At 43.6% G+C, this 72,089-nt stretch overlaps 1 protein-coding gene and 1 pseudogene across 1 annotated transcript; one reads left to right on the top strand and one right to left on the bottom strand.

The window, feature by feature from the left end:
• The first annotated feature begins 19,007 nt into the window (after positions 1 to 19,007).
• Positions 19,008 to 33,318, top strand: LOC120048451 (probable C-mannosyltransferase DPY19L1). The gene is made up of 22 exons (XM_038994428.1): positions 19,008 to 19,251; positions 19,569 to 19,593; positions 19,748 to 19,835; positions 20,015 to 20,152; positions 20,249 to 20,369; positions 21,656 to 21,749; positions 21,888 to 21,945; positions 22,417 to 22,508; positions 24,849 to 24,948; positions 25,524 to 25,601; positions 26,910 to 26,996; positions 27,114 to 27,173; positions 27,439 to 27,519; positions 27,707 to 27,808; positions 28,168 to 28,239; positions 29,169 to 29,248; positions 29,407 to 29,431; positions 29,792 to 29,911; positions 30,457 to 30,631; positions 30,877 to 30,976; positions 31,069 to 31,194; positions 31,488 to 33,318. Exons 1-22 carry the CDS (start codon positions 19,008 to 19,010, stop codon positions 31,657 to 31,659), a joined length of 2,238 nt encoding a protein of 745 aa, XP_038850356.1. The 3' UTR covers positions 31,660 to 33,318.
• Positions 33,313 to 42,708, bottom strand: LOC120048452 (annotated as a pseudogene).
• Between the last annotated feature and the right edge of the window lie 29,381 nt (positions 42,709 to 72,089).

Consider the following 72,089-nt stretch of genomic DNA (forward strand, 5'->3'; position numbering starts at 1 on the left):
TAGAGCAGAGCCGTCCAAACTGGGGCTCGCGGGCCAAACTTGGCCCACTCTTAATTAAAAAATGTTTACTTAGTCAGGGTCAATTGACTGTTGAGAGTTAGAAAAGTAGAAGACACAAGATGCAATTTAGAAATTTGGAAGTGCATAAGCAGTTTTCCACTTGTTATTTCAGTCACTGACAGTCACTCATTTATCCCGGCCAACCAAATCTCACTTAGGACCCCACAAAAGGAAGTTTCTGTGCCACAACGATTATTATTATTTTTTTATTCTGGTAATCAGAATGTGTTGTTAGGTGTCAAGTTATATGGCTACAATTTGACTATGTTTTGATTTTATGATTGCTTACTAAAAAGCTATTGTTTAAAGACCCTAAAAATCTATTGTTTACCTTTTCTATTTCTAAATAGATGTCTATTTGTTCGCCCCGCGGCACACCACTCAGATTATATTTTGGCCCACCAAACCCAAAAAGTTTGGGCACCTCTGCGCTGAAGGGTAGAGTAGGCTATATAAGGCTAATGGAGAGAGAGACTAGAGGTGGGATCTGGGTACTATCAATAGTGGAAAACACATCACTGGTTATAGACCTATTTCATCAATGAACGTACCAATGAAGACATTGCTTATTGTCAGAAACGCATTGTTGCGCTGCCATTTAATCCAGATTGTAATATCCATGTGTGCTGTACCAGCTACTACGTGCTAACAACTTCACTAACAATTTACAATTCAAAGAAAAAAAGCTCCTGCACACTGAACATGTGAGATATCACTTTTTTTTTTTTTTTGCGTACATCTCTGCCTCGCGGTCTTCATCAGAGCTAGCTTGCATACACAGTGTGTGTGCGCTCCATTGGACCTTATTGCTCTGATATCACCGTCTTCATCTGCCATGTTTTCTGCCAGATGCCTCCTCTTCCCGCACACACACTCATCCCCTGACATTCCTGGTGTTCCCGCTCAATTCCGAAAGGTTGCGAAAATGGCTTAGCTCTTCATGTCCAGCAGCGGTAAAGGTAGAGCTATATTTCACTCATGGGGCTTGTAATCGAATAACTCAATCCCTATAAAAGCAATTGTAAGGTTATTATCTTCTTAGGGCCCCATTTGTGCCGAGTGGCACTTAGGAGAGGGGAGTCGGGAGACTAATCTCATATTTGGAGTTTTTAGTCATCAGATTGGCCCTTATGCCGCTCATGGCCAATGTCATTGTACTACTCTGCCATTGCTGGTTTTATCCAGTGTGATGATGATGATGGGGGTCAAACTGACCTCTCCCACACTGGTGTTTGTGTGCGTGTGTGAGAGAGGAAGTGTAGCTCGTCAATGAGGTCACTATTGAGTTTGTGGCGGTGCTGCTGGTGTGTGAGGTAATTTAGCACTTTGTCACCGTTTTTGGAGCAATGTACTGTATGCAGCAGAGGAAGAAGGGAATATGAACATTTACTACAACATAATCTAAGGAGAACCTCAGAGAACATTACCCAATGTTCATCAAACAGGCTTACTTGATGGGAACGCCTGAGTTCCATTGAGTTCCAATATATATCTCGGTGAGTCTTTAGTTTCTGCTTCCTGCTGTTAACAGGGCAGTGTTGGGTTGGTTTGGTGGCAGTAGTTCCAGGAGCATCTGCTCTGCTCTTCCCAAGGTCAAGCTGTCAGAAGGCTGCTCAGACGATGGATGTCAATAGTGTCAGACTAAATAAACGTGGGGCAGCCAGGCTTATTTGTGTGGTGTTAACAGGCCAGCGAAACCCCAAAGATCCCTCGCAAGGGCCAGGGCCGCCACCCAACATGCAGGTAAAACTCAGGGATGGCCAATTCCCACACTGAAGAATTTGCTGGCAAAATATACACTCTGGACAAACACACATATATACACAACCTTGAGCTTGCGTGTGTGCACACACACACACACACACACACACACACACACACACACGCACACACGCACACACGCACACACGCACACACGCACACACACACACACACACACACACACACACACACACACACACACACACACACACACACACACACACACAGAGCCACTGGAAAAAGCTCATGAGTGGTCCAGCCAGTATTGATCTTTGAACATAGGATCATACAGTCTGGCTCTATAGGCTTACCCGCTTTTAATTCCCTCACAGAATAGATAGACTGACTTTGGCTCTATACATATCTGGATCAATGCAAATCTACTTATGCTCAAGCGGTTCAATTTTAAATGAATTCCATTAGCCATAAGTAAAAGTTTTCTTGGGTAATGTGATTAGGGGCTCCTCACCGATGGAGTTTCTCTGCAAGCGGTGAAACGTCCCCTCTCCCTCTCTTTCTCTTTTACAGAATCTCTTTTGCCATCTCCTCTTGCCAGTGATCGGCAATGGACAAGGAAGTGACGATAACGCCGAGAGAGAGTAACAGCCACACACACCCGCACACACACACACACACTTTTATATACTCCCCTTCTCAAACCACACGCTGTATTTTATCACATGTCAACTCTGTCGTTGCTCTGGCATCATAGAAGCTCATCACAGACACCAATGGTTTATGTATGAAACCCTCGTCAATAAATGACCTGTTTCTGTTATGTTTTGCATATTTGTTGCATCTTAGTACATCATGCAATGGGAGTATCCTGTTGTATAAACTGTTCCGGTGTAGCGCAGAGGTCAGATAATGTCAGTTCTCCCAGTGGTCTCTGTTTCAGATGGTTCTTTATGTTCAGATTTCCAGTTAACATTTCATCTCACTTTGTGCTTCAGTGTGTCCAGCAAAGGTAATGAGATTGTCTTTGTGCTTTGCTTTACAGTAATTTGGTTGACTGGATCAGTGTGTTATTGTCATGCACTGAGGCTGGGTGATGTTTTGGGGTGTTAGCGATCTCATCTTTAGCACCAGCTGGCTAACTGGACTTCTCTCTATGCTCGGCACTTTGTTGTATTGACAGTCAGACAAGGCGGGTCACTTATTTCAGCAGTGCTACTTTTTTGTAGAGCCCTTTCAGTATGTCAATTATAAGGGTGAATTTGATCAGCTTTGTGTACATGTTATTGTTATTTTTCAGTCTCATCACAAAACAGGCTGTCAGCCCATGAGACACCATACTTTGCCATATGAACATATGGGACCATTGATTTATTGCTCTGAGAATTTACAACTGCACATCAGTATATCTATCTATAGTTACAATGAACAAAAATATGAATGTAACATGTAAAGTGTTGGTCTCATGTTTCATGAGCTGAAAATACATTTTCCAGACATTTTCCATAAGCACAAAAAGCTTACAGTGCCTTTGGAAAGTATTCAGACCCCTTGACTTTTTCCACATTTTGTTACGTTACAGCCTTATTCTAAAATGGATGAAATCGTTTTTTCCCCCTCATAAATCTACAATACCCCATCATGACAAAGTGAAAACAGGTTTTTAGAAATTGTTGCAAATTTATAAGCAATTAAAAAAAGAAATACCTTATTTACATACGTTTTCAGACCCTTTGCTATGAGACTCGAAATTGAGCTCAGGTGCATCCTGTTTCCATTGATCATCCTTGAGATGTTTCTACAACTTGATTGGAGTCCACCTGTGGTAAATTAAATTGATTGGACATGATTTGGTAAGGCACACACCTGTCTATATAAGGTCCCACAGTTGACAGTGCATTTCAGGGCAAAAACTAACCCCTAGTTATCCCTAACTATAAAACTAACACCATCCCTAATTCTTACCCTAAACTTAACCCCTAAGCCTAAAATTGCCTTTTGGGGACTTTTGGAACCGAAAATGTTAGTCAAGTCCTCTCTCTCTCTCTCTCTCTCTCTCTCTCTCTCGGCCGGATGCAATCAAACCAGTGCTATGGGGTTCACCCTCAGGCACTGCCCTGACATGGACAAACTAGAGAAGCCAAGGGATACAATCAACCAGTGAGCGTTGTCCCCGACAACAGGCCGAATGAAAACAAACATGGACTGGCCTTCGGAAACAGCCAAGCAGCCATCCAGCCCGGAGAGGGAGAGAGAGGGGGAGAGAGAGAGGGAAAGAGAGGTTGTTGTGGTGGTCATGACAGCTGATGTCAATCCACTATAGAACTATCGTTTAACACGGCATCATTTACAGTAGAGAGCTGGTTGGCTATGGTTATAAACCTATCTATTCTAAATAGTGATTTGTGTAATGACAATTTAAAGTGTCCTAAGCTGACACAATCTGTCACCTTCAGCGCCTTGGGTGTGAGAAAAGTACTTTACAAATTAAAAGTATTATTATTATTATTAATATATATTAAACCATTACAATGATAGTGTATAACAAGCCTTAAGACAAAAGGTTCATGTACAGTATAACTATTTTACAGTAAAACTGTTGGTTGTCAGTACTCCACAGGGCCTCTCTCTCACTGTGTACTGGGCTGACGGGAGCTCATAGCAGAGCTCTGAAATACTGCAGTAAAGCTTTAACAAGCTGCTGACAGGCCGCTGAATCAGAGGCAGAATCAAGAAAAACGTGGAGATGGATTTAAGTATGCCTCTTGTCATTAGCCTCAACATAATCAAATCATTTTACTCTTTCAGAACTTCTCAGACTGCTGTGATGATGACGAACGCTGTGGAGAATGGTTGACTTTGGCTCTCTCCGTGCCAGGAGAGCTGGCTATTGTATTTAAGAATAATGTGGGCCTAGTTGCCAAATAAGTTCACTTAAATAGCTCTTAATTTAAGTTACCTGTTGTTAAACACTCACTAATATGTTGGCAGATACTTGGAAAATCCTAAGGTTTAATGTCTCTAAATTCAATTTCGATACATGTCACTCAAATAATTGAAACAGTGTAAAGGAAGCAGATACATTAGTAGCCATTAAAGAAGCACGAACAGCAAAATGTGAGTGTTTCTTATATATCTGGTAATTGTCACGTTTAGCCCTAAGCCATACAGAGGTGACTGTGTGCTAAAGTAATAGTTCATTCCAATAGCAATGACTCTTAGACATTTTCAGACCTCCAAAGTGTTCTACTGTCAAGACAAATCCATGTCCTTTGCCGTCGATAGTGTGGGACATCCACTCATCTTGACGTAAGACCTCTTTAGAAACATGTTCAGACCTTTTGAGGTCTACATGACAAGAGGTTTTTCTTGCTCTTACAACCTTTGAGTTTTCCCTGCCATCCTACTCTGCGTATCCTATGGTCGCCCCCTAGAGTTCAAAGTCCAATGTTGCAACTGCTGTTCAGAGGTAGACAATAAGATGTGCTGCTGTGTTGCACATACGTTGGGAAACAGTATAAAGGTCTGTGCAACAATGCCTATAGGTTTGGATAACCAGAGGGGAATGTAGACGTAGCGAAAGGAGAGATAGAGGTGTGTGTGTGAGAGAGAGTAGGACTTTGTACATGTGCTAGATAGAAGTGTGTGTGTGGACAGTATGTGTGCTATACAGTGTGTACTGTCCATGTTTTGAGTATGAGTGTGTGTATGTGTGCGTGTGTGTGTACGTGAGAGAGTGAGAGAGTGAGTAGATGAAGTCACTGGTCCAGCTGCATGTGTTTGTTTGTCTTTGGTCTGAGGGCGCAGGGACCGGCCCAGCCCAGTGACAGACGTGTGCAATCCTAGCTCGATCCCGCCTTGGGCTCTGAGAGAAATATGGTTCCGTGTAACTACCAGTTCCCATGAATCCAAGCTGTGTGTCCCAGGCTGGCAAGGGAAGCACAGCCCAGCGCATCAATTCATCAACGCCACCGCCCTCCCAATCACATGTGGCTATCTCCTTCCAGTGTACCAGCGATGTGTGTGTGTGCATGTGTGTGTATGTGTGTGTGTGAAAGCTGAAAACACAGCCCCTTTGTCTGTGTTCGCTTGCATATCTCCTCTTGACTCCCTGACTCTCAGTGTCATTATTACAGTGGTGAAAGTGATGGCCGAGTGTTTAGCTGTTGTCTGTTTATTTCTATTTTTCTACAGTGCTTTTACAGGGTTGCAGAGACAGTGACAGTTTCAGTGTGTTATTTTTTTACTGCTCGTGGAGTTGGTGGATGGAGTTGTCTGCTACATTGCTAGACACTCATAGTGTCAAAATAAATGTAATGACGGTTTTCTCATTGCATTTTATTGCAATCCCACTGTCAGTGATGGAGTTAAAGTGTCAATTGATGTGACACGACACCTTGTGGTTTATTTATTTGAGGCTGGGAGAGAAGGAAGGTGTGTTCAGTATGGCAGGTATGAAACAAACTGTATAGTGTTTTGTACTCCAGACTCCATGTTATGTTTATGCCGTTGTACAGACCCTTATGTGATGGATATGACTAAAATTAATTAAGATGAGGTGACAAAATAGCTGCTGTTAGTGACTTTAGTAGAGTAGGGGACAGACATAAAAATCCTATTAAATGACTATTATAATAATAATAATAATAATAATAATAAATAATACATAATATAGTATTCTAATTCCTAATTCTATGGGGACAGGTGATGAAGTGAGGAACAGCTGCACTGAAAATGCTTTTTTTTTTATCATCAAGCTTCCTATAAAGGACCCCTACTAAGTTCATTTCATGCAATTATATTTTGCACTTTAGATGTCCATTTTCCAACTACCCAATATCTTTTGTAAACAGTCAACTCTGCACAATTTCGATTTGAAACACACTTTCCAGATTAAACTCGGAACTACAGGGAAAGAGTTAATTGGTTTTCCTTTTGATAAATGTAGGAAAGGCCTTGCTCCTTTAGGAATGTTTGTATTGACTGTTTTTCTCCTCAGTTTAAGTCCTCATAATTTGTACTAATTAACTCTGAATTAATTGTCAGTGTCACAGAATTTACATTTGTGTTAGAAATCAATTTGTTCTCTTTATGGTGTAAGGTATTTTTATTTATTGTACTGTGTCAGGCACTTGTAGGCTTAGGCCTTGCATTTTTGGTAGGCTAACAATTAATTGTGCCAATAACAAACCAAATATTTTATAAATTAATTAAGATTTTTTTTTTTTTAATCTATGACATTTAAATAAATAATTATACTTTTTAAAATGTATTTTAGAACAACAAACTAAGATTTTATGACACTAATGATTAATCTAGCTTCCATTTCAAGTACAGAAAAACTACCTCCACAATTCTGAAAGCCTTTCTAAAATAAGTTTGTCAGTCTCGCTCTCTCTCTCTCTCTCTGCTTACACTCAAAACAATCATCAGTATGATAAATATGCGCAGTGAATAGATATCGTAAAATTGCATTGGTTCCGGGAATGGCAAGCAAACATAATCCGTTCCGCTTCATCATCCGTCCAAAATGACAACGATAACCGTCAGGCAAGGGTTGAGCCGGGGAAAGCCTCATTTGGAGGGCTGACTGCTGCTCGTGCGCCCCGGCTGCTTGGGGCTCGTGCCTTGCCATGGGACTGCTGGCCGGCTTCGGACGGCGAAACTAAATAAAGATGTGTACTGACAGCCTAATGAACGGATGGGCCCTCTTGATTTAACCTTGATGAATGGTTGGCCCAGGTGTTTTCAATAACGACAATAAGCACTGCAAGCCACAGACCCACTGATACTGGTATAATGCATTATTAGACCATTAGAGGCAGGGGAAGGGAGACCACTTATGCACTAGCCTATCAATAATGCTATGTCCCAGTCTGCATTTAGGCCTGGGGAATTAGTCATACTGATATTCTATTTAATAAAAAATCACAAGAAGAGGCATAAAGAATCTCATTACATTTTAACAGGGTTACAGTAACCCAGGAGGACCGCAAGTTTAATTTTCATAAGAGCATCCATTCCTCAATTATGTCAAGCAGAGAAAATGTAAATGGCAAATGGAATGCTAACAATATCTCTACCAGCGCATTGGCAGATAGGCGAGCCGGGGTTTGGAGAGCCGCACAGGGAGGGGAGTAGGAGTGTGAGTGTGTGTGAGTGTGTGTTTGTGTGTGTGTGTGTGTGTGTGTGTGTGTGTGTGTGTGTGTGTGTGTGTGTGTGTGTGTGTGTGTGTGTGTGTGTGTGTGTGTGTGTGTGTGTGTGTGTGTGTGTGTGTGTGTGTGTGTGTGTGTGTGTGTGTGTGTGTGTGCGCGTGTATGTGTGTGCGAGAGAAAGCGAGATTTGGCCAATACTGTCTTCCCTCTCTCCCACTCTGACACAGACCGTCAGAGACAGTGATATCTCTGGTTATTTCTGCTCTACTGTATGTAGCCCTCTAATCAGAGAACATCCCAAACACCTGCAGCCTGACAATATCTCCATGTGCTAGTTATAGAACTAACAGATTGTAACACCAATACAAGTGTTGATGTAAGCAAGAGCACCGAAATGAATACCATTACTAGTTCACCATCCTTTCAACTTTAAAGATAGGATAGATAGGATAGATAGGATAGATAGGATAGATAGTTTTACACTTTAGAGACTCAATGTGATACTACATGCTACGTACCCCACTCCGCTGTGTGACACACTGGCACCTCTATGGCACCTCTATCAGGAACACAGACTGACGTACTAACAGTGTAAGAACTGTACTGCATAGAAACATGTTTACCTAAATACCTCCACCTCTGATATGAGTGAAAGGTGTCACTCTTCACTTTCGCCCAGCACACACACACACACGCACGCACACCCACGCAGGAACACACACACACGCATTTATATGCACACACACACACCATCACACACACTCCAAAGTGTCAGTAGCGGTATTGGCATGTGGCTATCAGCGCCTTGTGCTGGGGCCTCTGTAATAATAAACTGCTAATTGAACGGCTGCTCTGAGCGGCCTGTTAGCAGGGAGCCTGGCTGCCGCTGAAAGATTACTGCAGCACACAGCCGGCCCGCCAACGTGCTGAAAGAGGCTATTAGACCTCGCCTCTGTACCTGGGAGTGTTAATAGAAACTCTCTCTCTTTCACACTCACACTCATGCACGCACACTGGTTCTCAGGGAATACACTGGTAAACAGGCCTACTGTGAGTCACAGCAAACATGCATAGAATAACCTGTAGGATAGACACTTGCTTGACAGAACACAAACTCCATGCACGGAAAGTACATTTAGCATAAAAAAATATACCAGAAATGAACACAACTTTGACTGAAAAACTCTTTCAGATCCAAGTCTGCGTGAAAATGTCTGGCATGCATCACCTGTGGAAGAACAGTAAAAATCCCTCTCCTCGTCCCCTAGCCTGCGCCCTAGATCTTACATCTAAGATCTACATCGCCCCTGGAGAACAGGCCCTTATGTGGCGGCATGAAGCCATGCAGAAAGCTCCTCATCATTTTATATGCGCACAGGCAGGACAGATTAAAACATTAGGGTGTTGACAAGTGACAGAGAAACCTCCTCAAGTGTGTAAGCTGCTCTGAAGAAGTCACACTCCATGGGGTCTCAGAGATCAGCCAGGACTCTTCACCTTAATTAAACTAATTGGCTTTCCAGATTGCTTTCCCAATAGTCGATCAGGTACGTCTTTCTGAGTAAGAGGCTTAGTGGAAATATTTCTGGTAATGAGAGAGAGAGGGCACAGCCCGGGGAGAAGAGGGTAGGGTTGGATCAGGTGTTTGAGGGAGACAGAGGGAGACAGAGACAGTGCAGTGTGTGCGAGTGTGTGTGCGCAGGTTAAATCTTTGACTTATCCTGGAATCCATACTCTTTCGACACCACAACGTTGCTAAATAAAATTGATGAGCATATTGATGTATGCTTCAATGTCCAGCACCTGCTAGAAGCTATTGAATGTGCATATGTTCAACCCTCTTACATACTATAGCTACCACAAAGCCATACTCATTTTTGACAATGTCTCTATTTGACGGACAGATAGACTCAGAGTACTGGCTGATTGTGTCTCCATTAGCTAGCAGGGCCCAGCTGGGTCAGTGGGGAGAGAGGGGGATGCAGAGGGGAGGCAGGGGCCCCTTGGTACTGTGTAGAGTCTAAAAGAGAGTCTAGTGTATTGGGCTAATTACATTACAGTCCCTACTCAATGCCAGTTAAGTCTGTGTGTGTGTCTGTCTGTGTGTGTGTGTGTGTCCACATAGTATAAATGATACATGTGTAACTACTATCTCCTATCTCAATGAGCTGGATGGATTCTATAGGTCTACAATTGCATCAAACAGCAGCGTCATCATCCGTTTATAACAGAGCTATGCTAGCACTGGGGGGCTCAGGGCCCGTGTTAATATGTAGAACATAAGTTATGTGCTTTTTCTCCTGGGCGCTCAAAAGCTAATCCTGTAGGCTGCCCTGCTCTGCTTCGCTTCATTTCACTCCACGCCCTGCCAAGGCCCGGCCCAGTGGCGTAAGCCCATCATATGACTGCATGCTCTGCACATCGGCCTAATCATATGGAAGAGATGATCACAGGGCAGGAAATTGCAGCGCAGTGCCAAAGGAAACAATCTTTCTGCACAGGCTTAAGCCAATCATGTCCTTTCTCTCAACTCGAAGCTGCTGGCCTTCTCTCACCCTTTCTCTTTCTTTCCATCTTTCTTTCTCTCCTTCTCTCTCCGGGATTCAATCTATGTGATTCTTGGTCTTCCCTATACTTTTTGTTCTTCTCCATTTGAATTAGCTCTCTGTCTGCTTGTTGATCAGACCTGGGGCTTCAACCTTTTTCTTTCCCAGGGACCCCCTCCTAGGCAAACCGGCGACCCATCATGCGTTAGCAAAAAAAAAAATGTCAAAAAAATTGTCTTATCATCAGGTGAATGATAATGGCAAGGGGAAGAAATCAACATTTTAAAATGATTTGGTATATTGTTTTTCATTAACTCCCCACATTATAATTGGAAGAGTAAGTGTAAACGCTGACACAGCCTATTAGCTTGAAAGGTAACTCCAAAAACATTTTCACTAAGAGCAACTGTTTAGCTGATTAAACAAATGTTAGCCATGTGTTGGCAAAATGTATGTCTAAGTCAAGAAAGACAGAGGCACTTGCTGCACTGGTAGCCTATTTGCTGGTGGTTTTTCAACCGCGGACCCCCGGTTGATTAACCCTGATATAGACAAATATGGTTTATTGTTGCTCCACTGTAAAATAATTACCAACCAAAAATGTATATGTCTCTCATGTCCTTTCCGTGATACTAGAAAAGAGGCAAACAGGAAAGAAACCTCACATTTAATCCTCCCAGTTAACAACCTTGTTTTATAGACCTTCACATTTTTATTTACTTTTTATTGTATTTCACCTTTATTTAACCAGGTAGGCCAGTTGAGAACAAGTACTCATTTACAACTGCGACCTGGCAAAAATAAAGCAAAGCGGTGCGACAAAAACAACAACACAGAGTTACACATAAACAAACGTACAGTCAATAACACAATAGAAAAATCTATGTACAGTGTGTGCAAATGTAGAAGAGTAGGGAGGTAAGGAAATAAATAGGCCATAGAGGTGAAATAATTACAATTTAGCATTAACACTGGAGTGAAAGATGTGCAGATGATGATGTGCAAATAGAGATACTGGGGTGCAAAAGAGCAAGAGGATAAATAACAATATGGGGATGAGGTAGTTGGGTGTGCTATTTACAGATTGGCTGTGTACAGGTACAGTGATCGATAAGCTGCTCTGACAGCTGATGCTTAAGTTAGAGAGGGAGATGTAAGACTCCAGCTTCAGTGATTTTTGCAATTCGTTCCAGTCATTGGCAGCAGAGAACTGGAAGGCGGCCAAAGGAAGTGTTGGATTTGGGGAAGACCAGTGAAATATACCTGCTGGAGCGTGTGCTACGGGTGGGTGTTGCTATGGTGTCCAGTGAGCTGAGATAAGGCGGGGCTTTAACTAGCAAAGACTTATAGATGACCTGGAGCCAGTGGGTTTGGTGACGAATGTGTGGTGAAGGCCAGCCAACGAGAGCATACAGGTCGCAGTGGTGGGTAGTATATGGGGCTTTGGTGACAAAATGGATGGCACTGTGATAGACTACATCCAGTTTGCTGAGTAGAGTTTTGGAGGCTATTTTGTAAATGACATCACTGAAGTCAAGGATCGGTAGGATAGTCAGTTTTACGAGGTTATGTTTGGCAAGATGAGTGAAGGAGGCTTTGTTGCGAAATAGGAAGCCAATTCTAGATTTATTTTGGGATTGGAGATGCTTAATGTGAGTCTGGAAGGAGAGTTTACAGTCTAACCAGACACCTAGGTATTTGTAGTTGTCCACATATTCTAAGTCAGAACCGTCCAGAGTAGTGATGCTAGTCGGGCGGGAGGGTGCGGGCAGCAATTGGTTGAAGAGCATGCACTTAGTTTTACTAGCATTTAAAAGCAGTTGGAGGCCATGGAAGGAGTGTTGTATGGCATTGAAGCTTGTTTGGAGGTTTGTTAGCACAGTGTCCAAAGAAGGGCCAGATGTATACAGAATGGTGTCATCTGCGTAGAGGTGGATCAGAGAATCACCAGCAGCAATAGCGACATCATTGATATATACAGAGAAAAGAGTCGGCCCGAGAATTGAACCCTGTAGCACCCCCATAGAGACTGCCAGAGGTCCGGACAACAGGCTCTCCGATTTGACACACTGAACTCATCTGAGAAGTAGTTGGTGAACCAGGTGAGGCAGTCATTTGAGAAGCCAAGGCTATTGAGTCTGCCGATAAGAATGCAGTGATTGACAGAGTCGAAAGCCTTGGCCATGTCGATGAAGACGGCTGCACAGTACTGTCTTTTATCGATGGCGGTTACGATATCAATTAGGACCTTAAGCGTGGCTGAGGTGCACCCATGACCAGCTCGGAAACCAGATTGCATAGTGGAGAAGGTACGGTGGGATTCGAAATGGTCGGTGATCTGTTTGTTAACTTGGCTTTTGAAGATTTTAGAAAGGCAAGGCAGGATGGATGTAGGTCTATAACAGTTTGGGTCTAGAGTGTCTCCCCTTTGAAGAGGGGGATGACCGTGGCAGCGTTCCAATCTTTGGGGATCTCAGACGATACGAAAGAGAGGTTGAACAGGCTAGTAATAGGGGTTGCAACAATTTCGGCAGATAATTTCAGAAAGAGAGGGTCCAGATTGTCTGGCCCAGGATCCAGATTTTGCAGCTCTTTCAGAACATCAGCTGTCTGGATTTGGGTGAAGGAGAAGCGGGGGGCTTGGGCAAGTTGCTGCAGGGGATGCTGAGCTGTTGGCCGGGGTAGGGGAAGCCAGGTGGAAAGCATGGCCAGCCGTAGAAAAATGCTTATTGAAATATCGATTATCATAGATTTATCGGTGGTGACAGTGTTTCCTAGCCTCAGTTGGGAAGCTGGGAGGAGGTGCACTTATTCTCCATGGACTTTACAGTGTCCCAAAGCTTTTTGGAATTAGTGCTACAGGATGCAAAATTCTGTTTGAAAAAGCTAGCCTTAGTTTTCCTAACTGACTGAGTATATTGGTTCGTGACTTCCCTGAAAGGTTGCACATCGCGGGGGCTATTCGATGCTAATGCAGAATGCCACAGGATGTTTTTGTGCTGGTCAAGGGCAGTCAAGTCTGGGGTGAACCAAGGGCAATATCTGTTCTTAGTTCTACATTTTTTAAATGGGGCATGCTTATTTAAGATGGCGACGAAAGCACTTTTTAAGAGCAACCAGGCATCCTCTACTCATGGGATGAGGTCAATATCCTCCCAGGATACCCGGGCCAGGTTGATTGAAGTGTTTTAGGGAGTGTTTGACAGTGATGAGGAGTGGTCGTTTGACCGCGGACCCATTACGCACTCAGGCAATGAGGCAGTGATCACTGAGATCCTGGTTGAAGACAGCAGAGGTGTATTTAGAGGGCAAGTTAATCAGGATGATATCTAAGAGGGTGCCCATGGTTACAGATTTAGGGTTGTACCTGGTAGGTTCCTTGATAATTTGTGTGAGATTGAGGGCATCTAGCTTAGATTGTAGGACGGCCGGGGTGTTAAGAATGTCCCAGTTTAGGTCACCTAACAGTACGAACTTTGAAGATAGATGGGGGGCAATCAATTCACATATGGTGTCCAAGGCACAGCAGGGAGCTGAAGTGGGTCTATAACAAGCGACAACGGTGAGAAACTTGTTTCTGGAAAGGTGGATTTTTAAAAGTAGAAGCTCAAATTTGTTGGGCACAGACCTGGATAGTATGACAGAACTCTGCAGGCTATCTCTGCAGTAGATTCCACCTCCACCCCTTTTGGCAGTTCTATCTTGTCGGAAAATGTTATAGTTGTAGATGGAGTAACATAGAACTTCACAATGACATAGGTCTTCACAATGACTGTCTCATAGACCTCCCATGTGGCCTCACTTGCTTCTTGAGAGCACAGTGACCTTAATGTTCTTCTGGGCTAAAGGCTGATACCTCTTCTTTTAGGCTGATATATAGTGTGTCCTTTATTATCACTCTGTTATCTCTCCATCAGCAACCATGCAGGTGAGGCAGGCTAGTGCTTTGTCCTAGGAAAAGAGGAATACGAAACATGGAGGTTGAGGCTTGCCAGTGGTATTACCAGGATTAAGACGAGGGCAAGGGCTCCATAGTCAGCCTGAACAGGTGTGACTGTTACCATGCCACAAACTGCCATGACAACCACAGGACCAGCTGAGCTCTTGTAACCAATTGGCTTCAAACCTGGTTTGTTTGCTTTCTGCACTCAAAACGCAGGTTTTGTTCACATGCAGTAAGAGACAGAGATCAGGACTGGAACGTTGTAAAGGCTGGAATGGACAGCAGTAGTTGAAGCTTTCAAAAGTGGTCAACAAAGTGGGCAATATCACAAAAGCCGAGCAATAAGAAATCCCTTTTCTTCAGGGGATCATAGACAAACTCTGGACCTACGCACCGTCCCTCTGCCCTTCAGACCACCCATTCACCCTAAACCCCCTCCCTCTCTCTCTCCCCTTGGGTGAGTGACAGAGTTCTGTGACGACAAATCCCCACGACACCCCTACCTCTACACACACACACACACACACACCCATGCACTGATTTGACAGCCGCTCTCCCTCTCATTCAGATTGATGCTGTGTTGCGGCCCCAGGCCCCTGTAGAGGCCTAATTGAATTGGTTTCCAGAGAATACTAATGAGGCGTAATGTTGAGATAACTGATACCCAAAGAATAAGTGATCATTGACAGCATGTGTTTCTTGTCAGTAATAAACATGTCACGGAAACAGGGAGCCAGTTGAATTTCCTCTGAAATTCTGTCTCACCACACGCACAGCATGCAATACATTTTATGGTTTAGTCCTGTAACTAGTGACTAAGTAAACGGGTTGCGAACTTGCACTGCTGAAATGACATATGTAATCCTATAATATGTTGTGTATTATATTTAATAATTTGACTGTCAAGATGTCACTATAGAAACCTCTAAAAGCACATTTTTTTGAGATGCCACAGACTGACACACGCACACACTGCTTGTGATCACAGATCTCTTCCCACTGTCCCGTGGTTACTTTGGCACCCATGGGCTGCCTTGGCCCAGATGCCTCCCTCAGTTCTCTGGCTGCTCCATATGGGAGATGTTTGTGTAGTGGAGACTTGGGAGAGCTTCAGTGCTCTGAAAGCTCAATACATAAACACTGGTCCCAGATTCACACTTCAGACTGCCGACTGTGTGCTTACCTACCGGACCAACCAAAACCAGCCCTGCTATCATTTAATCTAGGGAGCCGGACTGTTGTGGAGAAGGGAAAAAGCTAAAAAGATGACATGGTAGCATGAAACTCTAAAATTCTCATGAAAGACTCCAATGGGACAATTATTTGTAAAACCAAGATGGCCAACAATTCCAAGAAACGGAGACCCAAACGCCCTTCCTCTTCCCAGCACGGCATTTAGCCTCGGCATTGGGCGGCCGGGCCGGGGGCGGCTGGCTTCAATTACCCCGGGACAGTCAATAGGAGGTGTCATCAGCCACACTACACTGCCCGCACCACCAAAACGCCTGCTCCCTGTCCACCTCTACCCCCACTCGCCCTCCTTCCAGCCAGCCCAGGCCAGCGGGCGCTGCTGCAGCGCTCTGTTTGGTAAAAAAACAAATTCCCTCAGTGTGGCCGCAAGCTGAGCTAACAGCAGAGCAGTTTTCAATGACTCGTCCCCTCACCCCAGTCCCCCCACCCCCAACCCACGCCCCTGTTTCTGAGTCCTGATGGGGACTCTGCCCCTGTTATTGTATTTAGGCTCAGTCTGGCACCGATGAATCAATCAGGGGCCCAAGAAATGCCACCCTGAGCTTGGCATTGGGATAGGGGCGGCGGAGAAGGGATTTGGGTGCAATGTTGAAAGCTTGGCATGTAGGGGCCTTAGTTAGGGTATCATGTGATATATACATGCGTCTGTGAAGGCGTGGCTTTGGCCAGGCAAGGGAGAGGACTGGGGCAGACTGGTGGTGTAAGAAACTGAGGTGCTCCAAAGAAAACTGTTCCAAGGTGGAGTAACAATAAGCATCCTGTCACGTGTATGTGGAGGTCAGTGATAGGGTGTTGGAATGGGTTCGGGACGTTATCTCTTATCTAAATATATCTATTAGCCTATGTGTATTCACTGTTATTGTGCTGATATTGTTATCCAGAGTTTATTCAGTTGTTCCATGGGCCAATAAGGCTAAACCCTAAAAGGTACATTTTATGCCATTGAGGTCCACATAGTCCATGTACTCTTGTTTAAACTTTTTGATACATTGCTTGCTCTCTAGAGAGTTCTAAGAACCCTTTTGGAACCCTTTCTAAGAATGTAGGACAACATTCTGAGGCTTGCTTACATTGAAGGACATTAGAATACTCTGAGGCTCAGCACCCTGATAGCCTGTCAGCATCAGAACAACATTCCCTCATTCTGCACCTGTACCAGGCAGGCCTCTGTGTGGGCCGGTCGGGGTCCTCACTCCTCTCTCTTCCTCAGCCATGTTTCCCAGAGAAAGCAGGAGGCTCCTGGGTCCCAGGGCCAACACGACGGAGAACACCAGGGAAAATAAACAGAGCGCTTCCCTCCTGCCCCTCATCCTCTCGTCCCACTCACCCACCAGCCACCGCCCCCGCCGAGAAAGAGCGCACCAAGCCGACGTGTTTGTTTGTGGAGATGGTGAGAAGCTGTCATGATGTCATCACCAGAAGGCAGCTTTTCCCTCTAGTGCTCTCTGTCCCTTTCCAAGCCAAACAGATGAGATCAGATCATCTTTCTTGATGTTCCTGTCTGTGTGACCAGCCACCCTTACTCCCCTCCGCTGCAGCTTTGGTAACCATGTCTCTGTCCTCGAGGGTTGCCGCGGCCGCAGAGTGGCTCTAAAGATACACAGTTAATCTGGTCACCTGGCATAAATGTGGTATCTCTGGTATGACAGCAAATATAGTTCTGCACATTATTGGTCAGTTATTTTATCTGATAACCTTCAACCAAGAACATTTTGTATCTAGAGGAAGGCATCTTGATCCATCCAAGATTAATCTGAAGACTTATAATGAAATAAATACATTTAATGAACCATAATTGAACCATTGTGATCACTACATCAGATTTATTCAAATTAAAAAACTTGAAAGAGCGATAACAAAAAGGTAACACAAAAGTAGCACAAATGATTTAATACTACATGTGTCCATTAAACTCTCATAAAGTAGTAGTGTATATAGTTTTGTAGTCAGCTACTTTTGTGAGATACAGAGGCCATTAGGAATAAATTATCAGGTCAGACAGTACATGTGTAATAAATGGAATGCCATTTTGGCTAGTTTAGTGGCAAACATGAACGTTCTCAATTCATACCTGAAACTGTAGTGACACCTAGTGGTTAAAACCAAGACAAGTGTAAACCAGCAAGCATTGCCTTGCTGGTGAAGGGATGCCATTACTGTAGTTTGTCAATTTCTTGTAAACCTATGCTTTACATTCATAATTCACAGGGAAATATCCTGGGGCTCTGTTCACAAACACAAACAGACCCCACAGAGCCCCAGAACAGCAACACAATTAGACTCAACAAAATCATGAGAAAACAAAAAGATAGTTATTTGACACATTGGAAATAATTAAAAAAAAACAACAGAGCAAACTAGAATGCTATTTGGCCCTAAACAGAAAGTACACAGCAGCAGAATACCTGACCACTGTGACTGAGCCAAATTTAAGGAAAGCTTTGACTAGGTACAGACTCTGTGAGCATAGCCTTGCTACTGAGAAAGGCCACCTGGCTCTCAAGAGAAGGCCGGCTATGTGCACACTGCCCACAAAATGAGATGGAAACTGAGCTGCACCTTCTAACCTCCTGCCAAATGTATGACCATATTAGAGACACATATTTCCCTCAGATTACACAGATCAGAGGGAAATTACACAGATCCACAAAGAATTCGAAAACAAACCCAAAAACAAACTCTGATATCTACTGGGTGAAATACCACAGTGTGCCATCACAGCAGCAAGATTTGTGACCTGTTGCCACAGAAAAGGGCAACCAGTGAAGAACAAACACCATTGTAAATACAACCCATATTTATGTTTATTTATTTTCCCTTTTGTACTTTAACTATTTGCACATCGTTACAACACTGTATATAGACATAATAAGACATTTGAAATTCCTTTATTCCTTTGGAACTTCTAATTTGTATTGTTTATTTCACTTTTGTTTATTATCTACTTCACTTACTTTGGCAATGTTAACATATGTTTCACATGCCAATAAACCCTTAAAATGAATTGAAATTGACAGAGAGAGACCAAGACAGAGAGGGGGGATTCTGCTGACATGTGCCACTGTCGCATTAGGATTATATTTACGTTAGAAAAACAAAATTTTGAACTGAAGCGTTCTAGCTACCAACTGACATACATGTATGTGTGTTACCATGGCTACTAACGCATGCAGTCTGTATTAACTCCAGTTGGGGGCGAACATTTCAAAGATTTGTGCAGTGAACACATCATCACTCAGGTAGCTAGGTGTAGACCCTGAGCGGTGGATAGAAGGTACCCATCCAGTTACTTCTACAAAACGTATTTCACAGCCGAATATTTACGATTATGAAAACATGGTCGTAAAAACTAGAAAACAAAACGTGAAGGATCAACCGCCGCAGCCCAACGTCGACGACAGAGACAGGAGTCCGCTTGTATCGCCAGGCATCTGGAAAAGTAGACGAGCAGGAAAAGGCACCCCTTTCAACAGCTTGCTTCACAATAAGAATGGACTATTTCCTGGGTTTTCATTCATCAGAAGTAAGCTTGGCCTTACTCCGTCTGCTTTTGTGAAACTCGGAATCACTCTGGTTCTTGGTAAGTGTCACACAACACATATACTGTAGCTAGCTAGTTAGTTAGCTAACGTTACCAGTACTGTAACGATGTTGCTAACGTAGCTAGACAGCTTACGTTAGCTAGCGCTAGCTCAAACAGCAAAACCACGACGACAGCTAACGTTACTGAGGTTGCTGGTCATTGGTGGCTAGCAAATGATGATAGCCAATTTAACGTTACTGTAGTTAGCTAACGGTCATTATATTATTAACTAGCTGGTTAACTAATATTAGAACAATGATTAAACCCCACAACTTTCTTAATATCATTAACGTTTCTCTGTATTTTCTTCATAGCTGCTCTGGCTGGGTATTTACATTGGTAAGTTAAGTAACTAACCTCAGTCTAACAACATTTCAGGTCACTGACATGCACTTCAAAGTCTTGAATGTTTCCTGTGTACATTGATTGTAGATAACTAACTAACGTTAGCTAGTTAGCTAGATGTCCTAAAGCCTATTTGTTGTTTCTGTAGGTACCATCTCTCACGCCTCTTTGAAAATGACAGACACTTCTCACATCTGTCAGGACTGGAAAAGGAAATGGCATTTCGGACAGAAATGGTAAGTCTTGTGTTGTTGAAAGATGAAACGAATGAAATAATGATGACCTATTCTATGTGTGTGTGTGATACTGTGTCTTGCAAAATCTTAGCCTTGTTTCTGTAGCAGGCCATGAGCCAATACCTGATACGGGCTTTTGTGTTAGAATTGAATCCAATTGTTATATGATCCTGTTCTAGGGCTTATACTACTCCTACTTCAAGACCATCATTGAGGCCCCAACCTTTCTCAACGGTCTTTATCTGGTCATGAATGATCGGCTTACAGAGTACCCACTGGTTATAAACACACTGAAGAGGTTCAATCTCTATCCAGAGGTAACATTTGTGGAAATGGACATCCTTGGCATTTGATTGGACAACAGACTTTGTTGAGGGTCTTCATGCTGAAATCCTTCCTCCACTGCTCTCTAGGTGGTCCTGGCCAGCTGGTACAGAATCTACACAGATATAATGGAATTCTTTGGACTCCCCACCAAGATGTGTTGGTCCATCAATAGAGGAGAGGGTATGGCTGCAGTGGACGGCTGTGAAGGTACCAATGCAGTCTTGTTGGACCTGAACACACACACACACAACTCTCTAGGCCGGATGCAATCAAACCAGCTCTATGGGAAATCATAAAGAAAATGAGTGTTATTCCTGTGCCACCCAGCTGCAGTGGTTCATCTGAAATATTAGTTGTAAAAACCTCATTATTGCTGCATATGAAATTGAAAGTTGGCATAACACCAGTGTTCCGCTCTGTAGAGAGAGAACTGCTTGAAGACACAAAGCCAATCTGTTTGATTTTAATTTCAACATATATATTCCACTGCACTGGATCAATGTTATTTTTCTGAATTGTGGTTTTCCAAATGTGTAAGTTTGACTGAATACCAGTTCATTTCAGGAAAATAGAGGTCTGTGTCTCCCAAAGGAATTCCATGCAGTTGCTTAGCTTATGAATAATTGCAATCCGTGAGGCTATTTCTTGCTTTCGTTGCATTTTAATTAAGCTGCTGCACAAAGGGAAAGCTTTGTTTTCTTATTTCACATAACACATTTCACATGTATCTGGGCCAACTTCAATGAAATCTATGAATAAGGGGGAGGTTGTTCCCCTTTTCTACTTGTTGAACTGTTCTCTTGATTTGTCATTGGCACTTCATAGCATGTTATATGCGTAGTACTTCTCAGTGTTATATAGCCAAGACTGGCGCAAGTTACACTTCTTTCTAATTAAAGGTTTAAAGGTGTAAATGTGAATTATTAAGGTGTGAATTATGTGAAAGCACACTCTCTATGTAGTTTGAAGGTGCTGTTGTACATGTAAGTGCCGCCTGCCTTTTGTTCCTGTTTCCACAAGCTGAGTGCGCAGCAAATTAGAGCAGACTCAGAATAGCCCTTTATCCTCAGCAGTTCTATGGTAGTGAAATGAAAGAAAGCCTCCCACTTCAGGAAAGCATTAAGAAGGCGACTCACTGAAGGCTTCAATGTTTCCATTAGGCCTATGTCTTTCACTATGAGCGAGCCATGTGTCAGGTATCAATCAATATTACATCATGCTTTCAAGCATCTTATTTTGAGACATTCCATCAGTCGACTTAACATTTTCTAAAAGTAAGTTAATTTGTTTGGTACAGTAATACAGCAAGCAAACAATATTATCACTTTCATTTTTGTCCAGGACTTCAGGCCATGGCCATAGAATAGCATATAGTATTTGAATAGAATCTCTGGTCATGAGAATCAGTGTTTTGAAGTTATGGTCTTTGGCTATTTGAGGTCCTTGCCATTGCCAGTCTCAATCCTAATAGTCTCTCTGTCTGTGTGTGTCAGGTATGGGTGACCCTGCATACTTCTACGTGACCTTTGTGTTCCTCCTCAATGGTCTGATGATGAGTCTGTTCTTCATCTACGGGACCTACCTCAGGTAACTTAACCTTTATCCTCCTTTGATTCTGCATCGGTTGGGCTCAGATTAAGACTTTAAAGTCATTTTGTCACTTTAATGTTCAAACAAAGACTGTTAAAATAAGAAAGGATGAATTTTCTCCCTTCCTCTCTCTAGTGGCAGTCGGCTCGGGGGTATGGTCACGGTGCTGTGTTTCTTCTTCAACCATGGAGAGGTGAGTTTGTACCGTACAGAACCGTGGAGGTAGACTGATGAGGGTGGAGATGGGGGATGGATACAATGCAGGCAGCCATCAAAAGGATATCTGTCTCAGCCAGTATCAGACAGGCTGAGTAGTTGCTCTATTGTATTATTCACACCAATCGATACTGACATTTCAATCATACTCTCCTCTCCCCAGTCGCCACCCACTTGTCTCCTTTACCTTCTCAGTCTGTGCTGGTTTCACGCAGAAGTGTGAATGTATCCGAATCATTATTATAGGAGCATTGGTGCAGTGTGGGTGTAGGATGAAGACTAAATGTACTGGATGAGATTACTGGATGCATTTTTATGTACAAATAGCTTTTCGCAGTTGTCATTGATTGCGTAGCGGTACAGAAAAATCCCCTCCTACGCAGCAATGTGTTGTCGCAAAATAAAGTAGGATTGTGTTTGTTTGTATGTGTGTGTTTCTGTGTGTCAGAGCACCCGGGTCATGTGGACTCCGCCCCTGAGGGAGAGCTTCTCCTATCCCTTCCTGGTCCTGCAGATGTTACTCCTCACCCACATCCTCCGGTAACTCACCATCCCTCCTTTCTCTCCTTTCTCTCCTTCTCTTTTCAATACTCTCTGGCTGCCTCTTCATGTGCTAGTGATATGTAATGTAAAGCAGCGATTCTCAACTGGTGCTGGATAGAGGTCGACCGATATCGATTATTAGAGGGCCAAAAAAAAGTCGATACCGATTAATCGGACGATTTGTATATATTTTTGTAATAATGACAATTACAACAATACTGAATGAACACTTTTGTTTTAACTTAATATAATACACAAATAAATAATGAAACATGCTCAATTTGGTTTAAATAATGCAAAAACACAGTGTTGGGGAAGAACGTAAAAGTGCAATATGTGCCATGTAAAAAGCTAACATTTAAGTTCCTTGCTCAGAACATGAGAACATATGAAAGCCGGTGGTTCAATATTCCCAGTTAAGAAGTTTTAGGTTGTAGTTATTATAGGAATTATGACGCGTTGACTATTTCTCTATACCATTTGTATTTCATATACCTTTGACTATTGGTTGTTCTAGTAGGCACTTAAGTTTTGCCAGCCTAATCTCAGGAGTTGATAGGCTTGAAGTCATAAACAGCGCTGTGTTTTAAGCATTGCTAAGAGCTGCTGGCAAACGCAGTAAAGTTTGAATGAATGCTTACGAGCCTGCTGCCGCCTACCACCACTCAGTCAGACTGCTCTATCAAATCATAGACTATAATATAATAAACACAGAAATACGAGCCTTTGGTCATTAATATGGTCAAATCCGGAAACTATCATTTCGAAAACAAAGCATTTATTCTTTCAGTGAAATCAGGAACCGTTCCGTATTTTATCTAACGGGTGGCAACCCTAAGTCTAAAATATTGCTGTTACATTGCACAACCTTCAATGTTATGTCATAATTATGTAAAATTCTGGCAAATTAGTTCGCAACGAGCCAGGCGGCCCAAACTGTTGCATATACCCTGACTCTGCGTGCAATGAACGCAAGAGAAGTGACACAATTGCCCTAGTTAATATTGCCTGCTAACATTAATTTATTTTAACTAAATATGCAGATTTAAAAAATATATACTTCTGTGTATTGATTTTAAGAAAGGCATTGATGTTTATGGTTAGGTATATTCGTGCAACGATTGTGCTTTTTTCGTGAATGCGCATTTGTTAAATCACCCCCCGTTTGGCGAAGTAGGCTGTGATTCGATGATAAATTAACGGGGACCGCATTAATTATATGCAAAGCAGGACAAGCTAGTTAACCTAGTAATATCATCGACCATGTGTTAACTAGGGATTATGTGAATATTGATTTGTTTTTTTTTATAAGATAAGTTTAATGCTAGCTAGCAACTTACCTTGGCTCCTTGCTAGACTCGCGTAACAGGTGGTCAGCCTGCCACGCAGTTTCCTCATGGAATACAATGTAATCAGCCATAATCGGCATCCAAAAATGCAGGTTACCGATTATGAAAACTTGAAATCGGCCCTAATTAATCGGCCATGCTGATTAATCGGTCGACATCTAGTGCTGGCCGTCTCCAACAAATTTTGGTTGTAGAAGGTTTTTGATAGTTTGCGGCTGTCTGAGTAAATTGTATTTATTTTTGTATTAAAAAATACTCCAGTCTGAACTTAAACCAGGTAGATAGTGTGTAGAAATGATCATGTACCTACATGTTTTTATAATTTAATCCCGGAACACCTTTTCTTAAATCACAATATTTCAATATAGAGCTATTAGCAGCACTATTTTGGTAGATTTTTGTGGTCTCAAGCCAGTGAGGTGACTTTTTATTAACATTCTTCATCAAGAATACGTGCAAAATGTAATTATTGACAATGAAAGAGGTGGTTGTGAATGTTGTTCCCTTGTTATATAATTGCTACATTAACTATCAATATACCATTGCTTTTTTTTTTTCAAGATTGGATTTGGCGATTCTTTATCGCGGTGCGAATATTGAGTTGTGACTGAGACAACCTAGTTCAATTTGGATCCCGAGGCAAAACCATGGGAGAACCACTGATGTAGATTATATGGAAAGCTCTGCAATTGTTATGATCTCAATTCATTGTGGTCCAGATATCTGGTTTGTAAAGCTTGATGTTGCCAATACCAAGGTTGTTGGTTCCGTTCCCGCATTGATCACATTTTGTATTCACTCTAATTCACTTGGAGTCAAAGTGTCTGCTCTTCAACCCCTTTAACTTGTTCTCTAAAGCTGTGAGTGGGCTTGGCGGCTGATACATTCTATCTAGAGGCAGCCTGAATGGGAGTGTCAGTGTGTGCCTGTGTTAATGGATTTCCTTACCTCTTGCCTCCTGCCCTTTTCCACATCTATCTCTCCAAAGGACACGCAACCCCAGCAGAAAGGCCATGTGGGCGTTGGCCATCTCCAATTTGTGCTTCATGCTGCCCTGGCAGTTTGCCCAGTTCGTGCTGCTTACCCAGGTAAGAGAAAAAGAGGGAGAGATAAATATAGAGAAGGGTGGAGGCTGTGAGAGGAGTGGAGAAGAGGAAGACGGAGTGAGGAAGAGATGGGGATAGAGTGAAGGGAGGCTGTGAGAGATAGAGAAAGAGACTGAGCAAGGAGAAAGAGAGATTGAGAGAAAATGAGAAGAGTAAACTGGTAAAGGGACATTGTAAGAGATGGAGAAGAGGATAACAAAAAAAGAGCAACAGACAGTGAAAAAGGAGGGAGCTTGTGAGACAGATGGAGAAAAAGACTAGAGGAGGTGGGGAGGCAGACAAAAGGGTTTAAGGTTAGTCTCACACAAACAGGATCTGCTGGCATCTTTGCTTAGCAACAGCTTTGCTATCAGTCTGGCTAGATTACATTAGCAAGTGTCCCTCTACTAGCTAAGTAGAGCCTTATATATGGGGATTTTACCACAAACGGTAATCTAAGTACTTATAACATCAATGTGTTGTGCTCGAAAATAAGCATGCACCCTTTATTGCAATCATTTCAAGGTTGTTGTATACACTACTTATTGCTTGTGTTTACACTTGACTACTTGTTTCAGGTGGCCTCGCTCTTTGCCTCGTACATCCTGGGATACATCAGCCCCACCAAAATGCAGTCCCTCCTAGTGACACACATGGTAAATGTATTTTCTGGTTCCTAACTAACCTGTACTTGTGGGCGTGCATCGTAAAACAGGGCTGTGCGCTCTGCCAAGGAGTGTGTTTTGGTCCGTAGCTACATTACTCCTCTCCACCACAGTTCCAGTTCTCCTAATGCTCTAAGCAACACAGGCTGTTAGTGTGGCTAGCGTAGGGAGCTGGGGTCAGTGTGCTGGGGAGAGAAGAGGCCCTTTGTATTAAGATGATGCTGGAAATTTGTGTCGGAGGAGGAGAGAAGAAAGGACATATGGCTGTGAATAATTTATCCGCCTGGCAAGAAGTGGCAGCGTGAAGAAAACGGGGACACACAATGGCTTGTGTCCTCGACGACTTACAGCATTTTTAAGCCCACTTTGGCTGTAACAAGTTTGGTGTGCGTGTCAATGTGCCATGACAACAGTAGAAATTAAAAATATTTAATAAAAAATAATACTTTCACACACAACTCTTTTGATAGTCCCAGTCGGTATTAGATTGAATGTTGCAGCCCTGCCCACCTGTGGGGGAAAACAACCTGTGGTTGCCTAGGTTACCCCATTGGCTCACAGCTGAAACGTAACCTTTTTCAAATGCAATTTCCTTGTTGTCAACCTGTTTTAGTCAATTACAAAACTACATTTAAAAAAGTACAACGTGTCTAAAGATTACTTTTCAAAATTGCCTGCTCCCGAGCGTTCTCACTACTGAGAAAAACATAATGTAGAGTTCCCTCATACACGTTTTCATGAGGGTGCAAATAGCCACGTGAGTGCTACCGACCAGAACATTAAGCTAGCCAAGACCAACAACACAAACAAACGGACTATACAGCTTCAAGTAGTAGCATTAAGACTGTGACTGAAGGCTTCACGCTTTCCGTTGGGGTAAGTGGAGTTACAAACAGACTCTACTAAACAAGTTAAATGTCTTTGAATGTGATAATGTTTTCCACACACATACTGTAGCTTACTTGGACACTGGGTCCCCATATTTCCCACTGTCCTACACCGAATAGCCTGAAGCCATAGGGCTCTTCTCGCAGGCTCTATTTCCCTATGTGGAAGCATTGCGAACCGTCTGGATTTTTGACCTGGTTACATGTACATTGAACAACACAGCAGGTTTTCTGCATTTATTTTTCTATATAACAAATCTATGACGAAGTTGTCTCTCGCACTTGAGGTCAATGGGAAAGAATGTTTGTTTTCCACAATTTGTAGGCGTGGTCAAGGAGAATTCCTTATTATTATGTGAATATTTTCTCGGACTATGTCACCAAACTTCTTTCCGCCCCACTCCATCTCCAGATCACACTTGCTGTGTGCTTTGTTCTGATGTTTGGAAACTCCATGCTGCTGACATCATTCTACGCCTCCTCGCTGGTCTCCATTTGGGTGAGCTGGACTAGCACTCTCCTCATGCTTTCAATGTGTAGAGGATGTCTTTTATGTTAAGCATGGTGTGATGTTGAAAATGGTATGGTGTTGAAATCAGTTCCTTCCTGGTTGCAGGGAATAATTGCCCTGCGGGACAAATTTGCAGGAGCCTTCAAACCTGGCCTCATCACATGGGTAAGAGGTGTGTGTGTGTGGACATGTTTAACTATACTTGTGGGGACCAGAAGTCCCTACAAGTATAGTAAACAATCAAAAACTGGGGACATTTTGCCGGTCCCCACAAGGAAAAAAGTATATTTCTAGAGGGGTTAGAATTAGTGTTTTAGGTTAGGGAAAATATGATTTTGAATGGGAATCAATTGTGTGTCCCCACAATGTTAGTAAAAGAAGACTGCGTCTGTCTGTCTGTCTCCTGGTTGACTTGTCTGTCTGCTCTCAGGTCATGCAGGGCCTGGTATGGGTTGTCTCCACGGTCATTCTCAAGTTCATGCTGTCAGCCATCTTTGGAGCCTCTGATGATGTAAGTCTTTGAAAATAGCCCTGTGCATTTGAAACAAAATGCCTTACATTTTGGTGCCTTTTCTGGAAGAATCACTGTGCATTTTGAAACAAGCCATGACTCAAAAGTATGATAGTAATAAAAGTAAATAGGAATATGCTAACTGTATTTGAAATTGCAGCTACTTTTACAACAATTTCTCTTCCAGGCTCACATCAGTAGCTTAATAAAGTCCAAGTTTACCAGCTACAAGGACTTTGACACCATGATGTATACCTGTGCTGCTGAGTTTGACTTCATGGAAATTGAGGTATGAAAGACACTTGGCCGTATTTGGCATAGCAACATTGCACTAGTGTTAGAAGGCATCCTTTCATAGTATTTTTTTTATTTAACTAGGAAAGTCCGTTAAGAACAAATTCTTATTTTCAATGACGGCCTAGGAACAGTGGGTTAACTGCCTTGTTCAGGGGCAGAACGACATATTTTTTACCTTGTCAGCTCGGGGATTTGATCTTGAAACCTTTCGGTTACTAGTCCAACGCTCTAACCACTAGGCTGCCTGCCGTCCCATTTGGCAGCTCATTTTGTAAAGGTCGTGTGTGGTATGTGTCAGAAATAACAGTTTTTCTCCAGTCGATCTGACGTGTGTAACATTGCTCTTCTCAGACCCCACTGCGCTACATCAAGACACTGCTGCTTCCCATCAACATGCTGGTGGTTGCTGTCATAGCAGGACGGGTAAGACTTAATTTGTGTGCCATACACCAGGCACTCCACACAATCCACTGTTAGAGAACAAGGCAGGCATCCTTGAAATGTCATTTCTCCCGTTCTGCTTTTGACATGCCTGTTGAGCTCAATTTGTCATATTTGAGGCAGGCTTGACAAACGGCAAGATAATTATGTTCCAAAAATATTCAAGAATCTCCTCGAGCGTGTCCAAATGTGTCAGTTTGATCTAATTGTGTGTCAAATGCAGAATTAATAAGACGAGTGCGGGCCTCCCGAGTGGCACAGCGGTCGAAAGCACTGCAGTGCTTGAGGCGTCACCTCAGATCCGGGTTTGATCCCGGGCTATGTCGCAGCCGGCGGCAACCGGGAGTCCCTTGAGGCAACGCACTATTGTCCTAGCGACATCCGGGTTAGGGGAGGGTTTGGCCGGCCGGATGTCCTTGTCTCGTCACGCTCTAGCGACTCCTTGTTGCGGGCCGGATGCATGCACGCTGACATGGTCGCCAGTTGTACGGAGTTTCCTCCAACACATTGGTGCGGCTGGCTTCTGGGTTATGCGAAGCAGTGCTGCTTGGCAGGGTTGTGTTTCGGAGGACAGTTGGCTCTCGACCTTCACCTCTCCCGAGACTGTACAAGACTAACTACCAATTTAGATATCAAGAAATTGGGGAGATAAAGGGGTAAAAAAAAAAAATTATAATAAAAAATGACGTGCCATTTTGATTCTGTTTGACTTGCTTTGCTAGTGAAGAAATGGAGGGCTTCTAAATAGTGATACTGGTAGAAATGAAAATGGTTAATTATTTGCTGTGAGTATGCTCACTGTTAGCATATAATAGAAGGCGGAATCATTCTGGTCAACGTTATATCCCTTCTGAGGTTCGTCTTTAAAAAAAAATTGTGACACTGTTTGTCCCTTCTCCTACTCTGCGCAGACCATCCAGGATGTTGTGAGGTTCCTGAGGGAAGGAGAGAAGTATTCTGTCAAACCTGAAGACGATGACGACGATGAACAGTGAGTATATTTCCCTCTGTCCTCTGTTATAAAACTCACCCTCTTAACAGCACAAGTCAAAAGGCAAACTTCCATGTGCATTTTGCCCATTCATTCCTATAAAGACAACACAACTTGACATTTTGACAACTCATAACTTTTTTTCACATTTTTCACAGCCCAGAAATGTTGGCAAAAGGAGAGGTAAGCAAGCATCCTGATTTCCCTGAATGTTACTGCTGTGTACACCGTGCCTGAGTCTCCTCACGCCATATGATTCAAGCCTTCTTTTTTTTCTTAAATGCGGTAATGTTCATCTGCTTCAGCTACAATAGTAATGATCGTCTCTAAGTGATTTTCATAACCTGCATACAGAGGCAATTTTCTCCTGCCAGTTAAATTGCTCACTTTATTACCACTTCTAGCTCTAACCATTTATTTCTCTCGCTTCCTCCATCCATCCCTCCCCCAATCTTGTTCTCTCCCTGTGCCCTTCAACCCTCATTCTCTACCTGGGCTCTTTCTCTCTCTCTATGTATCTCTCTTTCTCTGTCATGGTGTCAGCTGGTGTACCATAGCCTACAGTTGATAGCGTTTGCAGTGCTGGCGATGCTCATCATGCGTCTCAAGCTCTTCCTCACGCCCCACATGTGCATCATGGCCTCCTTGATCTGCTCCAAACAGGTCAGTCCCTGACGCCATTCAACATGACACGACGCCACTCACCATGACACGACGCCACTCACCATGACACGACGCCACTCGACACGACGCCACTCGACACGACACGACGCCACTCGACACGACGACACGACGCCACGACACGACGCCACTCGACACGACACGACGCCACTCGACACGACACGACGCCACTCGACACGACACGACGCCACTCGACACGACACGACGCCACTCGACACGACACGACGCCACTCGACACGACACGACGCCACTCGACACGACACGACGCCACTCGACTCGACACGACGCCACTCGACTCGACACGACGCCACTCGACTCGACACGACGCCACTCAACATGACACGACTCATCGCAACTCGGTGAGATTCAACACAACACAATTAGCACTGACACCACACAGATACCGCAGAGTACATAACGTTACAAAAGATGGCGCACAACACCACTACCACTAGAGACCTCCATCACAGATACACTGCAGACCAGTGTTCTCTGTGATGCTCATGTGTTGTCTGTCTGTGTGTCAGTTGTTTGGCTGGATAGGGGAGAAGTTCAAGCTCCACGTGATGGTGTTTGGCATCTTGTCCATCATGGCCATGCAGGGTGCGGCCAACCTGCAGGCCCAGTGGGGCATCATGGGAGAATTCAGCAACCTACCCCAGGAGCAGCTGCTGGACTGGATCAGAGACAACACACGGCCCAGTGAGTAACGTCTTCATCCTACCTCTGAAACCAGAGGCTCGAGATAAACACACTTAAAAAAAAAAAAAATCATTCTAAATGGCATCCTTCGTTATGGAATTGACTGATCTGACTAGGTTGGATTGGTGAAAGCAATTGGCTGGTAACCTCACTTTCAGGTATCCAGTCCCTTTCAGATCAGTGATCATGACCCATGCCTCTGTGGACTCTTCTCTTAGATGTACTTTGTTTTGTGTGTGGTGCAGACGCTGTGTTTGCTGGAGCCATGCCCACCATGGCCAGTGTGAAGCTGTCAGCCGGCCGGCCCATCGTCAACCACCCACATTACGAGGACGCTGGACTGAGGTGTGGACAGAACATTGATACTACTGTACTCGCTATGTGCTAGGCTAACACCAATTCAGCGTTGTCTAAACGTTGTGGTCTGTTCCACTCAGGGAGAGGACCAAGCTGGTGTACGCCATGTATAGCCGCAAGTCTGCCGACGTGGTGAAGAGGAACCTGATGCAGATGGAGGTGGACTACTTTGTCCTGGAGGACTCGTGGTGCACCCGGCGCTCCAGGTAACCCTAGGTGGCCTTCCTGTCAGTAACCAACTGCTGTTTACACTGTCATATGTTCTTGTGACATTGTCAACAAGTCATTCCAGTCAGTACAGGGCATTTTTCCAACTCACTCTGAAATTACTCAGAATTGAACTGAACCCAATTCTGCTGCCAAGTGACCATTTGAACAATCTGTTTCGCAGTCCGTTAATCACACAATGTTTTTGTTCAGTTTGTTTCTTTGGAGAAATATTTTCTCTTTCTCTGCCCATTTCTCTATCTCCCTTCCTGGCTTTCTCTGTGCTCTCCAGGCCTGGCTGCAGTATGCCTGAGATCTGGGATGTGGAGGACCCTCAGAACGCTGGGAAAGTCCCCCTCTGTACGCTCATGTCCAGGGACTCCAGGCCGCACTTTGCCACAGTCTTTCACAACAACGTTTACAAAGTTCTAAAAGTTCCCAAAGCAGCTAAAGAGCTCAGATAACAGCAGCGTCGGCCTGTTTTTGGTGCTACCTTCTAGTATTTCCACCGACCTGGTTTCCACCGACCGTGTTTTTATATAGTTCCTTTTCCTGTTGGTCTGTCTCCTTTGGAGGTACCACTGCCACAGCTGCGTTTTACGTCTCCCTTTTTTGAGGCTCTGTTAGAGCAGTGGACTGATGTGATGGGCTAAATAAGAGTCCCCACTTGTGTTGTGTAAGCATTTCATTTAATTTTATGCGAGCTTATACTGAAAGTTGTTCTTAAAGATAGAAATTCATTTTATTTTTGTGTGTATTAGTACATTTTGGATGTCAGGCATATTTAGTTTTTGTACTTTTATGCCCTTTTTTGCATATTAAGAATTGTCATTATTTAGTGTCATTTTTTTTGATTCACTGATGTGTGTAATAATTTTGTTATTTGCCAAAGCAAAGTGTAGTTAGTATAACTACTAGTGTTACAGCTGCAAGCTTAATGTAGCACACCTGAAATGTCCTTTTTAAGAGAAGTGGAATATGATCATCTGCAAACAGATTTTTCCCAACAACCCATTGCAACTTGTAGCAGTGCATTATTTTAAGCATTAGCGTAATGACCTACCACCATATATCAGTGGTTTAGGACCCTGTATTGACATACAGAAAACACTTTTAGGCATCTTTTTGGAGTTGTTAAAGTCATGCCAATTTAGCGTTATTGCTTTGGACTCCACCACAGGAAGTTACGTCATTAATTTGTAGCCTTTTTTTTGCACCTCAGTGGCCTTTGCACATGTCACAACAGCAACATAATTGAATTCAACAATGTTATATGACAAAAAAAACTAATTTTTTTAATGATTTGAATTGATTTGCTTGCGGTTACTTCCCCATTTTATTGTGGGGACATAGCTGTGAAAGACTACGCCACTCTGGTCTCCACTTTACACTTGATAGCACTGGTGTGCTCTAACCACTTTCCCCTTTTGTTCATGCAGCTCTGAGTTTTGACTGTGAAAGTCCCTTTGCCACTCTGATGAGGTCAAGGGTCAAACAGGAGAGTCGTTCTCATTATCCCTGTGACTCATTCTGCCTTTACCAGTGTGGCTTTGAAGTTACTTAAAACAACCCCAGTGTAATCATTCCAGTGTAAAAGCTACAGTATTGTTGGGTACAAATCATCTCACCAATACAGGTGAGGCATTTTAGCAATAAGCATACTGTTAGTTACTCAGACTTCAAGGTGTATACATATTATACAACATTCATCAATTGTAATAGTTTCAAGCAGCAGTTTCAATTAAATGCAAGAAGTCTATTTCAATGTGTTCTGCTATTTCTGTGACTGTTCATGAATAGCACAGCAAGTGTTTTATGCTAAGTTTATTTTTGGTTATGTCCAAGATATACAGTAAGGTACTGAAGTGATCTTGAAAGCAAAATGCCTGTTTTTAGTGGTGGGGCGTTGACCACACAATTTGAAATATTTTGACATCAACATTTCTTGTGGCAGGCCTAGCTTTGTCTAATGCTTGTTGATTTCATCTGTATTTTGAAAAAAGGTTTATCAGCATCTTTCTTTCTCTTGTTTTTGATTAACAGTGAAACCAATGTGAGTTTTTGCTGGTTGATCATTTGAGAGAATTGGATATTAAATTCATTAAATGGTTTCTGGATGCACAGTAACAAGCCTTTATTAATAGAATAGACACCTGAATACAAATGTGACTGTTTATAATTTGGCTATAATACGGCGTCCGCCTTCAACAAAGAAAACAATTTGAGGTTCCACTGGGTTATGACAAGAAATAGTGAGTGACTTTCTCCACACTTCTCAAAATATTAAGTGATTCTGTAGTAATTATGCAGTTAGATGGTAACTATGTTGGCCTTATTTGGACTTTCCTGTAAAAGGAGTCATTTCGGATTGGTTAGGGTCATCACTTTCCCCCGTACACCTCTACCTCACACAGTGCCAGGTACTTCTCTCTGCCTGGGAGAACGATAGTGACATAGTGTCCCTCCATGTTACATGGAATATCCATTGGCTGCCCTTCTCTCATCTCGGAGATCACAGCACACCTGAAACGCACACATACCAGTAAGTTAGAGCATACAGCCAGAGGTTTTTCCTGATCATGAAACCTGCAATCATTGATGCAAACTGGTAAATTCGCCACAACATCTCCAAAACATGACTGCTGTGGATCATCTAAGCCAAGGCTTCATGAATCATATCTTCTCACAGTGGATTGGTCGTGCCGTTGTTCTCCAGGGAGTTTCCAATGCGGATCTCAGCCCCGTTGATCCTGTGGAGACAGCAGTCCCCTCTGTTGGTGATGGTGACAAAGGTGACTTGGTATATGTCCAATAGGTCCACTCTCCACCAGGGGTTGGTCTCTGCCTCCGTGTGGCTGCAGGAGCCAGCATGGTACAGTGGGTTACGCTTCCTGTCGATGGCATTGCTGGCAGCACCGTGGCTGTCGTACTGGGAGGAATGGACCGCTATTCCACCGGAGGCTAGATTCTCTGAGGGGGACACAATAAGAATTAGGGGGAAAAACAGTGCCTTCAGAAAGTATTCATACCCCTTGACATATTCAACATTTTGATGTGTTACAGCCTGAATTCAAAATGGATAAAACCATTTTTTTTAAATGATAATCTACACAATGCCCAATAATGACAAAGTGAAAGTTAAAATGACATACAGAAATATTTAATTAACCTAAGTATTCAAACCCCTGAGTCAATACTTTGTAGAAGCACCTTTGGCAGCGATTACAGCAATCAGTCTTTCTCGGTAAGTCTAAGACAGGGATCATCAAATTAGATCCATTGATTTATTTAAAAAATTCAGTGGGTCGAAACATAATTACAAATCATTTGTAAACTGCAAATTGACCGCAGGAAGTACAAACAGATATGTTTTATTAAAACATATTTTCAAACCATGCGTACATTTGTATACGGTCACAAATATCTATTATGCGTGGGAATACTATGGAACAGATTTCCAAAACTAAAATCACTTGGAGCTGATTTGCTGGTATTTTTAAGGTATTTTATGTCAACAAAAAAAAAAAAGAATAATATATACAATACCAGTCAAAAGTTGACACACCTACTCATTCAAGGGTTTTTTGTCATTTTTAACTATTTTCTACATTGTAAAATAATAGTGAAGACATCAAAACTATGAAATAACACATATGGAGTCATGTAGTAACCAAAAAAGTGTTAAATCAAAATATATTTTATATTTGAGATTATTCAGCTACCCTTTGCCTTGATGGCAACTTTGCTCACTCTTGGCATTCTCTCAACCAGCTTCACGAGGTAGTCACCTGGAATGCATTTCAATTAACAGGTGTGCCTTGTTAAAAGTTAATTTGGGGAATTTCTTTCCTTAATGCGTTTCAGCCAATCAGTTGTGTTGTGACAAGGTAGGGGTGGTATACAGAAGGTGACCCTATTTTATAAAAGGTGCGCGTTTGACCTTCATGTTTTAAAGTAATGATGGACTGTCATTTCTCTTTGCTTATTTGAGCTGTTCTTGCCATAATATGGACTTGGTCTTTTACCAAATAGGGTTATCTTCTCTATACCACCCCTACCTTGTCACAGCACAACTGATTGGCTCAAACCAATTAAGCTTTTAACAAGGCACACTTGTTAATTGAAATGCATTCCAGGCGACTACCTCATGAAGCTGGTTGAGAGAATGCCGAGTGTGTGCCAAGAGTGTGCAAATCAAAATATACAAAATATATTTAGATTTTTTTAACACTTTTTTTGATTACTACGGTATTTCATAGTTTTGATGTCTTCACATTAATTCTACAATGTAGAAAATAGTAAAATATAGAAAAACCCTTGAATGAGTAGGTGTGTCCAAACTTTTGACTGGTACTGTATATTATTTTGTTTGTTCAGAGAACTTGGGGAGCCAAATAATATCACCCTCAGGCCACCAGTTGGGGAACTCTGCTCTAAGAGCTTCCACACCTGGATTGTGCAACATTTGCCAATTATTATTTTCAAAATTCTTCAAGCTCTTTCAAATTGGTTGTTGATCATTGCTAGACAACCATTTTCAAGTCTTGCCATATATTTGTCTTGCTGTAGATTTAATTCAAAACTGTAGCTCGGCCACTCAGGAACATTTACTGTCTTCTTGGTAAGCAACTCAAGTGTAGATTTGTCCTTGTGTTTTAAGTTGTCCTGCTGAAAGGTGAATTCATCTCCCAGTGTCTGGTGGAAAGCAGACTGGACCAGGTTTTCTTTTAGAATTAGGTCCATTCAATGTATTTTTTATTCAGAAAAACTCCCCAGTTCTTAACCATTACAAGCATACCCATAACATGACGAAGGCACAACTATGCTTGAAAATATGGAGAGTGGTACTCAGAAATGTGTTGTATTGGATTTGCCCCAAACATTACACTTTGTATTCAGAACAAAAAGTGAATTGCTTTGCCATATTGTTTGCAGTATTACTTTAGTGCTTTGTTGCAAACATGATGCATATTTTGTATTATATTTGTATTCTGTACAGGCTTCCTTCTTTTCACTCTGTCAGTTAGGTTAGTATTGTGGAGTAACTAGAATGTTGTTGATCCATCCTCAGTTTTCTCCTTTCACAGCCGTTAAACTCTGTAACTGTTTTAAAGTCTCCATTGGTTTCATGGAGAAATCCTTCCTTCCTTTCCGGCAACTGAGTTTGTAGTGAGTGGGTGTATTGATACACCATCCAAAGTATAATTAATAACTTCACCATGAACAAAGGGGTAACTTGTTAAGCAAATGTTTACTCCTAAACTTATTTCGGCTTGCCAGAACAAAGTAGTTGAATACTTATTGAATCAAGACATTTCTGCTTTTTGTTTGTCACTAATTTGTTTAAAAAAACGTTATGGGATATTGTGCCAGTGACATTTTTTTGTTTGTTTTTATCCATCTTAAATTCAGGCTATAACCCAACAGAATGTGTAAAAAGTCAAAGGGGTGTGAATACTTTCTGAAGGCACTGTAAGTGTAATAGGCTGCATTTACACAGGCAGCCCTATTCTGATCTATTTCCCAGTAATTTGTCTTTTGACCAATCACATCAGATCTTTTCACATCAGATCTTTTTCAAAGCTAATCTGATTGGTCAAAAGACATATTAGTGGAAAAAAAACAGAATTTAGCTGCCTATGTAAACACAGCCTTAGTGACACACAACGAAAGCAAAAGGGTTTGCTTGCATTTTGCAGACTATTTGGGTAACTTACCAGGCACTGTATCAACTGGATGTTGTGTCTCAAATTATATTTTCTCATGATCAAATGTTTCTTCGTCTGTATTGTTTTGATTGTAGGTCTCTTCTTCAGTCGAGAAATAGAAGACGAGAAGTAAGGGAAATCAATGCAACAGCAGAGTTGAAACTAACACATGTCAACTCATTTCAGGGCTAATCCTAATGCATGAAACTTGAGGTAAATACATCAATTTGAAGTTAGGATTCGGCCCTCCATGAATCAACTGTGTTGAAATGTAATTGACCCATTGTCCCAAAGCCTGTTTTAGCATGTGCAGCGCCATTGAGGACTTTCACCATTTTGAAGTAGTCAACTGGCTAGGACTTGCTATGGGTTAAGGAAGGATCACAGTAGGTCAGTAGGAGAGTTCAGCCAATGAATATTACTCCTGAGCAAACATTCCATAACTGCAGGTGGCAGTACATCTATCTGTTCAAACTTTACACACTCCAGCAAAGTAGGTAGTGGTATGCACCTTTTCAGTTTATTTTTGTACTGCGAATACACTCAGAAGAAGAAGAAATTAACTACTTTAAAATAGGGACAGCCCTCAATGGCGCTGCCCATGCTCAGAAAAATGACTTGGTGAGTATGGAATATTGTGTAAAATCCAAGCCTCTGGTTAAGGATTTCTGATTTCTGGTCCCAATTTTAGCCTGGAGGGTACTGTATGATTGGATGTAGGAGTAGCTGACCTTTCCGAATAGTAGGCCTTCCGAGGGATCTCAGAAGATCCCACAGCCAGGCCAGGTTTAGGTTTGGAGCTGTAACAGCTGTCTCGGGGGCAGTTGAAGGCAGGCCTGGAAAAAGGAGGATGGAAGGGAGTGGAGTAAAAAATGTATATCGGTAAACGATAATAAAAAAAGGCATCTGCTGGAGAAGGTGTACATTCTGAATGATGGAGCCCATACCTGCCTGAAAGGTGCTTGCTTGCACTTCCACCTCACACAAAGTCAAGTACTTTTCTTTTCCTGGGAGGAGAATGTTGACATAGCGCCCCGATATCCCACCGCACGGAAATGTCCTGCTTTGCCCAGCAGGGATGTATGGAATCCTGGCACACCTACAGGCATAGGAATCTTGAGCATTGTTATATGTTATAAGATGATTACAGGACAAACAGTATTTGCTCAAAATAAGGGATCAGGGACGAGTTTCCTGAAAGCTTAAAGGGGCAATCTGCAGTTGCTACATCCAATTTGGGATGTATAAATTAATGATATGTACCCAATGATTCTTGAAGAACATAACTTAGAAATGCCTCATGAGCTTAGTTCAACTGTCATAGCCCATCAGAACCAAAAATATAATCTTGTTTTATCCAATGTTCTTAAACAAAGTAAATGTAAACAAACTATATAGCCTCAAAACATGGTTCCAACTATAATTTTGATATCATAGCTGGTCAGTCATTGTATCCATAGCTACAGTTGAAGTCAGAAGATTACATACACCTTAGCCAAATACATTTAAAATCAGTTTTTCACCATTCCTGACATTTAATCCTAGTAAAAATTCCCTGTCTTAGGTCAATTAGGATCACCACTTTTTATTTGAGAATGTGAAATGTCAAAATAATACTACAGAGAATTATTTATTTCAGCTTTTATTTCTTTCATCACATTCCCAGTGGGTCAGAAGTTTACGTACACTCAATTAGTATTTGGTAGCATTGCCTTTAAATTGTTTAACTTGGGTCAAATGTTTCGGGTATCCTTCCACAAGCTTCCCACAATATGTTGGCTGAATCTTGGCCCATTCCTCTTGACAGAGCTGGTGTAACTGAGTCAGGTTTGTAGGCCTCCTTGCTCGCACTCCTTGCTCGCACTGATTTCTTTTAATTTTCCCATGATGTCAAGCAAAGAGGCACTGAGTTTGAAGGTAGGCCTTGAAATACATCCACAGGTACACCTCCAATTGACTCAAATGATGTCAATTAGCCTATCAGAAGCTTCTAAAGCCATGACACCATTTTCTGGAATTTTCCAAGCTATTTAAAGGCACAGTCAACTTAGTGTATGTACACTTCTGACCCACTGGGATTGTGATACAGTGAAATAATCTGTCTGTAAACAATTGTTGGAAAAATGACTTGTGTCATGCACAAAGTAGATGTCCTAACCGACTTGCCAAAACTATAGTTTGTTAACAAGAAATTTGTGGAGTGGTTAAAAAATGAGTTTTAATGACTCCAACCGAAGTGTATGTAAACTGCCCCTTTAAGTCTGATTAAATCCTCATAGTTGATGAGTTATGGAGATGGCTGGGTTGTTTAAGGGAGAGTTGTGTTGTCGGGATGACACATAGTGGGTTGTGTAGCCAGCCAGAAGTTGTGTTACAAAGATAACTCACAGTGGGTTGCTATTGCCGTTGTTGAACAGTGAGTCCCCAACGTGGATCTCTGCTCCACTGATCCTGTCTGAGCAGCAGTCCCCTCTGTTGGTAATGGTGACGTAGGTGACGTTGTGGGTCTTGCTCAGGTCCACCCGCCACCAGGGGTCGACCTCTGCTTTTGTGTGGCTGCAGGACCCCTCCAGATACCGGTTGGTCCAGTTCAAGTCAATGGCATTGTTGGCATCTCCAAACTTGTCCCACTGCGACGACTGACTGGCTATCCCGCCAGTGGCTGCATTCTCTTCACAGAACAAACCAGATTAAAATCATGGGTTTACAAATGGTTCATTGTCAGTTCAAGATGCAGTACATAGCTGTACTAATCAGTGATCTCAATGAAAAAAATTCTAAAACAGTGTTGCATTCTCTATAATACAACAAAAGTAAAAATGTTGTATATTGTGTTACCATATCGAGTCTTATGGTCTGGGCATAGAATGTCTTGCCCTCTCTTCATATCTTGCACGCTCCTGTCTACAGGAAACATTACAGTACATAAGGGTTTGAGTCACAGGCTTTTGACCCACACTGTTAAGAGACATGGCTTCAAGTCATCTAATAGCTACCATGTAGGCAAGTGTAAAAGGTAGTTGTTGTGAAATTGTTAGATTACTTGTTAGATATTACTGCATGGTCGGAACTAGAAGCACAAGCATTTCGCTACACTCGCAATAACATCTGCTAACGATGTGTATGTGACCGATAAAATGTGATTTGATGTCCAACAATAACACATCAGAGATATTACAAATAAAACCCTGTACATACCAGAGGAAAGATGTTCGTCCATATCTGTAAAAGGACCAAGACATTTGTTGTAATTTAGAGGAATAGGTCAAGTTTGACCAGATGTCATGATTTTGTCACCCTAACAAGCTTATAAACTTAGATGAAGTGATCATATATTGCCCCTTCCGTTAATTGATGACAATACCATATAATGTCTGCTCCTCACCTGGACGGCTGCCCACATTCACCTCCACCTCACACAGTGACAGATGTTTATTGCAGCCCGGCAAGAAAACGTTCACATAGCGACCCTCGATCCCACTGCACTGAAAGGTCATGACCTCCCATGCGGGATATGAGGAGATCACAGCGCACCTAAAGAAGGAAATCGAACGAAAACACATTGTATAAACAGGCTTTTGATCTCAAATCTTAAACATCAAATGCGCTCTGTGTTATATTTGCTAATGAGGCTCCTCACAATGGATTGCTGTTGCCATTATTCTGCAGGGAGTTTCCAATGTGGATCTCAGCACCATCGATCATCTCTGGATCAACGTCTTCAATGTTGGTGACTGTTATGGAGGTGACGTTGTAAGTTCGCTGCAAGTCCACCCTCCACCATGGGTTGACTTGGGACTTGGTGCGGCTTCATGATTTGTCTTTGTACATGGAGAGGCGTATTCCATCTACGGCATTGTTAGAGCCCCCCATGTAGGAGTACTGGGAGGATTGGCGAGTAGTTTTCTTTAAGGCAACATTGTCTTTAGGGAAATAGAAGGTTTACACTTACCAATGCAGTACAACGATCCATTAATTTATATAACATACTTATGTGGTATAGATCTGGGTTTACCTGTAACAGGAACAATTAAGTTGAGTTCTGAAGCTTGAGTTGGTCCCATTTCTTCTTATAAGACACAATGAAACATACATGAGATGAACAGTGAAGTTATAATGTACAGGTCTTATCAACCATTAATAGCTAATAAAAAAGGAAAACTACCACACAAATGGATCACCATCAAAATATGTATCTCAATATGTTTATGATCACTCTGTTAGGTTATTTTCTTCCAGGTTTTGATGCGTACCAATAGGAGCAGGATGGGCATTCACCTCCACCTCACACAGGGTCAGATATTGCATGTATCCTCTGAGGAACACATTGACGTATTTCCCCTGCATCCCGTGGCATTGAAATGTGGTGGAGCCCCCTGCGGGAATGGAGGATATCAACGCACACCTGGATGGAACAGTAAGACGTATTAGGAGGTGGATTCCTCGTATCCTCTATCCTCGCCTCTTTTTTAAAACCCAGGTGTGGAATAAGTACCGAACAGTTATACTTGAGTAAAAGTAAATATACTGCAGTAAAAAAGGTAGAAGTAAAAGGGAGAGTCACCCAGTAAAATGATCTTTACAAGTGTGTGAATTGGACCATTTTGCTGTCCTGCCTGAGTACTTTTGGGTGTCAGGGAAAATGTATGGGAGTGAAAAGTAAACATAAAATAGGAATCTAGTGGAGTAAAAATTGTCAAAGGCATTTTTACTAAAGCTACTTTACACAACTGTCAAAACCCATTGGATAAAATAAGTCCTAGTGGAGGCACCTTGAACCTTCTCCTCACTACTATTGAGAAGCAGGTGAAGAGATAGCATGTGAGGAATAACAGAATTGTGACATAGCAGACACCTGGGCTATCAGCCTGGGCATACAACATCATTTTCTTCTAATGCTCAAATGCAGGATGATGGGTAGTGCCATACCTGTGGTTACTGTTGCCATCGTTCTCCAGGGAATTTCCAATGCGGATCTCAGCCCCGTTGATCCTCTCTGCTAAAGTATCTCTGTTGGTGATGGTGACGGAGGTCACTTGGTAAGTCTCCAGCAGGTCCACCCTCCACCAGGGGTTGGTCTCTCCCAAAGTGTGGCTGCAGGAGTGATCTTCGTAAGTCGGGTTCCATATTCCATCAATGGCTCTTTTTGCAGTGCCTCCGTAGATTGTGGAGGATTGGGCTGCTTTTCCCCTCAGAGCAACATTCACTGTGGGCCAGAAGGAGAATAGTGAGGATAGCTATTCAGAACAGAGATGAACCATAAATCATGTTACCATCTGATAATCTCCTTACATGTTATAAAATCGTTTTTAAATACTGTATTTAAATATCCACATTTGAAATAATGACACTATTTTAATGCGTTAACTTTACATATAGAACAATAGAAAATAGATTCCCATGGGACCCAACAAGGTAAAAGCGTTGACCAACCTAATTCATCTTTAGAGCACCTTCCCATTCCCAGAATCCCCAGTAGGGAGAGTATAATTACTTCTTTCATCTTGCTGATAGAAACAAATAGGAGAGGTTCACAGATTAACATCAACAGATTCAGATATTCTGTTAACCAGACAGTTCTTTGAAATGTCACAGATCAGATAAAACATATGACTGACACATTTTGCAGTAGGCTACTCAAAATGAAGTTATCATATACATTTGGGAACTTACCGTGGATGTAATGTGTTTGCATGCTCTGCATTAGAGGGGATTCCTTTAGGTCCTCAGGGACTGGCAGAAATGGATTGAACATAGGAAGGGTCCACTGACCTCTGAGTCACTATGTTTGCGATGCACAAAGAACTGTTTGCTTTTCAAAAGTGGCAAACAAGACTGTGCCATGGAGCATTACATATACAGAACCCTGACACAGGCATGTCACATGTAGTCATCTTGTACTTTTTGTGTGAACTGCACTTTTTGCATTCCTTGTACAGTATGCTTATGAGTATGTTCATAAGACATGATGAAGCTTCACAGACACACTAAGACGGCCTTGATTGTTGTAAAGGCTCAGTGGAACAACCTGGTGACATCAACCTGGCCATTGCCCTGTAATCATGCTATAGCATACATTACACATGCGTACAGTCCAAAACCACCTCTAAATCAGTCCTAAATGGTCATTTAAAACTCATTGTACATTTTGCAAAAAGCTAGGCAGGCCACTGAACACCACCGAATAAATATAGCAGCATTTTAGAATCACGGTATGCAGTGTCCTTCACCCACTATACATCACAAGAGGAAGAAATGTTTGCAATACAACAGCACCATCATATGGTTCAAAAGAGGAACTTCATTTCATCTCAAATATTGCTGGAAGTAAAACAAAAACAAAAATCAAGTATTTGATTTAATAACTGTGTAGGTGTGTTTTTGATTTTACTATCCTTGTGGTGACTAGAAATCACAAGGATAGTAAAACGAGGAAAATTTGGACAAGTGGGGACATTTCTCGGGTCCCCACAAGGAAAAATGCTATTTTAGGCTTAGGGTTACAATTAGGGTTAGGGGTTTGGTTTAGGGGTAGGTTTAGGAGTTAGGGTCATGCTTAGGTTTAGAGGTTAGGGAAAATAGGATTTTGAACGGGAATAAATGGTTCAGTTCCACAAGGATAGTAAAACAAATGTGTGTGTGTTTGTGCATGCACGCGTGTGTGTAGACGACCAAGATTGGTGCTCTGCTTGGCATGTTCACCGCCCCACCATCCCACTGAAGAACTACTCAACTGAGCTGGACATTGATGAGAACACAGACATCCTTCTGCTCAGTCCAGTGAACCACTTACTGCAGTATGTGGACCTGCACTTCCAGGAGAGTGCAGCAAAAGAGCCTAAACTGTCTCTTTAAAACAAAGCTGTGAAATGCTGTCTAATATAAATATGTATTACATATGCTTGTCATGTTTTAACTATTGTTGCCTTGTTAATTAGTCATTGACAACAGTCTTGCTTTGAGTAAAATGAATATGTAGAAGATATTTCAGGCCTGTGTATGTGTCGTCTGATAATGTTTAACCTGTTTTGTCCACTACAGGTACTCTCAATGCAACATCCATCACTGCCTCCAACTGCGGAACTCCTCTGAGCACTGAAGCCAGTGTCAAAAAACAAGGGCTTAATTTGCACTGCCTCTAACCAGCTCTGCTGTAACACCAGTGGCTGGAACAATTAAACTCTGGTAAGATACCTGTGTCTATTACCTAAATAATGCTTGGGTTTCCAACAATGTATTTGATGTATTAATTTCAGCTGTCATAGTTTGAAGAAATACAGTATATGATTGGATTGTGTCTTACATATCTAGGATCTTAATTTGAGACAGTTTGCTACAGCGGGAAAATCATCCTACAGCAACAGTATATGTTAATTAATTATGTGGATTATAATTCATACATTTGATACATTTTTTGTTAGTCTGACATTTTAAAGTGGAAATTAAAAACTTTAGAAGCATTTTCAAACCTCGAATACACAATAAGCTTGCATTTCCTGCCATGCAGGAACATTTTCAGCAGAAAAAGAGTGATCAAATTAAGATCCCATATCTGTACTTACATAATGACAGAACGATTGAGTAAATACAGCAGCTGAGATTTATTGCCTGAGATTTTCTCATTTAGTACAGTCTCAAAGCAACAGATGTCCCTGATGGGGATTTTTGTAATACAGAGTTGAAGTTGAAATCCTTTGTTGCTGCCGTTTACGCCAGAGTGAGTGAATGAAGTACATAGCTAAATCATTAGAAGGGTATTCATGATTTGTTAGCACTGGAGGAAGATTTGAGCAATTTGGTATGTACTGTAGTCAGTCACGTAGGTGTTTAAGGGTTTTAACCAGTTAGGCTGCTGATCTAATTGAAGGAAAGTGAAAGTCTTTTCACAACCCTAATCCTGTACTGTCCAGTCAGTCTTTGGAGTTGAGCACATACTGTAGGTATGACAGATTTCACTACCTTTCTCAGGAGAGTTATACATTTTACATTAGCTATTTTCTGTCATTTAGCAGACACTTACAGTGCATTCATCTTAAGATAGCTAGGTGGGACAACCACATATCACAGTCATAGTGTCACGGCCGTCAAAAGCTGGAGACCACTAAATCTGAAATGTCATAGACTACAAATTTCAAGAAAGGATCACTCTAGAGTCAGATGTTAACAGAATGTGTAATTTAGCCTATTAAACACAAAAACTGTTTCAAGTGAGATGCAGACTGGTCTGGTGCCGAAAAAGAAAGGAAAGTCTTCACCCATATTTAATTTTAACAAAAAAAGTAGCGTGTAGGTCTAGGTCTAGGACTTAGCTACACTCCTAAAAGGTAATTAACTACTGAAAACACTACCAGTATTTTAATTTAGTTCAACTACCACCAAGCTACTGCAAAATATAATTTAACTATATCTAGTTCACTAGTCCCCAACACTAGGCAGGTTTCCATTGACCAAGGTTTATTCGACAAAAGCAATGTCGCAAAAAAAAAATCTCCTGGACACAACAGCAGGACATTAAACTTTGTTTTACTAGTTCACAAGTGACACTATGTTAATATTTTGTTTGTGAAGATGTCAGACCATAAGTCTGTTTAATAAGGCGGATATTGCTGAAGATAACATGAAAATACATTTTTAAAAAGGGAGTCTTACCAGTTGGAGCATGGTACCCATACATCTCCACTTCAGAGTGTTAGAATTCTGTTCTGACCTGGTAGAACCACAGTCACATAACGTCCTTCTTCACCTGATGTCCACAGAGTGAGATATCTACCTGCTGGACTGGATTTAATGACCCCGGCCTTGAAGAGAAATAATAAGTTATCCTAAAGGAAGAGTCTGCTATAGAACAGTAGAGTACGCTCTTAGAAAAAAAAGGTGCTATCTAGAACCTAAAAGGGTTATTTGGCTGTCCCCATAGCATAACCTCTAAAGAACCATTTTGGTTCCAGGCAGAACTCTTTTGGGTTCCATGTAGGACCTTTTCCACAGAGGGTTCTACATGGAACCTAAAAGGGTTCTATCTGGAACCAAAATTGGTTCTACCTGGAACCAAAAAGGGTTCTCCTTTGGGGACAGCTGAAGAACCCTTTTGAAACCCTTTTTTCTAAGTTGACCAACGCGGAAGAAACAGACAGTCAAATTTTAATCTCACACTTGTAAAGTTCCGCATATTTCCCGAACAAATCCCTTCAATCCAAATAAAACATTAGTGAACCAACCTTTGACAACCCCCACAGTCATCACAAAGAGCAGCAATTCTCTCACACCTCCCATGATCATGAGAATAGTCTGTGTTATCAACAGGTAATGTCTTCCCATGGCCTGTATGAGGCTTATATAGGCCACTAATGACCGTTTACCTGACAAACATGACTTAACAATCAATTAACATGCTTGATTGAGGTGTTACATTCAGATAGAAATAGACCATGTAGAACATATGTTGATTCTGGTGGGCAGGCAATCTTTTCTACTCCATATATTGCATTTATATCTGTAATGTTTAACCCTAATGGTCTCTGATCAGCAGTAGAAAGAAGTAGGCCTAATTATTTTAGGTGTAATATTCAAAGATATTAGGGGGAAATAAACACTGTACCCAAATCCACTTTTTACAATGCTCCTGGGAAATGGGTAGGCCTCCACCATATAGTCCTTCACAGTTTTACAGCTGTGTTATACTCCTTTATTTACATAGATCACATACATAAATATATATGTTAGCTGTAGGTAGCTTTGGGATAAAATTCCCATATTGTATTGTTACTAACATAAATCATAATATATCATATTTTCCTCATTTGCTCTGTAGGAGGTTCGTCATATGAAGGACATTCAAGTGGATGTGACCCCTAACCTGCAATAGGGGCTCAGTGGGGTGACAGACATCCTGTAACGGATCTCCAAGCTAGTGTTGAGATGTGTCTGTTACTTGAACTTTACAGCAGAGGTAACTCTGGGTCTAGCACTTGATGGATTTTGTGACTCCACTTGAAGAAACGTTCAAAGTTTTTGAAATTTTCCGGATTGACTGAACTTCATGTCTTAAAATAATATTAGACTTTCGTTTCTCTTTGCTTATTTGAGCTGTTCTTGCCATAATATGGACTTGGTATTTTACCAAATAGGGCTATCTTTTGTATACCACCCCTACCTTGTCACAAAACAAGTGATTGGCTCAAAAGCACTAAGGAAATAAATTCCACAAATTAACTTTGAACAAGGCACACCTGTTAATTGAAATGCATTCCAGGTGAGTACCTCATGAAGCTGATTGAGAGAATGCCAAGAGTGTGCAAAGCTGTCAACAAGGAAAAGGGTGGCTACTTTGAAGAATCTCAAATATAAAATATATTTAGATTTTTTTGGTTACTACAGGATTCCTTATGTGGTATTTCATACTTTTGATGTTCTACAATGTAGAAAATTGTAAAAAAAATAAAGAAACCCTGGAATGAGTAGGTGTGTCCAAACTTTTGACTGGTACTGTATATATTGTAACAGTGTAATAAAATACCCAAGAATAAAGCTATTTACAAGGAGTTCCAGTTCCAGATCAGTGTGCAGGGGTATGAGGTATTTGAGGTAGATATGTACAAGGCAGGGTAAAGTGACTAGGCATCAGGATAGATAATAATAAGAGCAAAATAAAGAACAGGGCAGCAGCAGCAAATGAGTGTAAAGGTGTGTGTTTGTTTGTGAGAGTGTGTAATGTGTACGCATGTGTGTTTGGGTTGTGTCGGTTTGTGTGTGTGTGGGTTTTGTGTGGGAGTGTGAATGTAGTGTGGGTGTGTGTGCATATGGTTTGTATACAGTCTAGTGATTGTGGGTAGGGTCAGAGCAAGACCCTTTAACAGCCCTGTTGATGTGGATGGGGACGTGCTCTCCCCTCTTGCTCCTATAGTCCACGATCAGCTCCTTGGTCTTACTGACATTGAGGGAGAGGTTGTCCTGGCACCACAATGCCAAGTCTCTGACCTCTCATCGCCTTCGTGTCGTCAGCAAACTTGATGATGGTGTTGGAGTCGTGTGTGGCCACACAGTCATGGGTGAACAGGGAGTACAAGAGGGGACTAAGCACGCATCCCTGAGGGCCTCCCGTGTTGAAGGTCAGTGTGGCAGAGGTGTTCTTGCCTATCCTCACCACCTGGGGCCGGCCCGTCAGAAAGTCCAGCATCCAGTTGCAGAAGGAGGTCTTCAGTCCCAAGGTCCCTAGCTTGGAGGGGACTATGGTGTTGAACGCTGGGCTGTAGTCTATGAACAGCATTCTCACATAGTTATTTCCCCTCTCAATTGAGATTGCTTCATCTGTGGATCTGTTGGGGAGATATGCAAATTGGAGTGGGTACAGGGTGTCTGGGATGATTGTGTTGATGTGGTCATGACCAGACTTTCAAAGCACAGATGTGAGTGCTACAGACAGGTTACCTTGGAGTTCTTGGGAACACGGACAATGGTAGTCAGCTTGAAATATGTCAGGATTACAGACTGTCCTGTGAGGATCCAAATAGGTCAGATCAGGTTTGCAATGAATGACTTCAACAAGATCCCTTCTTTTTTTAACCTTTATTTAACTAGGCAAGTCAGTTAAGAACAAATTCTTCGTTTCATTGACGGCCTAGGAACAGTAGGTTACATAGCTCCTTGTTCAGGGGCAGAACGACAGATTTGTACCTTGTCAGCTCGGGGATTCGATCTTGCAACCTTTCGGTTACTAGTCCAACGCTCTAACCACTAGGCTACGCTGCCGCCCCCTCTCACCCGCAGAGGGGGGAGGAGGGAACTGGTGGGGGTTAACAACTCACGCCCTTTTGCTTTGTTTCAAGAATACTTTTTCCCGACGAAATTCTAACACGTTCAGAAGCAACTACTGGAACAATATATCTAACATAAAACGTGGGTAATGGTCAGAGGTGATCTAAAGAACACTAATGTTGTTTTGTTAGTTATGTAGTCATTATAAATGTTATAAAGGAAATACTGTAACATGGAAAGTACACCCACTACATATGTGAAGTGTCCCTCCAATGTGTTGTGCATGAAATGGAGAAGAACAACAGTAGAAGACTTGTTGGACGATGACTGTTAAGAATGATGATATGAGAGGGACTTCCGCCAATGGCGAAGCTCTAACAAGACGCATCTGCGTAGTGTCCTCGAACTTTCAAACAGTTTTAAGGCATTTTGACATTGTTTAACTGTTCGTTAATAGTGAGTTGGAAGTTAAAACATTTATTGTATCGCCAAAACAAAATATGCCAAATATGTCAAAGCCTCAGACGAGGCATGGAAAAATGCCCCTCTCTGACAGCCCTTCGTCGGCCTCGGCGGATGCTAGCTCGGGAAGAAGCACCAGCATGGTTCAGAATGGAGATGGACAAGGGTATAACAAAAATAAATCCAAGAGACACTTTCTGAACCCCTCAGCAAAATTGATGTACTGGTCGATAAACTCCACGAAGACCATAAAGTCACAAAGGGACGAGTGACAAAGTTAGAAAAAGACCATGCTGACCACCAGGCTGCCATCCTGGACGTCCGTGAGGAAGTGGACCAAAAATACAAGAAGTTGGAAGACTCCATCGCTAAACTCGAGGAGAAATTTGATTATTATGAACATTTCCAAAGGCACTCGAATTTGAGACTTCAAGGTTTCCCGGAGGTCGTGGAGGGAAGAGACGCGATCTCCTTTCTACAGGATTCCCAAAATTCTGGATCTACCCCCTCCCGCGCACCCACTGGAGATTGGAGATACTGGAGATACTCGGCCTTGTCTCAGGATAGTAAGTTGGTGGTTGAAGATATCCCTCTAGTGGTGTGGGGGCTGTGCTTTGGCAAAGTGGGTGGGGTTATATCTTGCCTGTTTGGCCCTGTCCGGGGGTATCGTCGGATGGGGCCACAGTGTTTCCCGACCCCTCCTGTCTCAGCCTCCAGTATTTATGCTGCAGTAGTTTATGTGTCGGGGGGCTAGGGTCAGTCTGTTATATCTGGTGTATTTCTCCTGTCTTATCCGGTGTCCTGTGTGAATTTAAGTATGCTCTCTAATTATCTCTGTTTCTCTCTCTCTCTCTCTCGGAGGACATGCCTCAAGACTACCTGGCCTGATGACTCCTTGCTGTCCCCAGGCCACCTGGCCGTGCTGCTGCTCCAGTCTCAACTGTTCTGCCTGCGGCTATGGAACCCCGACCTGTTCACTGGACGTGCTACCTTGTCCCAGACCTGCTGTTTTCAACTCTCTAGAGACAGCAGAAGCGGTAGAGATACTCTGAATGATCGGCTATGAAAAGCCAACTGACATTTACTCCTGAGGTGCTGACCTGTTTCACCCTCTACAACCACTGTTATTATTATTATCTGACCCTGCTGGTCATCTATGAACATTTGAACATCTTGCCCATGTTCTGTTATAATCTCCACCCGGCACAGCCAGAAGAGGACTGGCCACCCCTCATAGCCTGGTTCCTCTCTAGGTTTCTTCCTAGGTTTTGGCCTTCCTAGGGAGTTTGTCCTAGCTACCGTGCTTCTACACCTGCATTGCTTGCTGTTTGGGGTTTTAGGCTGGGTTTCTGTACAGCACTTTGTGACATCAGTTGATGTAAGAAGGGCTTTATAAATACATTTGATTGATTGATAGTGATGAGCTTTGAGTGCACTATGGTGTTGAACACTGAGCTGTAGTCAATGAATAGCATTCTCACATAGGTGTTCCTTTTGTCCAGGTGTGAAAGGGCAGTGTGGAGTGCAATAGAGATTGCATCATCTGTGGATCTGTTGGGGCGGTATGCAAATTGGAGTAGGTTTAGGGTTTCTAGGATAATGGTGTTGATGTGAGCCATGACCAGCCTTTCAAAAACACAGACGTGAGTGCTACGGGTCGGTAGCTATTTAGGCAGGTTACCTTAGTCTTCTTGGGCACAGGGACTATGGTGCAATGCTTGAAACATGTTGGTATTACAGACTCAGACGAGCGAGCATATAAATAATTTAGCTCGTCTGGTAGGCTCGTGTCACTGGGCTGCTCTCGGCTGTGCTTCCCTTTGTAGTCTGTAATAGTTTGCAAGCCCTGCCACATCCGACCAGCATCGGAGGCGGTGTAGTATGATGTGATCTTTGTCCTGTATTGATGCTTTGCCTGGTTGATGGTTCGTCGGAGGGCATATCGGGATTTCTTATAAGCTTCCAGGTTAGAGTCCCGCTCCTTGAAAGCGGCAGCTCTACCCTTTTAGCTAAGGTTGGATTTTGCCTGTAATCCATGACTTCTGGTTGGGTTATGTACGTATAGTCACTGTGGGGACGACGTCATCGATGCACTTATTGAAGAAGCCAGTGACTGATGTGGTGTAATCCTCAATGCCATCGGAAGAATCCCGGAAAATATTCCAGTCTGTGCTAGCAAAACAGTCCTGTAGTTTAGCATCTGCCTCATCTGACCACTTTTTATTGATCTAGTCACTGGTGCTTCCTGCTTTAATTGTTGCTTGTAAGCAGGAATCCGGAGGATAGAAATATGGTCAGATTAGCCAAATGGAGGGCGAGGGAGAGCTTTGTATGCATCTTTGAATATGGAGTAAAGGTGGTCCAGAGTTTCTTTTCCTCTGGCTGCACATTTAACATGTTGATAGAGAGAGAGACAATACATTCCTGATCAGGTCACTTGGTTAGGAAAAACCCCTGACCCAACACACTGTGTCCCGACACACTGGGTCCCAACCCACTGGCTCCAACCTCCTGGATCCAACCCTCTGGATCCAATCTCCATCTCTTCATTACTTGGTTATGAAAACCCCCTGGTCCCAACCCCCTGGTCCCAACACACTGGTCCCAACCCCCTGGTCCCAACACACTTGTCCCAACCCACTGGTCCCAACCCCCTGGCCCAACCTCCATCTCTTCATTACTTGGTTATGAAAACCCCCTGGTCCCAACCCCCTGGCCCCAATCCCCTGGTCCCAACCCACTGGTCCCAACCCACTGGTCCCAACCCACTGGTCCCAACACACTTGTCCCAACCCACTGATCCCAACCCCCTGGCCCAACCTCCATCTCTTCATTACTTGAAGGAAATCATTCTCCAACACACTAGAGCTCTGTCTTTTCGTGGAGTTGTAATTGAACAGTGACTACACAGTTGAATGTGGGGAGGTGTATGTATGCATTGACTCACATCCACCCCAAGGTCCAGGAGGTACTTGACTATGCTGATCATGCCGCTGGAGGCTGCAGAGTGGAGAGGGGTGTAGGCCTTCTTGTCTTTACAGGACACCTCTGATCCATGAGAGGCCAGCAGTTTCACCACCTCAATGTGCCCTATGGGGGGGAAAAGAGAGACAAAGAGAGAAACAGAGATGGAGAGAGAGACAGACAGATGGAGAGAGACAGAGATAGGCAGAGATATAGAGGGAGAGAGAGGTTAGTTTACAGTGGTACACAGCACCATAAACAATACCTACATCGTGTTAGTACAATTGAAAACCTACATCTTATCAACATACTTAGTCCATCATTCTGACATAATAACACACTAGAGGTGGACCATACAGCTGAGCTGTGAGGCTAACACACAGCCAATTCATTCACTCACTGGGATAAGGACATTAGTCAGAATGTAAATGTGTGGTCAACTCATTACCCATGTAAGCAGCCCAGTGGATTGCTCGGCGGTCCTTCTTGTCAAAAGCATTAATGTTGGCTCCTCTGGAGAGAAGCAGCATCACCATCTAACAGGAAAAGGAGAGAGAAACAAAACACAGGCTGAGGAAAACTAAAGCAAGATCTGCTCAAATCTGGCGTCAAAGCCTCTCTTGAACAAACTCAAGCATACAACTAGCGCTGTGAAGGTCATGGGACTTCCGGTGTCGGTGATTGACGTGCGGTATGTACACAGTCATCGACATAACTGACAGCCGACGGACGGACGGACACGGGAAACATTAGCAAAGGAAAACGGAGTGTTTAGGCCTAACTGTCTTGCTCATAGGCGCGCGAGTCTCAAGTTAAGGGGAAGCTCATTTTCACCATAAAAAAATATATAAAGCATTCTATGCATCATCACATTTACAGACTTTTGTAAGATAGCTGACTATTGCTAATGTGATTAGTAAATTGGATAGTCATCATTTAGGCTAATAATATAACTCAATCACTGTTCACAAAAAAACGGCTGTTCAATGCAGCGCGTGGTGGAGTAAGGCTAGGCTAGGCTATGTCAGATATGTTTCTCTTTACAGGATTTTCTTCCCCCCTTGTTAAAATATTTTTTATCATGCAATTCTTCTACACTTTATATGACTATAGAGATTAGCAGAATCTTTTTCAATATGACTTTAAAGTGGCACTGACCCAGGGATAAAGAAAGTGAATATGCACACTCACCGGGGATATAGCCAATGGCAAAAATACTGTTCGCTCAATTAAGTTGAGAATTTTGATAACTAAAAGACAGATTAGTCTTTTCATTGTCTTCTCTTTGAAGCAATAGCCAATTGCTTTCCAAACTATGTTAGCCTGAGATAGTGTTCAGTCTTTCGTGAGATGCACTGTCAGGCTCATGTAAGAAGTCATATTTACACTTGACCACGTCTGTGATCAGTGCAAAGAAAATGGACGTCCTTTAGCTCTGTCCGAACCTCCCCCTTCACCTTGAAAAACAAAGGTTTGGGAAACCCTGCTTTAACAGGCTAAAACTATTTTAAACCGGTCTTATTTTGAGACTAAGTCTGCTCCAGCCTATAAGAACGAGGAGGAATGTCATAAAGTAAGTAGAACCAGATCATGAACTACAGTACTGTAAAGTGACAGATACTGAACAAGGTGCATACGGCTGATGGAAGGAGGCATCTGTTCTTAAATTGCTGGAGCACAGAAAGGATGTGTCCAAAACACATCCTACCTTTCCCAATGACGAGTAAAGGCCGTTTGGCCTACCTTTCCCAATGATAAGTAAAGGCCGTTTGGCCTACCTTTCCCAATGATAAGTAAAGGCCGTTTGGCCTACCTTTCCCAATGATGAGTAAAGACCGTTTGGTCTACCTTTCCCAATGATAAGTAAAGGCCGTTTGGCCTACCTTTCCCAATGATAAGTAAAGGCCGTTTGGCCTACCTTTCCCAATGATAAGTAAAGGCCGTTTGGCTTACCTTTCCCAATGATGAGTAAAGGCCGTTTGGCTTACCTTTCCCAATGATGAGTAAAGGCCGTTTGGCCTACCTTTCCCAATGATGAGTAAAGGCCGATTGGCCTACCTTTCCCAATGATAAGTAAAGGCCGTTTGGCCTACATTTCCCAATGATGAGTAAAGGCCGTTTGGCCTACCTTTCCCAATGATGAGTAAAGGTCGTTTGGCCTACCTTTCCCAATGATGAGTAAAGGCCGTTTGGCCTACCTTTCCCAATGATGAGTAAAGGCCGTTTGGCCTACCTTTCCCAATGATGAGTAAAGGTCGTTTGGCCTACCTTTCCCAATGATAAGTAAAGGCCGTTTGGCCTACCTTTCCCAATGATAAGTAAAGGCCGTTTGGCCTACCTTTCCCAATGATGAGTAAAGGCCGTTTGGCCTACCTTTCCCAATGATAAGTAAAGGTTGTTTGGCCTACCTTTCCCAATGATGAGTAAAGGTCGTTTGGCCTACCTTTCCCAATGATGAGTAAAGGCCGTTTGGCCTACCTTTCCCAATGATGAGTAAAGGTTGTTTGGCCTACCTTTCCCAATGATGAGTAAAGGCCGTTTGGCCTACCTTTCCCAATGATAAGTAAAGGCCGTTTGGCCTACCTTTCCCAATGATAAGTAAAGGCCGTTTGGCCTACCTTTCCCAATGATGAGTAAAGGCCGTTTGGCCTACCTTTCCCAATGATAAGTAAAGGCCGTTTGGCCTACCTTTCCCAATGATAAGTAAAGGCCGTTTGGCCTACCTTTCCCAATGATGAGTAAAGGCCGTTTGGCCTACCTTTCCCAATGATGAGTAAAGGTTGTTTGGCCTACCTTTCCCAATGATGAGTAAAGGCCGTTTGGCCTACCTTTCCCAATGATAAGTAAAGGCCTTTTGGCCTACCTTTCCCAATGATGAGTAAAGGCCGTTTGGCCTACCTTTCCCAATGATGAGTAAAGGTTGTTTGGCCTACCTTTCCCAATGATAAGTAAAGGCCGTTTGGCCTACCTTTCCCAATGATAAGTAAAGGCCGTTTGGCTTACCTTTCCCAATGATAAGTAAAGGCCGTTTGGCTTACCTTTCCCAATGATGAGTAAAGGCCGTTTGGCCTACCTTTCCCAATGATGAGTAAAGGCCGATTGGCCTACCTTTCCCAATGATAAGTAAAGGCCGTTTGGCCTACATTTCCCAATGATGAGTAAAGGCCGTTTGGCCTACCTTTCCCAATGATGAGTAAAGGTCGTTTGGCCTACCTTTCCCAATGATGAGTAAAGGCCGTTTGGCCTACCTTTCCCAATGATGAGTAAAGGCCGTTTGGCCTACCTTTCCCAATGATGAGTAAAGGTCGTTTGGCCTACCTTTCCCAATGATAAGTAAAGGCCGTTTGGCCTACCTTTCCCAATGATAAGTAAAGGCCGTTTGGCCTACCTTTCCCAATGATGAGTAAAGGCCGTTTGGCCTACCTTTCCCAATGATGAGTAAAGGTTGTTTGGCCTACCTTTCCCAATGATGAGTAAAGGTCGTTTGGCCTACCTTTCCCAATGATGAGTAAAGGCCGTTTGGCCTACCTTTCCCAATGATGAGTAAAGGTTGTTTGGCCTACCTTTCCCAATGATGAGTAAAGGCCGTTTGGCCTACCTTTCCCAATGATAAGTAAAGGCCGTTTGGCCTACCTTTCCCAATGATAAGTAAAGGCCGTTTGGCCTACCTTTCCCAATGATGAGTAAAGGCCGTTTGGCCTACCTTTCCCAATGATAAGTAAAGGCCGTTTGGCCTACCTTTCCCAATGATGAGTAAAGGCCGTTTGGCCTACCTTTCCCAATGATGAGTAAAGGTTGTTTGGCCTACCTTTCCCAATGATGAGTAAAGGTTGTTTGGCCTACCTTTCCCAATGATGAGTAAAGGTCGTTTGGCCTACCTTTCCCAATGATGAGTAAAGGCCGTTTGGCCTACCTTTCCCAATGATGAGTAAAGGTCGTTTGGCCTACCTTTCCCAATGATGAGTAAAGGCCGTTTGGCCTACCTTTCCCAATGATGAGTAAAGGCCGTTTGGCCTACCTTTCCCAATGATGAGTAAAGGCCGTTTGGCCTACCTTTCCCAATGATAAGTAAAGGCCGTTTGGCCTACCTTTCCCAATGATGAGTAAAGGCCGTTTGGCCTACCTTTCCCAATGATAAGTAAAGGCCGTTTGGCCTACCTTTCCCAATGATAAGTAAAGGCCGTTTGGCCTACCTTTCCCAATGATGAGTAAAGGCCGTTTGGCCTACCTTTCCCAATGATGAGTAAAGGCCGTTTGGCCTACCTTTCCCAATGATGAGTAAAGGTTGTTTGGCCTACCTTTCCCAATGATAAGTAAAGGCCGTTTGGCCTACCTTTCCCAATGATAAGTAAAGGCCGTTTGGCTTACCTTTCCCAATGATAAGTAAAGGCCGTTTGGCTTACCTTTCCCAATGATGAGTAAAGGCCGTTTGGCCTACCTTTCCCAATGATGAGTAAAGGCCGATTGGCCTACCTTTCCCAATGATAAGTAAAGGCCGTTTGGCCTACATTTCCCAATGATGAGTAAAGGCCGTTTGGCCTACCTTTCCCAATGATGAGTAAAGGTCGTTTGGCCTACCTTTCCCAATGATGAGTAAAGGCCGTTTGGCCTACCTTTCCCAATGATGAGTAAAGGCCGTTTGGCCTACCTTTCCCAATGATGAGTAAAGGTCGTTTGGCCTACCTTTCCCAATGATAAGTAAAGGCCGTTTGGCCTACCTTTCCCAATGATAAGTAAAGGCCGTTTGGCCTACCTTTCCCAATGATGAGTAAAGGCCGTTTGGCCTACCTTTCCCAATGATGAGTAAAGGTTGTTTGGCCTACCTTTCCCAATGATGAGTAAAGGTCGTTTGGCCTACCTTTCCCAATGATGAGTAAAGGCCGTTTGGCCTACCTTTCCCAATGATGAGTAAAGGTTGTTTGGCCTACCTTTCCCAATGATGAGTAAAGGCCGTTTGGCCTACCTTTCCCAATGATAAGTAAAGGCCGTTTGGCCTACCTTTCCCAATGATAAGTAAAGGCCATTTGGCCTACCTTTCCCAATGATGAGTAAAGGCCGTTTGGCCTACCTTTCCCAATGATAAGTAAAGGCCGTTTGGCCTACCTTTCCCAATGATGAGTAAAGGCCGTTTGGCCTACCTTTCCCAATGATGAGTAAAGGTTGTTTGGCCTACCTTTCCCAATGATGAGTAAAGGTTGTTTGGCCTACCTTTCCCAATGATGAGTAAAGGTCGTTTGGCCTACCTTTCCCAATGATGAGTAAAGGCCGTTTGGCCTACCTTTCCCAATGATGAGTAAAGGTCGTTTGGCCTACCTTTCCCAATGATGAGTAAAGGCCGTTTGGCCTACCTTTCCCAATGATGAGTAAAGGCCGTTTGGCCTACCTTTCCCAATGATGAGTAAAGGCCGTTTGGCCTACCTTTCCCAATGATGAGTAAAGGCCGTTTGGCCTACCTTTCCAAATGATGAGTAAAGGTCGTTTGGCCTACCTTTCCCAATGATGAGTAAAGGCCGTTTGGCCTACCTTTCCCAATGATGAGTAAAGGCCGTTTGGCCTACCTTTCCCAATGATGAGTAAAGGTCGTTTGGCCTACCTTTCCCAATGATGAGTAAAGGCCGTTTGGCCTACCTTTCCCAATGATGAGTAAAGGCCGTTTGGCCTACCTTTCCCAATGATGAGTAAAGGCCGTTTGGCCTACCTTTCCCAATGATGAGTAAAGGTCGTTTGGCCTACATTTCCCAATGATGAGTAAAGGCCGTTTGGCCTACCTTTCCCAATGATGAGTAAAGGTTGTTTGGCCTACCTTTCCCAATGATGAGTAAAGGCCGTTTGGCCTACCTTTCCCAATGATGAGTAAAGGTTGTTTGGCCTACCTTTCCCAATGATGAGTAAAGGTCGTTTGGCCTACCTTTCCCAATGATGAGTAAAGGCCGTTTGGCCTACCTTTCCCAATGATTGGTAAAGGTTGTTTGGCCTACCTTTCCCAATGATGAGTAAAGGCCGTTTGGCCTACCTTTCCCAATGATGAGTAAAGGCCGTTTGGCCTACCTTTCCCAATGATGAGTAAAGGCCGTTTGGCCTACCTTTCCCAATGATGAGTAAAGGCCGTTTGGCCTACCTTTCCCAATGATGAGTAAAGGTCGTTTGGCCTACCTTTCCCAATGATAAGTAAAGGCCGTTTGGCCTACCTTTCCCAATGATGAGTAAAGGTCGTTTGGCCTACCTTTCCCAATGATGAGTAAAGGCCGTTTGGCCTACCTTTCCCAATGATGAGTAAAGGTTGTTTGGCCTACATTTCCCAATGATGAGTAAAGGCCGTTTGGCCTACCTTTCCCAATGATGAGTAAAGGCCGTTTGGCCTACCTTTCCCAATGATAAGTAAAGGCCGTTTGGCCTACCTTTCCCAATGATGAGTAAAGGCCGTTTGGCCTACCTTTCCCAATGATGAGTAAAGGTTGTTTGGCCTACCTTTCCCAATGATGGGTAAAGGTCGTTTGGCCTACCTTTCCCAATGATGAGTAAAGGTCGTTTGGCCTACCTTTCCCAATGATGAGTAAAGGCCGTTTGGCCTACCTTTCCCAATGATGAGTAAAGGTCGTTTGGCCTACCTTTCCCAATGATGAGTAAAGGCCGTTTGGCCTACCTTTCCCAATGATGAGTAAAGGTCGTTTGGCCTACCTTTCCCAATGATGAGTAAAGGTCGTTTGGCCTACCTTTCCCAATGATGAGTAAAGGCCGTTTGGCCTACCTTTCCCAATGATGAGTAAAGGCCGTTTGGCCTACCTTTCCCAATGATGAGTAAAGGTCGTTTGGCCTACCTTTCCCAATGATAAGTAAAGGCCGTTTGGCTTACCTTTCCCAATGATAAGTAAAGGCCGTTTGGCCTACCTTTCCCAATGATGAGTAAAGGCCGTTTGGCCTACCTTTCCCAATGATGAGTAAAGGCCGTTTGGCCTACCTTTCCCAATGATGAGTAAAGGCCGTTTGGCCTACCTTTCCCAATGATGAGTAAAGGCCGTTTGGCCTACCTTTCCCAATGATGAGTAAAGGCCGTTTGGCCTACCTTTCCCAATGATGAGTAAAGGCCGTTTGGCCTACCTTTCCCAATGATGAGTAAAGGCCGTTTGGCCTACCTTTCCCAATGATGAGTAAAGGCCGTTAGGCCTACCTTTCCCAATGATGAGTAAAGGCTGTTTGGCCTACCTTTCCCAATGATGAGTAAAGGTCGTTTGGCCTACCTTTCCCAATGATAAGTAAAGGCCGTTTGGCCTACCTTTCCCAATGATGAGTAAAGGCTGTTTGGCCTACCTTTCCCAATGATGAGTAAAGGTCGTTTGGCCTACCTTTCCCAATGATGAGTAAAGGTCGTTTGGCCTACCTTTCCCAATGATGAGTAAAGGTCGTTTGGCCTACCTTTCCCAATGATGAGTAAAGGTCGTTTGGCCTACCTTTCCCAATGATGAGTAAAGGCCGTTTGGCTTACCTTTCCCAATGATGAGTAAAGGCCGTTTGGCCTACCTTTCCCAATGATGAGTAAAGGCCGATTGGCCTACCTTTCCCAATGATAAGTAAAGGCCGTTTGGCCTACATTTCCCAATGATGAGTAAAGGCCGTTTGGCCTACCTTTCCCAATGATGAGTAAAGGTCGTTTGGCCTACCTTTCCCAATGATGAGTAAAGGCCGTTTGGCCTACCTTTCCCAATGATGAGTAAAGGCCGTTTGGCCTACCTTTCCCAATGATGAGTAAAGGTCGTTTGGCCTACCTTTCCCAATGATAAGTAAAGGCCGTTTGGCCTACCTTTCCCAATGATAAGTAAAGGCCGTTTGGCCTACCTTTCCCAATGATGAGTAAAGGCCGTTTGGCCTACCTTTCCCAATGATGAGTAAAGGTTGTTTGGCCTACCTTTCCCAATGATGAGTAAAGGTCGTTTGGCCTACCTTTCCCAATGATGAGTAAAGGCCGTTTGGCCTACCTTTCCCAATGATGAGTAAAGGTTGTTTGGCCTACCTTTCCCAATGATGAGTAAAGGCCGTTTGGCCTACCTTTCCCAATGATGAGTAAAGGCCGTTTGGCCTACCTTTCCCAATGATAAGTAAAGGCCGTTTGGCCTACCTTTCCCAATGATGAGTAAAGGCCGTTTGGCCTACCTTTCCCAATGATAAGTAAAGGCCGTTTGGCCTACCTTTCCCAATGATGAGTAAAGGCCGTTTGGCCTACCTTTCCCAATGATGAGTAAAGGTTGTTTGGCCTACCTTTCCCAATGATGAGTAAAGGTTGTTTGGCCTACCTTTCCCAATGATGAGTAAAGGTCGTTTGGCCTACCTTTCCCAATGATGAGTAAAGGCCGTTTGGCCTACCTTTCCCAATGATGAGTAAAGGTCGTTTGGCCTACCTTTCCCAATGATGAGTAAAGGCCGTTTGGCCTACCTTTCCCAATGATGAGTAAAGGCCGTTTGGCCTACCTTTCCCAATGATGAGTAAAGGCCGTTTGGCCTACCTTTCCCAATGATAAGTAAAGGCCGTTTGGCCTACCTTTCCCAATGATGAGTAAAGGCCGTTTGGCCTACCTTTCCCAATGATAAGTAAAGGCCGTTTGGCCTACCTTTCCCAATGATAAGTAAAGGCCGTTTGGCCTACCTTTCCCAATGATGAGTAAAGGCCGTTTGGCCTACCTTTCCCAATGATGAGTAAAGGCCGTTTGGCCTACCTTTCCCAATGATGAGTAAAGGTTGTTTGGCCTACCTTTCCCAATGATAAGTAAAGGCCGTTTGGCCTACCTTTCCCAATGATAAGTAAAGGCCGTTTGGCTTACCTTTCCCAATGATAAGTAAAGGCCGTTTGGCTTACCTTTCCCAATGATGAGTAAAGGCCGTTTGGCCTACCTTTCCCAATGATGAGTAAAGGCCGATTGGCCTACCTTTCCCAATGATAAGTAAAGGCCGTTTGGCCTACATTTCCCAATGATGAGTAAAGGCCGTTTGGCCTACCTTTCCCAATGATGAGTAAAGGTCGTTTGGCCTACCTTTCCCAATGATGAGTAAAGGCCGTTTGGCCTACCTTTCCCAATGATGAGTAAAGGCCGTTTGGCCTACCTTTCCCAATGATGAGTAAAGGTCGTTTGGCCTACCTTTCCCAATGATAAGTAAAGGCCGTTTGGCCTACCTTTCCCAATGATAAGTAAAGGCCGTTTGGCCTACCTTTCCCAATGATGAGTAAAGGCCGTTTGGCCTACCTTTCCCAATGATGAGTAAAGGTTGTTTGGCCTACCTTTCCCAATGATGAGTAAAGGTCGTTTGGCCTACCTTTCCCAATGATGAGTAAAGGCCGTTTGGCCTACCTTTCCCAATGATGAGTAAAGGTTGTTTGGCCTACCTTTCCCAATGATGAGTAAAGGCCGTTTGGCCTACCTTTCCCAATGATAAGTAAAGGCCGTTTGGCCTACCTTTCCCAATGATAAGTAAAGGCCATTTGGCCTACCTTTCCCAATGATGAGTAAAGGCCGTTTGGCCTACCTTTCCCAATGATAAGTAAAGGCCGTTTGGCCTACCTTTCCCAATGATGAGTAAAGGCCGTTTGGCCTACCTTTCCCAATGATGAGTAAAGGTTGTTTGGCCTACCTTTCCCAATGATGAGTAAAGGTTGTTTGGCCTACCTTTCCCAATGATGAGTAAAGGTCGTTTGGCCTACCTTTCCCAATGATGAGTAAAGGCCGTTTGGCCTACCTTTCCCAATGATGAGTAAAGGTCGTTTGGCCTACCTTTCCCAATGATGAGTAAAGGCCGTTTGGCCTACCTTTCCCAATGATGAGTAAAGGCCGTTTGGCCTACCTTTCCCAATGATGAGTAAAGGCCGTTTGGCCTACCTTTCCCAATGATGAGTAAAGGCCGTTTGGCCTACCTTTCCAAATGATGAGTAAAGGTCGTTTGGCCTACCTTTCCCAATGATGAGTAAAGGCCGTTTGGCCTACCTTTCCCAATGATGAGTAAAGGCCGTTTGGCCTACCTTTCCCAATGATGAGTAAAGGTCGTTTGGCCTACCTTTCCCAATGATGAGTAAAGGCCGTTTGGCCTACCTTTCCCAATGATGAGTAAAGGCCGTTTGGCCTACCTTTCCCAATGATGAGTAAAGGCCGTTTGGCCTACCTTTCCCAATGATGAGTAAAGGTCGTTTGGCCTACATTTCCCAATGATGAGTAAAGGCCGTTTGGCCTACCTTTCCCAATGATGAGTAAAGGTTGTTTGGCCTACCTTTCCCAATGATGAGTAAAGGCCGTTTGGCCTACCTTTCCCAATGATGAGTAAAGGTTGTTTGGCCTACCTTTCCCAATGATGAGTAAAGGTCGTTTGGCCTACCTTTCCCAATGATGAGTAAAGGCCGTTTGGCCTACCTTTCCCAATGATTGGTAAAGGTTGTTTGGCCTACCTTTCCCAATGATGAGTAAAGGCCGTTTGGCCTACCTTTCCCAATGATGAGTAAAGGCCGTTTGGCCTACCTTTCCCAATGATGAGTAAAGGCCGTTTGGCCTACCTTTCCCAATGATGAGTAAAGGCCGTTTGGCCTACCTTTCCCAATGATGAGTAAAGGTCGTTTGGCCTACCTTTCCCAATGATAAGTAAAGGCCGTTTGGCCTACCTTTCCCAATGATGAGTAAAGGTCGTTTGGCCTACCTTTCCCAATGATGAGTAAAGGCCGTTTGGCCTACCTTTCCCAATGATGAGTAAAGGTTGTTTGGCCTACATTTCCCAATGATGAGTAAAGGCCGTTTGGCCTACCTTTCCCAATGATGAGTAAAGGCCGTTTGGCCTACCTTTCCCAATGATAAGTAAAGGCCGTTTGGCCTACCTTTCCCAATGATGAGTAAAGGCCGTTTGGCCTACCTTTCCCAATGATGAGTAAAGGTTGTTTGGCCTACCTTTCCCAATGATGGGTAAAGGTCGTTTGGCCTACCTTTCCCAATGATGAGTAAAGGTCGTTTGGCCTACCTTTCCCAATGATGAGTAAAGGCCGTTTGGCCTACCTTTCCCAATGATGAGTAAAGGTCGTTTGGCCTACCTTTCCCAATGATGAGTAAAGGCCGTTTGGCCTACCTTTCCCAATGATGAGTAAAGGTCGTTTGGCCTACCTTTCCCAATGATGAGTAAAGGTCGTTTGGCCTACCTTTCCCAATGATGAGTAAAGGCCGTTTGGCCTACCTTTCCCAATGATGAGTAAAGGCCGTTTGGCCTACCTTTCCCAATGATGAGTAAAGGTCGTTTGGCCTACCTTTCCCAATGATAAGTAAAGGCCGTTTGGCTTACCTTTCCCAATGATAAGTAAAGGCCGTTTGGCCTACCTTTCCCAATGATGAGTAAAGGCCGTTTGGCCTACCTTTCCCAATGATGAGTAAAGGCCGTTTGGCCTACCTTTCCCAATGATGAGTAAAGGCCGTTTGGCCTACCTTTCCCAATGATGAGTAAAGGCCGTTTGGCCTACCTTTCCCAATGATGAGTAAAGGCCGTTTGGCCTACCTTTCCCAATGATGAGTAAAGGCCGTTTGGCCTACCTTTCCCAATGATGAGTAAAGGCCGTTTGGCCTACCTTTCCCAATGATGAGTAAAGGCCGTTAGGCCTACCTTTCCCAATGATGAGTAAAGGCTGTTTGGCCTACCTTTCCCAATGATGAGTAAAGGTCGTTTGGCCTACCTTTCCCAATGATAAGTAAAGGCCGTTTGGCCTACCTTTCCCAATGATGAGTAAAGGCTGTTTGGCCTACCTTTCCCAATGATGAGTAAAGGTCGTTTGGCCTACCTTTCCCAATGATGAGTAAAGGTCGTTTGGCCTACCTTTCCCAATGATGAGTAAAGGTCGTTTGGCCTACCTTTCCCAATGATGAGTAAAGGTCGTTTGGCCTACCTTTCCCAATGATGAGTAAAGGTCGTTTGGCCTACCTTTCCCAATGATAAGTAAAGGCCGTTTGGCCTACCTTTCCCAATGATAAGTAAAGGCCGTTTGGCCTACCTTTCCCAATGATGAGTAAAGACCGTTTGGCCTACCTTTCCCAATGATAAGTAAAGGCCGTTTGGCCTACCTTTCCCAATGATAAGTAAAGGCCGTTTGGCCTACCTTTCCAAATGATGAGTAAAGGTCGTTTGGCCTACCTTTCCCAATGATGAGTAAAGGTTGTTTGGCCTACCTTTCCCAATGATGAGTAAAGGTCGTTTGGCCTACCTTTCCCAATGATGAGTAAAGGTTGTTTGGCCTACCTTTCCAAATGATGAGTAAAGGTCGTTTGGCCTACCTTTCCCAATGATGAGTAAAGGTCGTTTGGCCTACCTTTCCCAATGATGAGTAAAGGTCGTTTGGCCTACCTTTCCAAATGATGAGTAAAGGTCGTTTGGCCTACCTTTCCCAATGATGAGTAAAGGTTGTTTGGCCTACCTTTCCCAATGATGAGTAAGGCTACCTTTCCCAATGATGAGTAAAGGTCGTTTGGCCTACCTTTCCCAATGATGAGTAAACTTGAGTGTATGCATTATAGATATGGGCTTCATAGAAAGTGTTACAAAGTGTTCTCTGTTCATCTTATCCATCCATGTTTGGCCGGGGTAGGCCGTCATTGTAAATAATAATTTGTTCTTAACTGACTTGCCTAGTTAAATGAAGGTTAAATAAAATAAAAAATATATGAAGTGCTTCACTATAAATACGTTTGACTATGTGGTTTGAAGTACTTTACCATTATCTTGCACAAACAGTAAGACAGAAATCAATGCAGTAATGTTTTATTAAATAAAGGCTCTGATTAAAATAGTAATAAAATCAGGCATTTGGCTAATTCTTCTTCCCAAAAGCTCCTCTGAATGGTTTGGAGACGGCTCTGGAGATAGCTCGTAACACCCTGACTATGAGAGGGCGTTTACGGGACTGGGACTCCTGGGGAGCAGGGGCCAGTGTGGTTGTTAGGTCCTCCTTGGGTGGGGAAGTGGATGGAACCTCTGGAACCTCACACTCAGCATCTGTGATAAGAATATTTCATAATCAGAAAATGAACGTGTGTGTTTGTCTGTCTGTCTGCCTGTCTATCCGTCTGTCTTTCCGCCTGTATCTGTAGTCACTGTTTTAACAAGCTGGCCATAGGGTGATACATCAATATGACATTATCGATGCTTATCACTTACTCTGTGAAATACGAGTCTCTCTGAGACGTTTGGTAGGCAGCGCATCCTGTTCAGGGTGGCTCTTCGGTTCCCCTTTTGTCTTGAACAGCTGTTGACAAAACACATCAGGACAACTGAGCCTGTGTAAAATATATGGTATGCATCCCTAAAGGCACCCTATTGGCTACGTACGGCACTACTTCTGACAAGGGCCCATAGTGCTCTGGTCAAAAGTAGTGCACTATATAGGGAATAGGGTGCAATTTGGGACACAGACATTGACTCTCTCCCATGTGTATTAGGATTGTATTACAGCGGCCTCACTCAACCTCCTAAAGACAATGACAACAGCATTGTTCTAATGCTGAGAGACAATAGGGGTTTAGTGAATCTGTAGGGTACATTTCAGCCCTGCCTTACAGAGGTCATCTCAAAACACTGAGCCTCCTACCTTCATCCTGATCTTTGGAATCTTGCCAATTTTGGGTAGGAAGCGCCACTTCCTGTTCTTCTTAATCTCTTCCCCTCTGGCAGAGCGAAGGCGGGCCATGCCGTCAGCCTTTACATCAGCCGGGCTAAGGCCCCTGGCGGGGAATTCCTCAGTAGCATTAAGGTCAGCCACAACGCCATGAGTGATGTCACTTGCGGCATTGCTGGTGTCTAAGTAAGAAGAGCAAGCTGGTGTGACCGACCTGGGTACAATAACTGGGAGAAGAGGACGCAACAATGGAAAGCAGTCACTGCGTTCCAAAAGGCATTCTCTTCCCTTTATAGTGCACAACTTTTGAACAGGGCCCATAGGGTCTGGCTCTGGTCAAAAGTAGTGCACTAAACATGGAAGAAGGTGCCATTTTGGACACAACCAGCAAAGTTCACATCATAAAACGCAATGTATTGAGCATCATGTTACAATGAAGTCCTATGCAGATGAAAAGAGGTACTTTCACTTACCACCCTCCATTGCAGACTTGGACAGATCAGTCAGACTGTCCATCACCATGTCTGTCATCAACTTGATGACCTGATCCAAAACCCTGTCAGCAATGGGTGGCATAGGCCTACCCAAACACTGCCCCAGGAGTCTGCTAACAGAAGTGTGGGCAAAGCTGTAAACGAGCTCTGACGCATCGTCCTTTGACAGCTTCCTCAGTGCTGGCTTTGGCAGCGCTGGTTGAGAGAGGCTTCTGTGGCCAGTCATGGATTGAGGCTGGCGTCTTATGGTTATCTCCTGAATGAGACCATGGACCTTTGCGATCAGGTTGCCAGACGCATCTTGAAGGGCTTCAATTGACAGAAGCCTATCCAGATTTTCTTCTGCTGAAGTCATCTCTAGGTCGTCTGTCTTCAATGTGTCCATTATAGTTTTCACTATGATACTGGTGTCAGATATGTTCATTTCTTGTTGGCTCACAAGCGCTGACTGTGAACCTGTCTTGTCCATTGCGTTAGAGGTATGGCATTCTGTCCTTGTGATCTCATCGGCAGCGCTCATGTCAGGCAACAGGTCAAGGCTCTCCAGTAGAGAGTCTAACATGTTAGTGGCTATCAGACACTCCTCACTTGCATTCTGCCCAACAGATGAACTCTCAGAGTTGGCCAATCTGCACTTGATCACATTTAGGATCAAGCTGAGTGTCTTCTTTGCAGTTTTGCTAAAGCCTTCTTGGCTGAATGCCACTGTTCCGTCTTGTAGAGCCTCAAGAGGTTCACAACTTTCACTCAATCCACAACCATGGAGAGGAGAGGCTCTCTTCAAACTGGTGTCGCTCACAACTAACATACTCCTGGTGGGCAGACTGACATCCTCACTGCATGTGTCAATTACATGGTGGTCTGTGGAGGAGCCACTCGAAGACACAAGGGCTTTAAACCTTTTAGTCAAACGGACTTTTGAAAATGGCTTCTCACTTCTCACAGACGGAGGGCGGCTCCTGTCCTTAACAAGAGCAGTGTCAGGGGACTTCGAGCATCTGAGTGTCTCCACAGGGGTGGAGTCCAGCACATCTTTAGCTGTGGTGACTGACACGGGTGGAAAAGACAAAAAGACATTCAGTCTATCCTTTACTCTGTGGTACATGATTTGAGCAGCAAAAAATGAGTTGTCAAAGACAACTCTGGGATTGAGTTGGGACTGCAGCTTTTTCTCTCCTAGTGGGAAGGAGTCTGCGTCCTCCACTGTGTACTGGGATACACTTTCAAGGTCTTGCATGATCATATTCAATATATCTTCAGTTGTAGAAACCACATGGTGTGAGAAGGTGATGCTAGGCATGCTCTGTGGCAAAGAACAGTTGGCTTCGCTAGCAGCTCTGAGAATGGCCTCACGCACAATCTGTTTGGCCGTAGCTCGGAACTCAGCACTGTGAAAGCTCTGGATGGAAATGTTAGAGGTTCTGCTGGCTGCACTACGAGATCGCGTGAGCGTGGCAATCTCGGCTGACGTCACGTCACTTGAAATGGTGAGGTCCTCCAATTTCGAAATTATCGAGTCCAACTTCTGGTTGAAGTCGAAAGACGCATTTGATGTGTTCTCCCCAACGGAAGCGAAGCGGTCTTCCTTTGAAGTCTCCAACCTCAGCACCGAGATCACCTGTTTGATGACCCCTTTAGTGCAGGTGTCGAGGGTGAGCTGGTGGGCTGAGGCTGAGGACATAGAAGAGGTATTACTGTCTGTCTTCTGTACAGGAGATACCTCCACAGTGGTCTCAGTTACAAGTAGTCCAGTGTCATAGAGCTCAATTTGCACAGGAGTATTTTTTCCCTCAGTGAGAAGGTGAGAGGTGAAAAGCTTCCTCAGTTTGTCCAGGGTTTTGGTATAAATCTTCTGGGAACCTGAACTCACTTCCACCCAGAACATTTTGCGACCTGATTTCGTACGCATGGAGGCCTTATTGACCTCAGATACCTCATGCAGGTCGGAAATAATTCCACCAAATAGATCAGAGGATGCCTCCTCAATATTCTCCGCGGAAACACAGACAGACAGAACTTCCGACAGTTTCCCACAAGTGTCGGTTTTATCCAGCACGCCAGTATATGTCACAGCTGCATCTTGAATGACCTGAGTGATGCATTGCTCAGCTTTGACGATATACTCCTCCACTGGTTGACCATGGAGGATGTCAACTTTATCAGCAGGGAGCACCTTCTGAATACTCACATTCTCCTCTGATGGGCGTGGGCTTTTGAAGATAATGCTCTCAGTGACCATGTTAGAGGAGGCGAGAGATGAGTCGAGAAGCAAAGACCTGTATATTATCGAGGTGGACATCTCTGGGTGCTTTATCATAGCAGTCTCCTCCAAAATGGCTGACGGGCCCTGGACGACGTCAGAGATATCCATGTCCTCAATGGTCTCTACCAGAGACGATAGTAGGTCTCTGGCTGACAGGTTGGTAGGTCTCTGGCTCTCGAGCTCCGTTTTGATTGCTTGACAGACAGTTGCTGCAGCAACAGCAGAGCTACAACACAACTGCTTCAAGGTGGAGTCAGAAATAGATGATGACAGATCTGTCATGGACATGGTGGAGAGTTGACTCTCAGAGACAAAGGGTCTGAGTTTGACAGACACCTGTCTGACCAAGTCCCCAGCAAGAGCTCTCATATCTATTGCTCCACTAGCTGAGTTGTAGGAGCAGGCACTCTGTGGCCTTGACGGGCTCCTGCTATCCAAAAATCCTGTTATCCCAAAAACCTCAAGTACAAGATCCACAACATCGGATGACACTTCTGTCATTCTGTTGTCGGACAGAAATTGACTTGGATGAATGGTGCCTGCATTCAGAGTCCAGTCGCAAATAGAGTTGTTGGACTGACTCTGGACTAGTGGAACTAGACAGGTTTCACTTGGACCTTGACCAAAGAGTTCTGCCATTTTGAGCAGAACTGATCTTAAGACCTTTGACTTGGAAATGTTCAGCAGTGGGTCGTTGTTGGACAGTCTGGTGGACGGTCTGCTAGCCGATCTCTGAACAACTAGGCTTTGTACTTCTGCCGAAATGGCAGTGAGAAAATAGGTAAAGGGGCTGGTCGCTCGCCCCTTGTTTCCTCTGTTGGCTTTTGCCTTGAAGATGCTATCTATGATGATGACTATAACCTGTCCAGCCAGAGGACCCAATATGGCCTCAAGCTCCCTCTCTAACTCAAGGGGAGACTTGTGGCCATGCGCAATATGCTCTATGGCATGGGAATACATCTTAGCAGACACCATGCTTAGCATCTCTTGGGCAAACTGCTGACTTGCTGAGATACTACCAGACAGCGGACCTAGAGTTCCCTGACTGAGACTTCGCATTAGCTCAGCCAATCTGGAGTTGAGAAGGTTCATAACCAACTCTACAATACCCATCATAAACCTGGTGTCCGTTGGTTTTTTGACAGGTCTGTATTTCTCCCGTCTACTCCAACTGGACGACAGTACGATGTCACTCTGCGACTGGCCGCTCTGGACCATGTTGAAGACAGAATCCTCAGAGATTCCAAACACAGATCTCAGTGGTGCTGAGTGGGGTCTGTGTCTCATCTCTCTATCACCACCCTCAGGTGAGCAGACATATCGCTCTTCGTCCTCACTCAGCAAGGAAGTCATGGACCTGCAGAATGCACAACAGAAATGAATAGTACATGGTAACAAAATATGATCCAAAAATTTGGAAGTATCTAAGTAGAATGGATATTTGTACTTATAACAAGGGACATGGGAATAATGTTTTTAGAAAGACCTAGCAGAAGAGGAGGGGAAAGAGGTAAGTACCTATGAGAGGAGGGGATAGGGGTAAGTACCTATGAGAGGAGATAGGGGTAAATACCTATGAGAGGAGGGGATAGGGGTAAGTACCTATGAGAGGAGGGGATAGGGGTAAGTACCTATGAGAGGAGGGGATAGGGGTAAATACCTATGAGAGGAGGGGATAGGTACCTATGAGAGGAGGGGATAGGGGTAAGTACCTATGAGAGGAGATAGGGGTAAATACCTATGAGAGGAGGGGATAGGGGTAAATACCTATGAGAGGAGGGGATAGGGGTAAGTACCTATGAGAGGAGGGGATAGGGGTAGGTACCTATGAGAGGAGGGGATAGGGGTAAGTACCTATGAGAGGAGGGGATAGGGGTAAGTACCTATGAGAGGAGGGGATAGGGGTAGGTACCTATGAGAGGAGGGGATAGGTACCTATGAGAGGAGGGGATAGGGGTAGGTACCTGTGAGAGGAAGGGCTAGGGGTACAGGTACCTGTGAGAGGAGGGGCTAGGGGTACAGGTACCTGTGAGAGGAGGGGCTAGGGGTACAAGTACCTGTTAGAGGAGGGGCTAGCGGTACAGGTACCTATGAGAGGAGGGGAAAGGGGTAGGTACCTGTGAGAGGAGGGGATAGGGGTAGGTACCTGTGAGAGGAGGGGAAAGGGGTGGGAGTTCGTGTGCTGCAAGCGGTTCTAGAACTGGTGCGCCTACTGGGTCCTCCACTAAAGCTGAATCTGACGCTGTGGCCAAGAGAGTTCACTTCTCTTGCCTCATTACTTCCTGATCCAGAAGAGCTTGACGAATCAGAGAGCTCGATCTGCATGGTGAGGTCAAGGGCGGGAATGACCACAGTGGATGTAGACTCCATCACCCAATTTGTAATATCCATGCACCTGGCACTAAACTCATGTCTGCTCATCTGAAATGTTAAAAGACCATACAGAGTTAGTTTGTTAACGGAGCTGCACTGCTGCACCATGTGTTTACTCAAGCTAGTCAATTAAAGCAGTGGTTCAGGATGTTCCCCAATGCTGGAAAGGGGGGCCTGAGTGAAAAAGGTTGGGAACCTCTGAATTAAAGGTCCTGCACGATTTCCACCAATAAGAGTTTGGAATGTTTGGTCCATCTTACCAACATTAACTACTTTAGAAGTGACTATAACTCACCCCGGCACGCATATTCTCACTCAGCAGATTCCAATGGCTGAAAAGTAAATAAAGGTACACAATTAAACTACATGACATTACCTCTATTCTCTTAGATTACGTTATGGATGGACCTCTACGGAACTAGGCCACATCCAAACATCCCTGATTGGTCATTTGGTCAGTTGAGTCCCTTGTATTTGCCCGAGATTATGGGAGAATCTCAATCTACTCACCTCCTTCTCAAAACCCATTGGACGAGAAGGTCAAAAGGGAGGGCTTTCTCATCCAAATGGTTTTAAGAAGGAGGCGAGAAGAGAGTATGCAATTGAGATTGTCCCTATGTGTGCATCCCAAATGGCCCCTATTCCTTAAATACTGAACTATTGTTGACCAAGGCTCTAATAGGGAACATATCTAGGGGGTAAATGGGGAAGCCAAAGAGAAACTTGCCCATCCTTCATGTCCTGCACAAAGGTGTGTAGGTCTGGGTAGCTTCTCTTTCCCCTGCTGAGGGTGAGGCTGGTCTGGGAGGCTGCAGCCTTGTGGGTCACGGTAGTGAAGGTCACCACTGCAGCCTGATGGGGACGACAGAAAGCAGACTTAGGCTGGAATTCAATCAAATTCGCCATAGCACTGTTAACATAATGTCTGTTTACGAACTACTGTCTGCATGCACAAACAGAAATGTACACACACACACTGTTATCTGGAAGCATTTACCTTTGCCACTCGTTCAGTCTCCTGGGATTGAGATGGCCCGGCTGTTTCTAGATCATCACTCTCCTGCATCACACTCTCTCCTTCGACCTCCAGTGTCAGAGTTGATGTGGCTGTCTTCAGATCAACCTGATTCAACTCACTCTCTCCTTTGGCCTCCTAGATTAGAAGACCTTTACTAGCTCAAGCTTGGAAAATTCATTTGTAATTTTAATCTTCAATGCATCATTAAAACACAAAACACAATACATCATACCTCCTGTGACT

This window comes from Salvelinus namaycush, chromosome 5 (assembly GCF_016432855.1).
Source record: "Salvelinus namaycush isolate Seneca chromosome 5, SaNama_1.0, whole genome shotgun sequence".
Taxonomy (NCBI): domain Eukaryota; kingdom Metazoa; phylum Chordata; class Actinopteri; order Salmoniformes; family Salmonidae; genus Salvelinus; species Salvelinus namaycush.

Excerpts from the sequence above, each read along its gene's own strand:
- LOC120048451 (XM_038994428.1), top strand. The coding sequence starts at position 19,008 with ATGGTCGTAAAAACTAGAAAACAAAACGTGAAGGATCAACCGCCGCAG. Across the intron at positions 29,249-29,406 it reads GACGATGACGACGATGAACA|CCCAGAAATGTTGGCAAAAG; the intron begins GTGAGTATATTT and ends CATTTTTCACAG. Across the intron at positions 30,977-31,068 it reads TACGAGGACGCTGGACTGAG|GGAGAGGACCAAGCTGGTGT; the intron begins GTGTGGACAGAA and ends TGTTCCACTCAG.